We start from the raw sequence: 72,089 nt of genomic DNA, 5'->3' as shown, positions 1-72,089 counted from the left end.
AAGAGGAGATGGCAGCCAAAAATAATAATAATGCAAGGAGGATGCTTGGTGACTTCACTGCACCTAATTCCAATTTACATGGAAGAAGCATCTCCATCCCTGCCATTGGAGCAAACAATTTTGAGCTGAAACCTCAATTAGTTTCTCTGATGCAGCAGAACTGCAAGTTTCATGGACTTCCATCTGAAGATCCTTTTCAGTTCTTAACTGAATTCTTGTAGATATGTGATACTGTTAAGACTAATGGAGTAGATCCTGAAGTCTACAGGCTCATGCTTTTCCCTTTTGCTGTAAGAGACATAAGCTGGTCAAGGCTTTCTTAGCCAAGTTCTTTCCTCCTCAAAAGCTGAGTAAGCTTAGAGTGGATGTTCAGACCTTCAGACAGAAAGAAGGTGAATCCCTCTATGAAGCTTGGGAGAGATACAAAGGACTAACCAAAAAGTGTCCTTCTGACATGCTTTTAGAATAGACCATCCTGGATATATTCTATGATGGTCTGTCTGAATTAGCTAAGATGTCATTGGATACTTCTGCAGGTGGATCCATTCACCTAAAGAAAATGCCTGCAGAAGCTCAAGAACTCATTGACATGGTTGCTAATAACCAGTTCATGTACACTTCTGAGAGGAATCCTGTGAGTAATGGGACGCCTATGAAGAAGGGAGTTCTTGAAATTGATACTCTGAATGCCATATTGGCTCAGAATAAAATATTGACTCAGCAAGTCAATAGGATTTCTCAGAGTCTGAATGGAATGCAAGCTACATCCAACAGTACTCAAGAGGCACCTTCTGAAGAAGAGGCCTATGATCCTGAGAACCCTGCAATAGCAGAGGTAAATTACTTAGGTGAACCTTATGGAAACACCTATAACTCATCATGGAGAAATCATCCAAATTTCTCATGGAAGGATCAACAAAAGCCTCAACAAGGCTTTAATCATGGTGGAAGAAACAGGTTTAGCAATAGCAAGCCTTTTCCATCATCCACTCAGCAACAGACAGAGAACTCTGAACAAAAAACCTCTAATTTAGCAAACTTAGTCTCTGATCTGTCCAAGGCCACTGTGAGTTTCATGAATGAAACAAGGTCTTCCATTAGAAATTTGGAAGCACAAGTGGGCCAGCTGAGTAAAAGGATCACTGAAATCCCTCCTAGTACTCTCCCAAGCAATACAGAAGAGAATCCAAAAGGAGAGTGCAAGGCCATTGAATTGATCACCATGGCCGAACCTGTAAGGGAAGGAGAGGACGTGAATCCCAGTGAGGAAGACCTCCTGGGACGCCCAGTGATCAATAAGGAGTTTTCCTCTGAGGAACCAAAGGAATCTGAGACTCATCTAGAGACCATAGAGATTCCATTAAACCTCCTTATGCCCTTCATGAGCTCTGACGAGTATTCATCTTCTGAAGAGAATGAGGATGTTACTGAAGAGCAAGTTACCAAGTACCTTGGTGCAATCATGAAGCTGAATGCCAAATTATTTGGTATTGAGACTTGGGAAGATGAACCTCCCTTGTTCACCAATGAACTAAGTGATCTGGATCAACTGACATTGCCTCAGAAGAAACAGGATCTTGGAAAGTTCATAATACCTTGTACCATAGGCAACATGATCTTTGATAAGGCTCTGTGTGACCTTGGTTCAGGGATAAACCTCATGCCTCTCTCTGTAATAGAGAAACTGGGAATCTTTGGGGTGCAAGCTGCTAAAATCTCATTAGAGATGGTAGACAATTCAAGAAAATAGGCTTATGGACAAGTAGAGGACGTGTTAGTAAAGGTTGAAGGCCTTTACATCCCTGCTGATTTCATAGTCCTAGATACTGGGAGGGATGAGGATGAATCCATCATCCTTGGAAGACCCTTCCTAGCCACAGCAAGAGCTGTAATTGATGTTGACAGAGGTGAATTAGTCCTTCAATTGAATGGGGACTCCCTTGTGTTTACAACTCAAGGTTACCCTTCTATAAACATGGAGAGGAAGCATAAAAAGCTTCTCTCAAAACAGAGTCAACCAGAGCCCCCACAGTCAAACTCTAAGTTTGGTGTTGGGAGGCCACAACCAAACTCTAAGTTTGGTGTTGAACTCCCATATCCAAACTCTAAGTTTGGTGTTGGGAAGTCTCAACAATGCTCTGAACATCTGTGAGGCTCCATGAGAGCCCACTGTCAAGCTATTGACATTAAAGAAGCGCTTGTTGGGAGGCAACCCAATTTTTATCTAATTTTTATTTTCATGGTTTTTCATGTTTTATTAGGTACATGATCATGTGGAGTTACAAAATAAATAAAAAAATTGAAAACAGAATCAAAAACAGCAGAAGAAAAATCACACCCTGGAGGAGGATCTCACTGGCGTTTAAACGCCAGTAAGAAGCATCTGGCTGGCGTTCAACGCCAGAACAGAGCATGGTTCTGGCGCTGAATGCCCAAAATGGGCAGCATCTGGGTGTTTGAACGCCAGAATTGCACCCTGGAGAAGAGCTAGCGCTGAACGCCCAGAACAAGCATGGTTCTGGCGTTCAACGCCAGAAATGGGCAACAAATGGGCGTTCAACGCCCAGAACAAGCACCAATCTGGCGCTGAATGCCCAGAGTTGTGTGCAAGGGCATTTTGCATGCCTAATTTGGTGCAAGGTTGTAAATCCTTGAACACCTCAGGATCTGTGGACCCCACAGGATCACCTCAGGATCTGTGGACCCCACAGGATCCCCACCTACCTCCACTCACTTCTTTTCATCCCTCTTTCACACAATCACATAAACACTCTTCCCCAAAACTCTTCACCAATCACCTCAATCTCTCTTCCCTATCTCCACTTCACCACTCACATCCATCCACTCTTCCCCATAAACCTACCTCATAAACTCCACCCACCTTCAAAAATTCAAAATCAATTTCCCACCCAAACCCACCCTTATGGCCGAACCTTACCCCCCTCCCTTCCCTATATATAGCCCTCCATTCTCCCTCATTTTCACACAACACAACCCTCTCTTCCCCTTCTTGACCGAATCACATCTCTCTCCTTCACCTCCATTTCTTCTTCTTCTTCATCTATTCTTTCTTCTCTTGCTCGAGGGCGAGCAATATTCTAAGTTTGGTGTGGTAAAAGCATAAGCTTTTTGTTTTTCCATTACCATTGATGGCACCTAAGACCGGAGAATCCTCTAGAAAAGGGAAAGGGAAGACAAAAGCTTCCACCTTCGAGTCATGGGAGATGGAAAGATTCATCTCCAAAGCCCATCAAGACCACTTCTATGATGTTGTGGCCAAGAAGAAGGTGATCCCCGAGGTCCCTTTCAAACTCAAGAGAAATGAGTATCCGGAGATCCGACATGAAATCCAAAGAAGAGGTTGGGAAGTTCTAACAAAACCCATCCAACAAATCGGCATCCTAATGGTTCAAGAGTTCTATGCCAATGCATGGATCACTAGGAACCATGATTAAAGTAAGAACCCGAATCCAAAGAATTATCTCACCATGGTTCGGGGGAAATACTTAGATTTTAGTCCGGAAAATGTGAGGTTGGCGTTCAACTTGCCTATGATGCAAGGAGATGCACGCCCCTACACTAGAAGAGTCAACTTTAATCAAAGGTTGGACCAAGTCCTCATGGACATATGTGTGGAAGGAGCTCAATGGAAGATTGACTCCAAAGGCAAGCCGGTTCAACTAAGAAGACTGGATCTCAAGCCTGTAGCTAGAGGATGGTTAGAGTTCATACAACGCTCCATCATCCCCACTAGCAACCGATCTGAAGTTACTGTGGATCGGGCCATCATGATCCATAGCATCATGATTGGAGAAGAAGTAGAAGTTCATGAAGTCATCTCCCTTAAACTCTACGAAATAGCCGAAAAGCCCTCTCCTGGGGCAAGGCTAGCTTTTCCTCATCTTATTTGCCATCTATGTTACTCAGCTGGAGCTTTCATAGAAGGAGACATTCCCATTGAGGAAGAGAAGCCCATCACTAAGAAAAGGATGGAGCAAGCAAGAGAGTCCATTCATGGATCTCAAGAGACGCATGAAGCTCATCACCATGAGATCCCGGAGATGCCTCAAATGCATTTTCCTTCACAAAACTATTGGGAGCAAATCAACACCTCCCTAGGAGAATTAAGTTCCAACATGGGACAATTAAGGGTGGAACATCAAGAGCACTCCATCATCCTCCATGAAATTAGAGAAGATCAAAAAGCAATGAGGGAGGAGCAACAAAGACAAGGAAGAGGCATAGAAGAGCTCAAGGACATCATTGGTTCCTCAAGAAGGAAACGCCACCATCACTAAGGTGGACTCATTCCTTGTTCTTACATTCTCTGTTTTTCGTTTTCTATGTTAAGTGCTTATCTAAGTTTGTGTCTTATTACATGATCATTAGTATTTAGTAACTTTGTCTTAAAGTTATGAATCTCCTATGAATCCATCACCTCTCTTAAATGAAAAATGTTTTAATTCAAAAGAACAAGAAGTACATGAGTTTTGAATTTATCCTTGAACTTAGTTTAATTATATTGATGTGGTGACAATGCTTCTTGTTTTCTGAATGAATGCTTGAACAGTGCATATGTCTTTTGAAGTTGTTGTTTAAGAATGTTAAATATGTTGGCTCTTGAAAGAATGATGACAAGGAGACATGTTATTTGATAATCTGAAAAATCATAAAAATGATTCTTGAAGCAAGAAAAAGCAGCAAAGAACAAAGCTTGCAGAAAAAAAAAAGAAAAAAAATAGGCGAAAAAAAAGAGCAAAAGTAAGCAGAAAAAGCCAAAAGCTCTTAAAACCAAGAGGCAAGAGCAAAAAGCCAGTAACCCTTAAAACCAAAAGGCAACGGTAATAAAAAGGATCCCAAGGCTTTGAGCATCAGTGGATAGGAGGGCCTAAAGGAATAAAATCCTGGCCTAAGCGGCTAAACCAAGCTGTCCCTAACCATGTGCTTGTGGCGTGTAGGTGTCAAGTGAAAACTTGAGACTGAGCGGTTAAAGTCAAGGTCCAAAGCAAAAAAAAGAGTGTGCTTAAGAACCCTGGACACCTCTAATTGGGGACTTTAGCAAAGCTGAGTCACAATCTGAAAAGGTTCACCCAATTATGTGTCTGTGGCATTTATGTATCCAGTGGTAATACTAGAAAACAAAGTGCTTAGGGCCACGGCCAAGACTCATAAAATAGCTGTGTTCAAGAATCATCATACTGAACTAGGAGAATCAATAACACTATCTGAACTCTGAGTTCCTATAGATGCCAATCATTCTGAACTTCAATGGATAAAGTGAGATGCCAAAACTATTCAAGAGGCAAAAAGCTACAAGTCCCGCTTATTTAATTGGAGCTATGTTTCATTGATAGTTTAGAATTTATAGTATATTCTCTTCTTTTTATCCTATTTGATTTTCAGTTGCTTGGGGACAAGCAACAATTTAAGTTTGGTGTTGTGATGAGCGGATAATTTATACGTTTTTTGGCATTGTTTTTAGTATGTTTTTAGTAGAATCTAGTTACTTTTAGGGATGTTTTCATTAGTTTTTAGGTTAAATTCACATTTCTAGACTTTACTATGAGTTTGTGTGTTTTTCTATGATTTCAGGTATTTTCTGGCTGAAATTGAGGGACTTGAGCAAAAATCAGATTCAGAGGTAGAAGAAGGACTGCTGATGCTGTTGGATTCTAACCTCCCTGCACTCAAAGTGGATTTTCTGAAGCTACAGAACTCAAAATGGCGCGCTTCCAATTACGTTGGAAAGTAGACATCCAGGGCTTTCCAGAAATGTATAATAGTCCAAACTTTGACCGAGTTTAGATGACGTAAAAAGGCGTTGAACACCAGTTCTACGCTGCTATCTGGAGTTAAACGCCAGAAACAAGTCACAAACCAGAGTTGAACGCCAGAAATACGTTACAACCTAGCGTTCAACTCCAGAAAGAGCCTCTGCACGTGTAACATTCAAGCTCAGCCCAAGCACACACCAAGTGGGCCCCGAAAGTGGATTTATGCATCAATTACTTACTTCTGTAAACCCTAGTAACTAGTTTAGTATAAATAGGACTTTTTACTATTGTATTTGAGATCTTCGGATCATCCTGGATTGTATTTTTGATCTTGTGATCTCGTTTTGGGGGCTAGCCATTCGTCCATGCCTGGACCTCTCACTTATGTATTTTCAACGGTAGAGTTTCTACACTCCAAAGATTAAGGTGTGGAGCTCTGCTGTTCCTCAAAGATTAATGCAAAGTACTACTGTTTTCTATTCAATTCAACATATTCCGCTTCTAAGATATTCATTTGCAATTCAACCTGAATGTGATGAACGTAACAATCATCATCATTCCCTATGAACGCGTGCCTGACAACCACTTCCGTTCTACCTAAGATTGAATGAGTATCTCTTGGATCTCTTAATCAGAATCTTCGTGGTATAAGCTAGATTGATGGCGGCATTCATGAGAGTCCGGAAAGTCTAAACCTTGTCTGTGGTATTCCGAGTAGGACTCTGGGATTGAATGACTGTGACGAACTTCAAACTCGCGAGTGCTGGGCGTAGTGACAGACGCAAAAGGAGGGTGAATCCTATTCCAGTATGATCGAGAACCTCAGATGATTAGCCGTGCTGTGACAGAGCATTTGGACCATTTTCACAAGAGTATAGGATACAACCATTGGCAAGGGTGACGCCTCCAGACGATTAGCCATGCAGTGACAGCGCATCGGACCATTTTCCAGAGAGGATCAAAAGTAGCCATTGACAACGGTGATGTCCTTACATAAAGCCAGCCATAGAAAGGAGTAAGACTGATTGGACGAAGACTGCAGGAAAGCAGAGGTTTAGAGGGACGAAAGCATCTCCATGCATTTATCTGAAATTCTCACCAAGGATTTACATAAGTATTTCTATCCCTGTTTTATTATTAATATTCGAAAACTCCATAACCATTCTATATCCGCCTGACTGAGATTTACAAGATGACCATAGCTTGCTTCATACCAACAATCTCCGTGGGATCGACCCTTACTCGCGTAAGGTTTATTACTTGGACGACCCAGTGCACTTGCTGGTTAGTTGTGCGAAGTTGTGATAAAAAGTTGAGATTACAATTGAGCGTACCATGTTGATGGCGCCATTGATGATCACAATTTCGTGCACCAGTCTCCATCGCAACTTCATCCGAATTCATGGGGTTTTGTTAAGATTTTCTAGTTGTTGTGTCAGGAATTGGATGTTAAGCCTTCTCAAACTCTCTTTCTTTACCTTTTTGTTTTGACCAAGCCTGGGATTTTTGCCAAAAAGAAAGCTTCCTGGGTTTCTTTTTGGTCTTCCCAAGGAAAAAAAGTTTTTTCGATGTATGATGAGTCTTTTAGAGATTTCAAGAATTATTTCTTTAAGGTTCGAGCTGTTGAAGGAGCTCGTCCCTTTTTTCTGGATGAGAACAACGAGCCTACCTTTCCCTTAGAGTGGCAAAAGAATGTTGTAGTGTCGAGGTATACGTGGGAGATATTGGATGAGGTCGAACAGGCCTTTGTTAACGTGTTGGAGGAGAACTGGGGACAGCCTCCTTATCTTGACACAAAAAGGTTTTTAGGGGATCCTTCGCTTCTTTGAGCTGAGCTGGGTAGTGGTCGTCTTATCTTGTTTTCGTTTTGTTTCCTTTTTTGTCGAGCTTTGTTCTTTTTCTCTCAATTTGTAACAATCTTTGTGTTTTTTTCCAGATATGGTGAAAAATAATGAATCTATGAAGGCCTTTAAGAAGGCGAGGAAAGCTACTGCAGCTCAGAACATCTCGGCCAAGATGGCTGGGGAGGGGTCCTCTCAAGTTCATTCAAAGCCATCCGTACCGAGCTCTCCTGGACCGAGGAGGATGATCCCTACTCCTCGGGTTCGTTTGGTTGATCCTCCACAGGCTTCTGTCGCTACCTCTGGTGCTCTTCCACCGAAAAAGCAGAAGACAGCTGAGCCCTTTAACCTTGATGCCCCTGATTTTGATGCCGTCGAGTTTGTAAACCAGCAAATTGGTCCTTATGGCACCATCTCTACTGACGATGTTTCTCTCCTTTGCCATTTGGACTTTATTACTCGGAGCAGCGTCAAAATGGCACATATAGGGGCGGCTTTATATCGGACTGCCCAAGATCTTCCTCTTCATGCTACAAAGGCCTTTATGGAGGAGGCCAAGTTGGAGTTCGATCGAATGAAGGGTTTGAAGGAGGAGCTCGAGGTGAAGGTGACCAAGTTAGAGAAAGAGTTTGAGGGTGAAAAGGCTAGTTTTGTTGCCTTGGCAGCTTCTGTGAAGTTGGCTAAAGATACGGCGTTGAGGCACAAGGAGAGTTATGTCACGACCTATAGAGAGATGATGCGTCTCAGGGATCATTTGGAGTCTGCCCGGGCTGATTATGCCGAGCTCCAGGGTCACCTTGTAGGCAGCGTAACTGCTGCTTATGAGAACCTGAAGGAGCAGGTTCGGGTTCTTGCACCCGAGCTTGACCTTACTCTCTTCAGTTTGGACGGTAAGATTGTCCCTGATGACCCTGATGATAATGATGTCGAACCTCCTCCTGTGCCTGCCGCCAAAATTTCTGTTGCGCCGACTTCTTCAATTCCTTCATCTGAGGTTGGTCATTCGGATCATGATTGCCAACTTTTGAACCGGGATGATGGGACAGTGGATGCGGTGCCTCTTCAAACTCGACCTCCTTCACCCCGTGCTGATGCAGCTGAGAAGTCTTCAGATCCTTAATGATTATTCTGGATGTTTGTGTAACTTTTTATATTTTGTAATTGGTTCTGACTTTTTGATACTCTTTTAGTTGCTTGTTTAGCAACTTTATTTTGAAAAACAAAGTAGTTTCTCAAGCTCTTGGGGGTGACTTTTGGTAGCCTCTTGAGTTTGTTATTATTATAACTTGTGTTTTGCATAACATGTTTGTCTGCATCTGTCTGATACCTTTTTAGGTTTTTGGGAGTGTTAGAGCTTTGTTGGCCGACCTCTTGTGATTTGTCTTTGTATTTTCATGCTTGTGGCTTGATTCTTTTGAGGTTGTGGATGTTTGGGTTCAACTTGTATGCCGACTTCCCCACTTCGGTTTGAAGTTATTTCTAGTAATCCGTTTTATTTGGACCTTTGTTAAGTCTCTTTTAAGGATTACTTTTATAACGTTTGTGGGAGTCTGATTTCATCATGTCGGTCCCTGCTAAGTTATTTCTAGTAATCCTCTTTTTGGAACTTTGTCAGGTCTCTTTTAGGGATTACTTTATAACTTTATGTTCTAGGCCGACTTCATCATGTCGGGCCTTTCGAAGTTATTTTAATAATCCTCTTTTTTGGACCTTGTTCAGGTCTCTTTTAGGGATTAATTTTATAACTTTATGTTCTGGGCTGACTTCATCATGTCGGACCCTTCTAAGTTATTTTAATTATCCTCTTTTTTGGACCTTGTTCATGTCTCTTTTAGGGATTACTTTTATAACTTTATGTTCTGGGCCAACTTCATCATGTCGGGCCCTTCTAAGTTATTTTAGTAATCCTCTTTTTTGGACCTTGTTCAGGTCTCTTTCAGGGATTACTTTTATAACTTTATGTTCTGGGCCGACTTCATCATGTCGGGCCCTTCTAAGTTATTTTAGTAATCCTCTTTTATAGGGTTGGCCAGACCTCTTTCCAGGGATTTACTTTTTATAACTTTGGTTATTGTGGTCAACTGGTCCGACTTCTTTACGTCGGCCGGTCTTTAAGTTATTTTTAGCAATCCATTTTATTAAGACCTCGTCAAGTCCTTTCTATGGATCACTTTTGATAAATTCTTGCATTATTCTGTTTTCATCTTTGCCAATTTTGTAGAAGTTGGGTTTAATCCCTGTTTGGTCGACCTTTTGATGAATTTGGTTTTCATCTTTGTTGGTCTTTATCGTGATCGTGCAGTGAATTTGATTTTCACTTTCTGCCGATCTGTAGCTTTATAATCGGGCAATGAATTTGTAGCGTTTCAGATTAATGCGTCTTGAGAATTTGTAGAAGATCTAAAAAATTTTTATTCAAAAGAAAATGCAGATATATACATGTGGGGGGTTTTATCCCTCTAACTCGGGCAATTTGTAGGTCTTGGCTTGGCACCTCATTAAAAAACCCTTTCAGGAAAAAGAGTGCGCCTAAGATCCTTTATCACCCCTAACTATAGTACCTTCTTAGGTTGCAGGCGTGCCATGACCTAGGAAGCTCTCGTCCTTCGAGTTCGGACAGTCTGTAGTAGCCTTTTCCAAGTACTTCTATGACTCGGTAGGGTCTTTTCCAATTTGCTGCCAGCTTTCCTTCTCCAGGTCGAGTTGTTCCGATATCATTTCGGATTAGGATGAGGTCGTTCTCAGCAAAACTTCGCGGCACTACCTTTTGATTGTATCTCGAAGCCATTCGACGTTTCAATGCCTCTTCCCTGATCCGAGCTCTTTCTCGGATTTTGGAAGTAGGTCGAGTTCTTCCCTTTGAAGTTGGGAGTTGGCTTCTTCATTATAGTGGATCACTCTGGGTGACCCTTCTTCAATCTCCACTGGGATCATTGCCTCCATTCCATAAGCTAATCGGAAGGGTGATTCCTTTGTGGTGGAATGTGGCATTGTTCGGTATGCCCATAGGACTTGTGGGAGCTCTTCGGCCCAGGCTCCCTTTGCGTCCTGTAATCTCCGTTTTAGCCCAACCAATATGACTTTGTTGGCAGCTTTGGCTTGTCCATTGGCCTGGGGATGTTCTACGGAAGTGAATTGGTGTTTTATGTTCAAGTCGGCCACTAACTTTCTGAAGCCTGCATTTGTAAATTGGGTGCCATTGTCTGTGGTGATGGAGTATAGAACCCCGAACCTTGTGACAATATTTCTATATAGGAATTTTCGACTTCTTTGAGCAGTGGCGTTAGCTAGAGGTTCTGCCTCGATCCATTTTGTGAAGTAGTCTACCCCTACTATGAGGAATTTGACTTGTCTTGATCCCTGAGGGAAAGGTCCGAGAAGGTCGAGTCCCCATTTTGCGAATGGCCAGGGTGAGGTTACGCTGATGAGCTCCTCTGGCGGGGCGATGTGAAAGTTGGCATGTTTCTGACATGGTAGACACGTCTTTACGAATCCTGTGGCTTTTTTTGTAGAGTTGGCCAATAGAATCCGGCCCGGAGTACTTTTTTGGCAAGTGCCTGTGCTCCGAGATGATTGCCACAGATGCCACTGTGTACTTCTTCTAAAACTTCCTTTGTGTTGGAAGTCGGTATACATTTTAACAATGGTATTGAAATCCCTCTTTTGTATAGAGTATTGTTTATGATAGTGTAGTATTGTGCCTTCCTTTTTAACATCTTTGCCTCCTTCTTATCTGTGGGGAGTGTTTCTATTTTGAGGTAGTTAATTATGGGAGTCATCCATCCTTGATCCAGACCTGTTATGGCTATGACTTTTTCTTCTTCCGAGATTGACGGGTTCTACAGCATTTCCTGGATGAGGCTTCTATTGTTGCCCCCTGGTTTAGTGCTGGCTAGTTTTGAGAGTGCATCAGCTCGGGCATTTTGTTCTCGGGGTATGTGACGGACCTCATATTCCCCGAGTTGTCCAAGCTATTTCCTGGTTTTGTCCAAGTACTTTTTCATGGTGAGATCCTTGGCTTGGTAGCTCCCTGTTATTTGTGAAGTGACCACCTGTGAATCGCTGAAGATGATGAGCTTTTGGGCTCCAACCTCTTTAGCCAGCTTCAAACCAGCTAGTAGTGCCTCATACTCAGTTTGGTTGTTTGAGGCAGAGAACCCGAATTTGAGGAAAAGTTTGATTTAGGTTCCCTAATCGCTTTCAATTATCACACCCGCATTGCTTCCAGTTTTGTTTGAGGAACCGTCTACATAGAGATTCCATTCTGTAGGGATTTCCGGGGTGTCTGTAAATTCTGCAATGAAGTCAGCCAAATATTGGGATTTGATGGCTGTCCGAGCTTCGTATTGAAGGTCGAATTCAGACAACTCGACTGCCTATTGTAAGATTCTTCCTGCAAAATCTGTTTTCTACAGAATGCTTTTTATTGGCTGATTGGTCCAAACCCTGATGTTGTGGGCTTTCAAATATGGACGAAGTCATCGAGATGTTAATATGAGAGCATAGGCGAATTTTTATATTTTTTGGTAGTTCAGCTCGGATCCTTGTAGTGCCTTGCTAATGAAGTATACAGGTTCTTGCCCACTGTCGTTTTCTCGGACCAATGCTGAGGCTACTGCCCGACTTCCTACTGCGAGGTATAATACAAGGGGTTCTCCTTCCCGTGGTCGAGTTAGGATAGGAGGTTGTCCCATGAACTTTTTGAAATCTTGGAAGGCCTGTTCGCACTCCATTGTCCATTCGAACCTCTTTCCCTTCCTTAGAGTAGCATAGAAGGGGAGAGATCTTATTGCTGATCCCGCTAGAAATCTGGACTAGGCTGCCAATCTTCCATTGAGTTGTTGTACCTCTTTGACGCAAGTCAGGCTCTTCATATCGAGGATGGCCTGGCATTTATCTGGATTTGCCTCGATTCCTCTTTGTGTGAGCATAAAACCCAAGAATTTGCCATCTTCTACTGCGAAGGTGCATTTTGCAGGATTAAGTCGCATGCCATGCTTTCTTATAGTGTTGAATACTTGGGTGAGGTTGAACAGTAATGTCTCTTCACTTTGTGTCTTTACTAACATGTCGTCCACATAGACTTCCATGATTTTTCCGATGTGATCCGTAAAGACCTTATTCATTAATCTCTGGTAAGTAGCTCCTGCGTTTTTAAGTCCAAAAGGCATGACGATGTAGCAGTAGTTTGCTTTTGGGGTTAAGAATAAAGTTTTTTCTTGGTCGGGTGGGTACATCGGGATTTGATTGTATCCCGAATATGCGTCCATAAACGAGAGGTATTTATATCCGGAGGAGGCATCCACTAGAGCGTCGATACTTGGGAGTGGTTAATGATCTTTTGGGCAGGCTTTGTTGAGATCAGTGTAGTCGGTGCATATCCGCCACTTCCCATTTGATTTCTTCACCAAGATGATGTTAGCTAGCCATAGTGGGTACTTGACTTCTCTTATGAATCCTGCCTCCAGTAGAGCTTGTACCTATTCTTCCACAGCTTGGGATCGTTCTGGTCTGAGCTTTCTACGTCTCTGTTGTATTGGCCGAGATCTTGGGTAGACTGCTAGCTTGTGGCACATTAACTTGGGGTCTATGCCTGGCATGTCTGCAGCCTTCCATGCAAAGAGGTCGACGTTATCTCGTAACAACTGTATGAGTGATTCTTTTGTGTCTCCTTTTAGGATTGTACCGATATTGGTTGTTTTGTCCGGGATATCTCCGATCTGGACTTTTTCTACTTCACCTTCGGGTTGTGGGCGGAGTTCTTCCCGCCTCTGAACTCCACCGAGTTCGATGGTGTGGAATTCTTCTCCTCTGCCTCTGAGGTTTAGACTTTCGTTGTAACAGCGGCGCGCCGTCTTCTGGTCTGCTCTTATTGTAGCTATCCCTTCTGTAGTTGGGAACTTCATGCATAGATGTGGAGTCGAGACTACTGCGCCGAGCTAATTTAATGTTGTCCGACCTATTAAGGCATTGTAGGCTGAACTTACGTCGACCACGATGTAGTCTATCTTGAGTGTTCTTGACTGGTTTCCTTTTCCAAAGGTCGTGTGTAGTGAGATGTATCCAAGTGGCTGAACTGGAGTGTCCCCCAGTTCGAACAGGCTATTCGGATATGCTCTGAGTTCTTTTTCTTTCATGCCGAGTTTGTCGAAGGCAGTTTTCAACAGGATGTCGGCGGAGCTTCCTTGGTCTACCAGTGTGCGGTGGAGATATGCATTTTCCAGTATGATAGTGATGACCATGGGATCGTCGTGCCCTGAAATGATGCCGGATGCGTCCTCTTTGGTAAAAGTAATTGTGGGGATGTCGGGTGCTTCCTCTTTTCCCTCGACATGATATACTTCTTTAAGATATCTTTTGCGAGATGATTTGGAGATTCCTCCTCCCACAAATCCTCTGTGTATCATGTGGACGTGTCTCTCTGGTGTACGAGGTGATCGCTCAGTTCGTCCGACATCTTCGTCCCTTCTTCTTTTTCTTTGCTCATCGACTCGGTTGGCTAGGTACCGATCTAATTTCCCTTCTCTTACCAATTTCTCTATGACATTTTTTAAGTCAAAGCATTCGTTGGTGGAATGTCCACGGATTCGATGGTATTCACAATATTCAGTCCGATTTCCTCCGCCTTTTTTGCTTTTGAGTGGTCGAGCTGGGGGTATTTTTTCAGTATGGCAAACTTCTCTGTAGATATCCACAAGGGACACCCGAAGAAGGGTGTAATTGTGGTATTTTTTTATTTTTTCCCCATGTTGTCTTCTTTCTTTTTGGACTCTTTATTCTTATCTCGGGAGGAGTAGGAGAATCCGGATTTTGAGGTCTCTCCTAGTCGAGAGTTTTCCTCCATGTTGATGTACTTCTCTGCTCGTTCTTGCACTTTGTTCAGAGATGTAGGATGTTTTTTCGATATAGATTGGCTAAAAGGTCCCTCTTACAAGCCATTGATGAGACCCATAATGGCGGCCTCTATTGGTAGGCTTTGTATGTCCAGACATGCTTTGTTGAATCTTTCCATGTAGCTGCGGAGACTTTCCCGATCTCCTTGCTTGATTCCTAATAGACTAGGGGCGTGCTTAGCTTTGTCTTTTTGGATGGAGAATCTGGCCAGAAACTTCTTGGCTAAGTCGTCGAAGCTTGAGATGGACATAGGGGGTAGATTGTCGAACCATCTAATTGTTGTCTTTGTTAAAGTGGTCGGGAAGGCTTTGCAGCGAACTGCATCTGAGGCGTCGATGAGGTACATTCTACTTCTGAAATTACTGAGATGATGGACGGGATCTGCTGTGCCATCGTATAAAGTCATGTCGGGAAGTTTGAAGTCCTTTGGGATTTTGGTCCTCATGATCTCTTTGGTGAATGGGTCTTGGTCCTTACGGGAGTCATCTTCGTGCTTGGATCGAGTATTTTTGGCCTTGAGATATACTTCAGGTTTTAGGAATTTGTTCTCTAACTCGCGGCATCGCCTAACTTCCCTTTGTAGGTCTCTCTCAGCTTCTCGTTGATGCTCCACCTCTTTTTCGAGTTATTTTAGGCAGTTTTGAAGTGCCTCCATGGCTTCCGCGTTTGGCGAATTTTTGTCTTTGTTAGGTTGAGGAGTATCTTTTGGTGTAGTATCTGTGTTTTTGTGTGGTGTCCTGTCTTCTAGATCAGAGTCGCGGATGTTGTCAAGATTGTCCGCCATGGTGAGGGGATGACTTCCAGGTTCCCCGGCAACGGCGCCAATGTGCCGAGGGTTACCTGAAACTGTAGGTCGATCTCGGACAAGATCTTCTGTGCTGGTCAGAGCTGACGTGTCCGGCTGGTGGATGGTGACCGGAGCGGCCATGTCCGACTTGTTGGATTGGCTATGCTGCTGATCCTTTGTCACTGGAGGGTGGTGGTACCTTCAAGGGACTCCGATGCTTAAGTTAGCAAGGGTATTAAGCAGGTTTTTTTAGTAGAATCAGAGTATTAGTTATACATGGATGCTCCAGTGTATTTATAATGGTGTAGAGTGACCTTCCTAGATAAGATAAGTTAGTTATCTTATCTTATCTTATCTTATCTTTGAGTGAGATCATCTTATCTTCAAGGGAGCCGCTCTTATCTCTATAGGCTTGGGCTGCCTTTGGATTTGGGTCGTGTTCCTCTATCCGGGCCCTTTATTGGGCTTTCCTGTCAATTTGGCCGAGCTCTTTGAGAAGAGGTCAGATAGTCTGACCTGAAGAGGTCGGTCGCTGTTCCGTAGAACATCCCGGGTCGGACAGCTCGACCCAGGGTATAAACACTTACCTTTACCCTAACCCCATTACAACCTATGGAAAATCCCTCATGATACTTGTATGCATACATTGAATAAGTGTTGATTGTTAGATGAAAAACAAATCTTAGAAAGCATGATTAGAAGAGAAATGAGTGAATTGACCCTATACACTTGAGTGATTAGAGCAGATACACATCCGGTGAGGGTTCAAATGCTCAATTACATGTTTCCACTTATTATCATTGCTTATCTTGAAAGTTTGTAAATGCTTTTCAATAACTCTAACCAATTATGGATTTAACTCGATTTAGATTGCTTTAGCCCTTATGTCCATATATGTATTCTTGAAAATTGATTTATTTTGACTAAGTAATTGCATGCATTAGGTAGATTGCATATAGGTAGTTTAATTGCTTTGAATAAATGTAATACCCCTTGTTTTCCTCTTGAGTATAGCATGAGGACATGCTATTGTTTAAGTGTGGGGATGTGATGAATCCACATTTTATGGTATTTAATTGCTCTATTTGGGTGGATTTCATCAACTTTTCCTACACTTATTCAATGAAATAGCATAGTTTCATGATTTCTTTCTAAATTGTGCTTGAAAGTGAAAACGTGCTCTTTAGGCCTCTTAATTGCTAAATTTTATTTACTTTAATCTAATTTGATGCCTTGATGTGTTTGCTAAGTGATTTCAGGTTTCCAAGGCAAGTATGGGTTGAAGAAGTGAGAAAAAGAGCATGCAAAAGGGAAGAAACCATGAAGAAATGGAGTTGGAAGATTCAGCAATCCATGCGTGTGCACAAGCAACGCGTGCGCATGCCTAAGCACGAGCCAGGCGACACGTACGCGTGACCCACGCATACGCATGGAAGTGAATTTTGCTCGGTGACGCGTACGCGTGAGTCACGCGTATGTGTGACCCGAGTCACGTGAGCTCATTAATGCAAATCGTTGGCGGCGAATTCCGGGCCTCCAAAACCCAATCCAGCTCAATTCTAAAGCTATTTCAACCCCAATTCAAGTGGAAAAAAGCGGCGGCAATTAGGTTTAGCTTTTACATGTTTTTCTCAGTTTTCTAGAGAGAAAAGCTCCTCCCCCCCCCCTCTCTAGAATTAGGTTAGGTTTAGTTAATTTCTCTTTAATTTCTGTCTTTAATTCTAGTTTTAATGTAGTTTCATTTATGTTTTTATGCTTTATTGTCTTACTTCTCTTAGTTCGATCTTCTTCTTAATTTCTCTTTTATGTCATTTTTCATTCTATGAACACTCTTGTAACTCTTAATTTTCATTTAATTCAATTTATGTTCTATGTTCATTTAATGCTTCTTTTAGTTGTTGTTGTCAATTTCTGGCTTTTGGTAGTTAGATTTTATTTCTAATACAATTTAATATTATTTTATTTTCATGCACACCAAGTATTTGATAAAATGCTTGGCTTAGTTTCTATTTAGTTTTTCTTCACTCTTGGCTTGAAATTGATGACTTTGGTGACCCTTGAGTCATTGATGTCCATTCTTGTTGATACATTAGAGTAGTTATTTGATTTGGTTTCCCTTGACTCTAAGTGACCCATTGATAGTGTTTACTAGGACTTAGGGATTGAAATCAACTATGCCTATTTGACTTATTCTCGATGTAGAGTTGACTAAGTAGGATTAACTCTTCATAATCATCATGTGTTTGTGGTCAATGGCTAGGATAGGTAACCTTAGCTCCCAATCCTTGCCAAGAGGTTTCTTGCATTTGAACTTTCCTTTCCTTGCATTTAATTGCTTTGACTTTTAATTCCTTGCATGATCATTTAATTGCTTTCATTTAATTTCTTGTATGTTAAGTTACTCGTTTGCTATTTACATTTCTTGCCTCTCTTGCAATCAATCATAGCCAATAATCATAGCACTTCAATTGCAACTCCTAGGGAAGAACGACCCGAGGTTTAATTACTCTCGATTATTTTAATTTGAATTTGACATTTGATTAAGAGAATTCATTGTTGGTTTGGACTATGCTAATAATGAATTAATTCTTGATTCTAAATTGACAAAAAAATATATCTTATATCAACATGCATTACTCACATTTCATTGTTTAAGACATTCATGACCTATCATAAACTTCATCACCATTGTTTTATTTGTTTCTTGAGGACAAGCAATCATTCTAAGTTTGGTGTGGGAAGGGAAAAAATAGGAGAAAAGTGATAACAATAATGAAGATGAACTACAAGGTGGTAAAGTTCATTTTCCTTTTATTTGTTTCCAGTACTTTAAATTGCATGATTGTCTTCTACTCCTTTATATGCATGTGTGATTGCTCCTTGTGAATAAGCATAGTTTGATATTTGAATTGTAACATGTTGTTGTGACATTACAACTACCATCTTGAATTTTGTGAGTCAAAGTAATCAAGAATCATGATCATAAACAGACAAGGTAATTAAAGAAGAAGCTAGCATGAGTATATGAGTAATGGGAAGCTAGCATGACTATTGTTATTCAATTATATTTGAATTTGTTTAATTGAAGTTTTCATCTAGGACATTTTATGAAATTTTTTAAATCTTCAAAACCTTGAAGAAGCAAATCAATTAATGAGCAAGAAAAGAAAAAGGGAAAGAATGAGAAAGCTGAAGGCTCTGAGTACCAATGACAATACACTAGTCAAGTACTTGTGGTGTTTATGTATCAAGCAAAAAGCCTGAAAATAAAACACTTAGAGTCAAGGCTAGGCTCAAGTGCAAAGCACTCCCTCAAAGTTCAAGGCTCTGAGCATCAATGATTAGAGAATAAAGAAAAGAAACAAATAAGCTTAAAGAGTCCTCTAATTAAATGCTTGTGGTGCTTATGTATCAAGTGATTTTACTTGAAAACAAAGCGTTTAGAGTCGAAGCTTTTAACAAATGGTGCAAATCACCCAAGAAACTAAGCTAAGAAGAAAATGAAAAGCTGGTTTCAATGAAGGGATATAAAGAAAAGATTTCATAAAGTGACCTCTGTAGAAACATCAATCATTTGAATTTCTTTTGTGATTGTTGCATGCATAGAAAAATAGCTAACCATGAACATTAAATTGGTATTCTTCTCACCTTGGATTGTCAAACTTTAATGCATGATTATTTATTTGCTTGAGGACAAGCAAAGTTTAAGTTTGGCGTTGTGATGCATATGCATCTTGGCTAGATTAGTGAGCTAGTTTAGTTAGTTTCAACCTAGTTTCATGCATTTTTCTTATCAATAAACAAGTGATTTAATGAGTAATCTTTGCATGCCTTAATTCATCAAGCATTAGTTGAAATTTTGATCATTTCATGAAAATACAAAAAGATATGAGATGCAATAGGAGATGACAAAAAGGAAATGTATTATATTGCATTTAAATGGATGGAATAGCTTGTATTAATTCATAGAATGGCAAGATTTGATGCAATTGTTGTGGTTGATGATAAGTGAAGCAGAGAAGAAGCAGGGGCACCTTGGAACAAGGGGAGGCAAGAACCAAAGGTGTTGGAAATGCCACCTTTGGCTCAACAACTCCATCATTGAAGAATGAAGTGAAGGCGTTGGCAATGCCACCTTTGGCTCAACAACGCCAACACTGAAAAATTCATAAGGTGAACACTATATGGCATTGGAAAGTAGGAATCTAGAGCCAAGCATATATGGCACTATATGGTGGACACTAAATCTAAGAGAGAAAATTCACCCCGAAAATGCAAAGATGAACATAATATCAACATATAGTAAGGCCAGCTGACCTCTTCACCTTCCATAGAGTATAACTTGAGCTGTAGAACCTCAAATGATGCGCTTCTAAGGGCATTGGAAAATAGACATCCAAAACTTTCTAACAATATATAATAGTATGGGGTCAACATTAATTTTTGGATTTAGAAGCTGGCGTTGGCAACGCCAACGCTGCCCTCAAAAACGCCTGTGACCCATGACAGCATGACCTTGTATTCTTCAAAGGAGCATAACTTGAGCTACAGAGGTCCAATTGATGTGCCTTTAGTTGCGTTGACATTCAGAGCTTTCCAACGATGCATAATAATTTATAGTGGGCATGAAATTGAAGCACAAACAATAGGCATCTTTAAGCCCTAAAAACACTTAACAAAGTAAGTGGCGTTGGCAACACCAAGCAAGAGCATCCATAGCGTTGTTAATGCTAACTTTGGGCTCACGAACACCCAAGCTTAACCCTGGAGTATCCATAGTGTTGTTAACGCTAACTTTGGGCTCACCAACGCCCAAGCTTAATCCTGGGAATATCCAAAGTGTTGTTAACACTAACTTTGGGCTCACCAACGCCTAGTCACCCGTGGACCTCAATTTGATTCACTTCTCTCACTCAAGTCCACTTCAAAGCTCAAGCAAGCAAGTCCACAATTGTCAACCAATCATGGCCAGAAGAATCATCCAGAATTAGTTAATTTTCATTTGATTATAATTTGTTTTGAATTTCATTTGAATTTGCAATTTAGGTTAGCTTATAAATAGGCTTTAGTTCATCATTGAAAGGTGGACCATTCAGGTGGAGGGATCTTCGGACTCTCCCTTCACACACTTTTCTTCTCTTCCATTTCTTTCTTACATTGTAAATATTTAGTTATGAGCCACTAAGTCTTTTCATTGGGAGAGAGAGCTCTATTGCAATTTAATGGGTTGATTTTTTTTCACTCTTCATCTTCAATTCTTCTTTTATTGCTTCTTTAGAGAGAGTCTTTGTACTTCATAGATCCAATTACTATCGAGAAAGGGATTGAATCTACTTGAATTACATTATGAACTTGAGAAAGGGGTCATGGAATTCAGTTTGAGGCTCTTCTCTCATAATCCTTGTGATTAATACATTCTTAGTCCGGTATGTGACATGTAACCACTTTGAATTGAGGTCTTGAGGGTTGTATGGCCTTTGAATCAGAAATTGAACTTCATCTCTTCTCATGACCAATCAGATCAAGAGATTGGCAATTGATCAAGTTAAGAGAAATCAAATCACCAAGAGATTGGGGTTTGATTACTTATGATTTTCCAAGAGAACAATGATTTCATGATTGAAGAGGAGATAAGAATTGTTGATCCTGAGAATGCAATATCTCTTGATCCCAATGCTTTTCTTTTATTTTTACTTCTAGTATTTTACCTTTTCGTCATTTACTTTCTTGCACTTTACTTTCTTGTACTTTCCATTCCATGCAATTTACTTTACAGCACTTTATTTTCTTGCACTTTATATTTATGTCATTTACTTTCTTGCTCTTTATTATTTTCTTTTAATTTCTAGTCATTTATATTTCTTGTTTGATTATCATTCAATTATGACCGTCTAACTAGAATAATCAATTAACTATTGATTGCTCAATCCTTTAATCCTTGTGGGATCGACCTCACTCTAAGTGAGTTTTATTACTTGATACGACCCGGTATACTTGCCGGTAGTTATGAAAAATTTAATTTTTTTCATATCATTCTCATTAATGAGACACGTTTTCATCAGCTCGCGTACGTGTCCAAGATGCTCGCGTACGCACCCAAGGTGCTTGCGTACGCGAGGGTGCATGAACTCAGGGTCGTGTACGCAGCCAGAGTGCTTGCATACGCGAGACAACAGAAATTCCAAAGCTCCAATTTCTCTTCATGATTCCTTAATCTAGCATACTTCCTCTTCACTTTATATGTCATTTTTGCCCTATATAACCTGAAACAACTGAACACACATATCAAGGCACCAATGGGATGAAATAGTGAAATAAAATCAACCGATTAAAGCTTCAAATAACATATTTTTATCATTCAAGCTCAATTATGAAGGAATCACAAAAACAAGCAAAATTCAGTGAATAAGTGTGAGATAAGTTGAGAAAATCACTCAAATTCGCATAAGATAAACAATAAAATTAGGGTTTATCAGGCACCAATGTACAAGGATGACCATGGACAAGTTCAAGAAATGGATCGAGAACCTGTCGGTCTTGACAGATGGCGTGATCGGAGTTCAAAGAGTTATTGAGGTAGGGTTTGAGTGTTAGGGTAGAATTAGATCGTACCTGGGGAAGTAGTGCAGCCCCCCTTTTATAATGTTATAGAGCTATCTTATCCTGTGGGGAGGGGCTTATTCTTTAGGATTTAAAAGGTGGTTAGGATAATAGAAAGTGCTTGGACCGGCTCTATTTTGGGTTTGCTGAGGTTCCGGAGTCCGGGCCCAGAACAATCACCCGGAAAGTCAGAGCATTTGAAAAGTTCATCTCAAAAGAACAATAATATATGAATGTCACAAAAGTATAAACTATATTAATTAGTGTATAGCTTACTTGTCAGCGCATTCATTTTCTAAGGAAGCACATCATTGCTATATTCCAAAGATGTTCAATTAAGAGCTTCAGCTTTTGCGAGGCAGATTTCAAATTTGACAAACACCAGAACTCTGCACTTATCGGGTACTATCTGTTTTGTTCATACAAAAGAAAAAAAAAATGTTCTGATTAACTCAAACACATGATTAATCATATGAACACGTGATTAATCATATTACACTAAAGATGGACAAAGAATCATATGAGCACATGATTAATGATAACTGTGCCAAATATATTCAGCTCGAAGCTAACATATTCATATTTCACAATTAAATAAAGTAACAGTTCCTCGGAGAACAAACATGAAAAGATGGATTGCATTAAATGCATTAAATATAGACAACACTTGATCTACTCCAAAAGTAGCACCAACCACATATCTATCATCTTCTAATAAATAGTAATTTGAGGTAATTTGAACTTCACAAGCTTGAAAATTTAAGTGTAGGAAGATTAACCAAAACTACACAAACTTGAAGTTATTTTTGAAACATTTGAGCATAATAATTGGACTTTTCTAATTATATCACCTTATATTTTTATTAGTCGCTGAATCGGTCGATAATTTTATCATTAGCAACCGATTTAGAAACCAACCCCTTAGTAACTGATTTATCGACCAACAAATTTTTAACTTAGTTTTTATGTTGGTCTCTAAATCGGTCGTTAATGATAAAGCAACCAATTCTAGCAACCAACAAAATCCGTTGCTAATAGCGACCAATTTTTGCAATCAAATTGGTTTTTTATGACCAAAAAGATATTGGTTGCTAAATTCGGTGGCTAATTTCTCATTTAGGGACCGATTTAGCGACAACTAGAATGACTTTGGTAATAGTCGCTAAATTGGTCGCTAAATTAGAAATTAGCGACTGATTTAGCAACCAACTTTTTTTATATAAAAAAATGGATCGTCGCCATTAGCAGCTAATTTTGTTGGTCGCTGAAATCGGTCGCTATTTCAATAATTTCTTGTAGTGGTCCAAAGACTGCGTGGACTGAGCTGGTACTCCTTGCATTGCATTGGTCGCTCTATTGTCGTCGTTTTTGTCACTCCCGCCACTACTGTCGTCGCCGTCGTAGCCGCCGCTACTCTCTATGTTGCTGGAGCTATCTCCTTCCTCACTCCAGGTAGGTTGTCCTCCTCCCTCTCCCTATTATTTTTTTGTAAGTCATTTTAAAAAACCTTAATGTACTTGCCGGTTGGTCATTGTTGGCGCTACTATATCATCCATGCTATCGTTATGCTAGAAAAGTCCTCCGCACCACCACTATCTCTAGGTAACTCACTCACTAATTAATTTAGAGTAGTTAAACTCTAAACCCTAATTTCTCTCTTCAGGTTCTCTTTCCGATTTTCCTTGCAACTAAGATTCCAATTCACATTTAGCTTGTAATAACTCATCAAATTTGTTAAATACCTCGTGTTTGTTTAACTTTACTATTTTCAACTGTCATTGTTTAATTCTCCAAAGCTCCTTTCGTTACTAGGTAATTGTTTAACTCTACTATTTTCAGCTCCATGCAATTTCACATATTGAAATTATGACGAAGTATCCAATTCTTTTGAGTGTATAATGATTTTGATTTGGATATATAATAGTTGCTAAGCTTATGGGTTGTTGCCTCTGGTCTTTGTTAAATCTTCTCTGATTTTTGTGTTTTATTTTATATCTATTGTCTTATTTCTTTTGGTCTATTTAATTAAATCTGGTTTTGATTCTTGTTTTAAATCTGGTTCTAATCTATTTAATAGCATGCTGGTTAATATGGTTATGGGGATCACAAGCAAGGGCTCCAATGGAGGGTGGATTCCTTAGAATTTGAACACTGGTCATATGGATATGTTCTTATTCTTCCTTGCTGGCCTGCTTTTGATTTTGTGCTTTACTTGTCCATCAATCTTCAAACTAAGTTGAGGATTCTCATGAACGTGAATTCTAGAATTTGAGCTACAAGTTCTTTGTTTCTCCATTAGTTTCCATTGCAAGTGTATCAAGTATTTTTTCCCCTTCCAATTAATATATCTTCCGCATAAGTCTCCATAATATTGAATTACATTATGTTGTTGCAGTGAGTGTAATTAATGCTTTTGTCCATTATTCAAATGTCAATTTGTTACTAAACTGGATTGAGGATCCATTAAAATGCACTGCTGTATGGTATTCATTAGGATAAGTAACATGTATGTATTGACCTAGGTCAATTAATTGTATGATATAGATACATGCCATAACAAAGTCACTACACAATTTTCATTCAGATTTGATGTGTTAGATTTATATTTGTATTAAGACATATCTCTTGTTAAAATTGCTATTTAAAAAACTGCACATCCAATCCAAACCACACCGCTTGAAATTGGATCAAATTGGATTGTTTAAAAGAATTTAAAAGTGGAATGGCCACACTTTTTGAACTATCGACACGCTTTTAAAATAGTCATATTTGCAAACTTGCTTGTTGCTTTATCACCACACTTTTGATCTATTGGCACGCTTAAACCATGGCCGTATATAGAACCCTATAACCACGCTTTTAAAACGTGCCAAAAAATATACATACAGCCACGCTTCTAAAAACATGCCCATTGGTTTTGGTTACACTTCAAAAGCATGTCAATAGGAACATATTGCCACGCTTTAAAAGCGTGGCTATATCCTTATCAAATTAAAAAATAATCCTAGTATATGCTTAGAAAATCAAAAGAACAAAACAAAGTAAACCTTGTTTGCAACCACCAAGAACAATAAGCATGTAGAAAACAAAGTCAAGCAGCTGGTCAAACAATTTTACATTATCTAGAAGAATCTGTAATCATATTGGGGATACAAAATTACAAACTAGTGTCATTACAATCTTCAATGAGGTTGAGGGAAATTTAAAACTTCCCTTGGCACCTAGTCCAACAAATGGATGCATGATCTTGCCACGATCCTTTTTCCAGTTCCAAGTTATTGAGTCTTAAATTTGAAATGTTATCCAAACTTAAAGAATCTCGAATAAACAAGGAAGATCAAGCACCTGTGAAGATAAAAGAGAAATAGTTACAACCATGGAGTGAAACACAGCCACAGCAATATATGACACAAGTTAACTACTCAAGCAAAATCCTCTGAATCCAAATACCACTACAGATTAAGAAGCGTGTAAATTACACACAAGTATTGCTATATATATAACTTGAAATTCATGTAGCTAATTTCATGGAGATCTCACGTGACATTTTTTTTCTTACTCATACCACAGTACAATGAGATGCAACCAAAGATTGATTAATCAGAAACATAGAAATGAAAAGTTAAAGAAAGAACTTTTAGTGGAGATCAAATACCGTGAACTCAATTTATGCAGCAACAACACTCCAACTCACATTATACAGCACTCTAGTCCAGAAAATCAATTGAATTGCTGATACTGATTTTGCAACAAAACAACAGTCATATTGTTCTACTTATCCACCCTATATTAGTACAAATACGTTCCTCCAATGTGACAAGTGGAATGAAATTAAATTCAAGAAAAATTCTTTTTAAAAAAAGGTTGGACAGATTACATTGAATTCATAATTAGTGGAAAACAACTACCTTATGTTGTTTGTATTTCTCTGTGAGCTTGGAAAGAGCCACCTCTCCTACTGAGGTACAAATCATGTATATTTTGAGCACGTTCCTTCAATTCGGCAGGTTTATATCTAGTGAGTTGATGAAGTGCTGCATTCTGTAAATAAATCATTTAATTTAGTAATTGAATCCAACTTGGATATTGAATCTGTGCTTTAGAAGAATGAACCATTACCCAAGGAGGTGTCTTTGTGTCTTTGGGCTTAAGCATAAATCTTGATAGAAATACAACACATGCTGCCACCAAAGAAGACAAGAATTTCACACAATTATAATCCAACAAACTGAGCTCAGCGATGTAGCTAGTGAGAAACTCAAACTGCATGTCTGAAGTCTGTATTAGGAAACAGGAATAATGTTAGTCAACTGATAAACTAGAAATAATAATTTTGGTAGTTTCATTAGTAGAGTAAATTACTGTCACTAACATGCTTTCTAAAAATTAGCAACTAGTATATTGAAACAGAGTTCACTTACATCTTTAGAGAATAACTTTTACATGCATTTGGTCCATTGATCTGGAAACTTCCACTAGAATTCTTGTTTGAATTTCCCAAGCCATAATCTGTGTATTCCCAGAATCCATTTTGAATACAGAGAAGATTGATCTATCAAGAATTTCAAACTCATAATAGACCTCTTCTTTATTGAACACAATCAGTTTTAAATTTATGCATGTCCTTGCCAGGATAATCGAAACTTTGCCACAAAAGGTTGACCTCACTATTAGTATCTTGTCCATTTTTCACTACAAGATTTCCTGTATCCAAGAGTTGTGCAATTGAGCTACTCATGACTTTGGTTTTGCTTGCTATGTTGGATGACCAAATGGTTTTATTTGCGTTACTAAGAAGCTCAAGAACCCCCTTCTTGTTTAACCTTAAAGCTCCTAACTTGTTGTGAAGGGGGCTTTCTCTGTTTGCTACTCACACAATTGCTGCATTCCCTGATGAAGCAATAAAATAGAAGCACTTTAGAAAATCTTCTGCAGACAGATGAAATGCAAAGCAAGCCAACATGTCAATGACAAAAATTGCTAAAAAATTCACAAGATATATTGGTTATTGGTTATTGGTTCTTGATATATTAGAATACAATAAAAAGAAGCACAGAAAGATTCAACAACAATTATTTGTATTACTAGAAAAATGAAACATAACCAACTCCAATTTCACATATAATTCAATCAAATCCAACTAGAAAAATAAAGACAAATCAAATTTTAATATAACCAGGCAATGAATTATCCGCTAAATCTGAGTAATAAACGACAACAAAATAAATTGCAATCATACAAAGTCTTGCAAAATCTCTCAATCACCTGTCAACAATCCCTCAATCAATGGAAGAGCTTCAGGCAGGGACTTGAACCTGAAAATAAGTGTGGCCTTGGAGAGCTTCAGGCGGGGCTTGCTTCGAGCGACAGGAGGAGACAAAGGAGCGATGGACAGCGCAAGAGGAACAAGTTTCACCGCCAGTGGAGAGCTTCAAAAGACGATTTTGCCTTGGAGACGACGATTCTGCCGTTGACAACCTTGCTGGACGGCGACAATTCTCCCTCTGACGCGACGATTCTATCTCTGATGATTCTCCTTAGGCGCATCACGACGATGTACTCCTCAGGCTGGGTGTCAGACGCACGGCGGAGATTCTATGGTGACCTTGAGAGTGGGAGGGGGAAGAGCGTGGTGGTGAGAAGAGAGATGGGGGAGAATATGAAATTTGGGAGTGACAGCAAGGGGTTAGGGAATTAGGGTTTCTCAACACATATATATATATATATATATATATATGGGGCAATTTATTTACTATAATAAATAATATGGGAACCAAATTTATCAAAATGCATAAAATGGAAAACGGATACCAAATTGCATTTTTCCCATAATCTATGTAAACCGCGAGGTAATCCGCTGTAGGGGTGTCGTGGATTACGTGCTAGACGAAATAAGCGTAAACCGCGATAGGGGTATCGCGGTTTACGTTTGGATGTATAATGTGCATAAACTGCGACAGGGGTGTAGCGGTTAATGTATTAGTATAAATACACTGAAGGGGTCTCGCGGATTACATTTGTGCTGGAGATAAAGTTTTTTAGAGAGAGAGGTTTTCTAGAGAGAGGAAAAGAGAGAAAAGTGTGGGTTGGTTTAGTGGAGATCGGAGCCAGGACTATGGCGGAGGCACGCAGACTTTACAGGCTCAACGACATTGCGCACGTTGCTAGAAGCATAAACGAAAAGGTTAGTTTGGTTATTTTTAATTAATGTATTTTGCATAATATTTTTCGTATAACTGTGATTTAGGTATTTAAATTTAGATTTAAATTATTATTTTAAACCATAAAATGTAGTATTTAATTAATTTAGATTAAGGTCTTGAATCGTTTATGCCTTTCATTGAATTTTGTGATTAGAAAATAGGAACTGTATGTTACCTGTTTAAACATTAATATTGTATATTTTGTGTTAGATTACTTTAAATTAGTGTTAGTTTTTTTATATGTTTGGTTTCTTCTGTTACATGCACCAACCCACGAGATGTATTTATAGTGTCCGGAAGCAGCAGAACATGCCTCTGCATGACAAGATCGTACTGTATCTGGAAAGGGCCGGTTTGTACCACCTGGTGAGGCTCAACGCCAGGTGCTTCTGGTTGGACGAGCCCTTAGTGAGCGCTTTCATTGAGAGGTGGCATCTTGAGACGCATACCTTTCATATGCCCTTTGGAGAGTGCACTATCACGCTCCAGGATGTAGCATACCAGTTGGGGCTGCCTGTGGATGGTTTACCTGTATCCGGGTGCCTTACAGATTTTGAGAAATTTACGGAAAAAGACAAACCGGCATGGGAGTGGTTTCAGGAACTGTTTGGCGAGCTTCCACCACAAAATAAGGTCAAGCAGTATACAGTCCACTTCACCTGGTTTCATGAGAGGTTCAGGATGCTGCCAAATGATGCTACGGAGGAGATCATATGTATATATGCACGGGCTTATATTATGATGGTGCTTTCCACTCAGTTGTTCGGTGACGAGTGGAAACCAGGTTCATATACGGTGGTTACCCTTTGTGGCGAGACTTGATGACATGGGCAGTTATAGCTGGGGGTTGGCAGCGTTGGCCTGGCTATATCGTTGCATGTGTTGGGTGGCCAACAGAAACGTAACGAACTTGGCAAGCCACCTGCAGCTACTGCAGTCATGGATTTTCTGGCGGTTTCCTAGCCTCAGGCCGCGAGAATTCGACACATATTCCTTCTCATTGGCTTCCAGGTATACATATCTGAACAGTTAGACTTGAATTGTAACTTTTTTTCTTATGGTTCTACCTGTTAACATTGTATTCGTTCAGGTGGGCCACCTACTTGCCGACATCCGACCGCAAGGAGGAGAGTCGTCCAGTGTCGCCAAGCGTTGGACCGATTAAGCAATCGAGATGTAAGTTTATTCATTTTTTATCTAGTAATTAACTATAAATTTGTTTGTTAATGGACTTATAAAATGTATTCTGTCAACGTTTGTAGATTGTTTGGGAGCCTTATGCTTCGCTCGACGTGATGGCTATTCATCCCGAGATTCTCACAGAGGAGCACAGTCGGTTATGGCGTGCATGTACCTGCTTGATATACGTCGCCGTCATTGAGTGGCACCAGGGGGATAGGGTGCTGCCACAGCTGGATGGCGTTCAGCACGAGCCTGAGCAAGCCTCGAATATAGACTGGCTCCATGCCAAGGATGGGAGGAGTAGGGACAGATGGTTCCCAAGCTATTATCAGGTATGGCACCTTAGTTGGCAAAACAGGGTTGATGTTATCCTATGTATCCCCCGGGTGCCTGATTCCAGGTCGTCCGCAAACTTTCTGCGATGGGTGGTATAGAGTGGCCCATAGATTTCTGTCGCCAGATTCCTTGATTGCCGATCCTAGAGCTGAGGAGATCAGTTAGGATGTTTAGAGAGGGTCGTCACAGGCGCCTTCTAGGGTTCCAATGCCAGACGTGCCTGATAACGACGCGTTGGTACCCGGGCTACAGACTGTGAGTGGCGATAGCTGGATGACATGATTCAGGATGACAGATCTGGTGGCGACGGAGTCAGACACGCCGATCACCGTGTCCGTCTTGGCTGTCCTCAGCGTCGGGGTGGTTCATCAGGGGTCACATCTAATGGTACTGGTGATAGACCCACTGAGCAGGCAGGGGCGGAGACACAGGAGGTTCCTTTTACACATGTTTCGAACTCCCACATATACCATGACATCCATGGCCAGATGTATGATGACTTGGCGGATCCGACTTTCACGATGAATATGGACCACAAGGTTAGGAGTTCACAGTTCTACTCCGACTTTGCAGATCTCATCCGGGATGACGACCCTCCGCATCTTCAGCAGCAGACCCCATAGGATTAAGGGCCTGAGACCCAGATGGACGATGCGCAGGGGTACCGCCTAGATATGCAGGATATGCAGCGGTACCAGCCGCAGATGTCTGACCCTCATGGGTTCCAGCTCCAGCTACATGTAGACCTGAATGAGCCTACTGACCGCCCATATGACAGTTGGTTGGGCATGGGAGGGACGCCGCCATCTGCATATGACGTAGGCATGCCTGTCGATCCTCCAACACAGCAGCACCAGAGGCCAGTCAGAGTGAGACGGGTCGCTCGATATAGTACAAGGTCGCATCTCCTGGGCCCATTTGGACATGACTCTCACCAGAAGGATGAGGATACGCGGGAGCCGTAGCTTACTATTTTATGTTTTCATTGAAGAAACCTATGTAATTCAAATTTGTCATGTAGTTTTGTTTTATGTGTTTGTACTTAGTTTATGTCCATTGAATTAGATGTGTTATGTATTTTTTTGTTAACAATACACATACTTCATTTTATGTCTATGCAAATTTTATACTAACGCATAAACCGCTACAGCCTTGTCGCGGTTTATGCACATTATACATCCAAACGTAAACCACGACACCCCTGTCACGATTTATGCTTATTTCGTCTAGCACGTAATCCGCGACACCCCTACAGCGGATTACGTGTATTGGTAAACCGCAAAACCGCTGTTGCAGTTTACATAGATTATAGAAAAAATGCATTTTGGTATCCGTTTTCCATTTTATGCAATCTGGTAAATTTAGTTCCCATATTATTTATTATATTAAATTGCCCTAGGAAATGAGTATGCTTTAAAAAGGTGACAAACAAAAAATAGCCACGCTTCAATAAAAAGCGTGGCGACAAGATTTTCAAAATGTCACCGTAAAGTAATTCTATTGGTACACTTTAAAAGGTGACTGTTGTTCTTTATGGCCACGTTTTTGAAGCGTGTAAAAAAATCCGTAACCAAATTTTTAATCATTCGCCACCCTCAAAAAAGCGTGGCCAAATTTTTGATCAATTGCCACCCTCGTAAAAACATAGCCATTGTTTGGCCACGCTTTTAAAGCATGGTAAGAAAAAAGTGTGGCGACAAGCCTTTTTTCTTGTAGTGCCCAGGCTCTTGCTTACACTCCAAGGCTAAGACTTAGCCTCCGCTTAAGTCTCAGCTTCAACCTCAATCTCATCTAGAGGTGTATGCGAATCAAATTGGATTGGATTTGGACAAAATTTCGATATGTAAACTTCAGATTTGATAAGATATATTTGCATTTTTAGGTTTGAATCGAATCTGATTTGCATAAAAAAATTCTAACCTTTCTTCCTGAAAATAGAAAAAAAAAAATTTTTTACTCACCTTTTTACTCCCAAGTAATTGGTTTCCCTGCCTAGATTATTCTTGTACAAATGCATCAACCATTCTAAGAAAAAAATTAACCCAAAACTTAAAATTTTGATATCTATATTTAATAAACCAAATAAAATCATGACATAGTTTAATTATGTGAATATAAAACTAAAAGTACCCATATCTTAATGTTAAAGAAATTACTTGACAATCGACGAAGGCGACTCACACAGAAGCTCCTGCAGCTAACACAATGAAGAATATGACTGATGGAAAGCTCTAATATATCTAAGACGGTGAAGAATGCTAGAGGCAAAGCTCTGCCATTCTGCAATCATGACAACGAGGAATGAAGAAAGCAGGGAGTAATGGATATGGTGGAAGGAGTAAGGGATCATAGCCGAATGGGATTAGGAGTGAAAGTATAGTATGTGTGAATTGCTGCTGGTAGGTGATTACTGATTTATTTTTTAATTTTTTTTAAACTAATAAATAAATAATTTGGTGAGTGCCTCCAAGCCTGCTTTGTCACTTCCCGGGGGCTAAACGGCGCGAGTTAAGTGGTGTTTTTTGTTCATGGTCCTAATATTCATTCGTAGCCTGCCTTTTTGATGGCATAAACAGGCTGGCTCATATGTGCTTTTGCCTTTTTTTTTAATTGAAGACATAAGCACAATCAAATGACAATGCCACTCTTCAATTATCCCTGGATTGCAAATGTCTTAGAATATCACAATTCAAATACTCAATGATCTAGGAAGCATAGATTTCTGGAATAAGGTCATAATCACTAAAATGAAGTGAGTTGATGAGTTTGTGACATTAAGAAAAATAGTGTGTGAATTCTAAGTTTGCGCACGGTTTAGAACTCATGCACTAGCACTTGAAAGCTGTCACAACTACATAAAGTATGCATATACTCACTCATTTTAATGTGCCTAAGATGCTTTAAAGAACACTTGCAAGTTGAAACAAACACACAAGCAACAAGAAGCATAAGGACACTTAGGCAAATAATCAAGCAATTGATATAGTGTGATGGATTATGCAAAAGAAGAGGTTTAGAGTATGTGATGTTGTCATTGAAATTCAATTTTCAAATAATCCAATCATGGCAATTGTATCAAACGCATATAGTCAAAACTCAATCAATAAGAACTAGCATCTCAAGCAATCCATCATATCAAACTAAACTTGGTAAATGATGCCAAACAAAATCAAATATTCTAAATCACATGGTAGCTACAACATGCAATTTAAAGCACAAGTTAGACATAGAGGCATATTCAAGCAATTGGTGAATAAACAAGAATAATGGTTAAGCAAGGTGAGAGGAATAAGTTCAAACACCAAAAGACCTCAAACATTCAAGATTCAAAAATTTTAGTCAATTAGAAATATTCACATTTACATCAATGCATAGCAAGCATTGATTTTTAGAGATTGAACCAAATTTCCATTAAAAACTGAGACATATTATCAAACAAGCAGTGTGCATATACTCAAAGTTTACACAAATTTAGCACAAAATCACCACTAAAAACAGAATCAGTAGCAAATCAAGTAGCGAGAGCAGAAACAATCAGTAGCCAACAGATATAGCATTCACTCAATCAGCAAGAGTAACATGCATAGCAGCATCAAATGTCAATATCAATCCCAGCATGATTCATAAAAAAAAACAATTTCACAAAATTCAGCATCAATTACACAAAACCAACAGCATCTTGCAGTGGTTCAGCAACAAATCAATGCAACCAAGTAGTAGCTGACAATTCAAATTCAAATAAATGCTATTCAACCAAATTTCAGCAATTATTCAACAAAACAAACAGTCTTTTAACATCTATTCATTAAGTTCAACATAAACAACACCAAATCAGCAACATTTCAGCAAAAACAAACCCTAAAACAGCGACTCATCAATACGGTCAAGCATTTTCCACACAATTTCATTAGTCCCAGAACCTAATAACCTATTCTACCCTATCTTAACAACCTAAAATCCACTAAAACAGAAAATTAAATCTAACTAAACTGATCTAGAATCAAACTAAGGAACTAAAACTAACTAAAACAGGAATTGAAAGCAAAACGGTAACCTGAATTTTAGCAGCAGGTGGAAACGAAGAAGAGGAGAAGGAGTTGCGGTGGCACTGTGTTGTTGCCACAGCCAGCAATGGCGCACGCAAGTGGTCGCCGAACGACGAGAAACAGGGGCTGGAGTTTCTTTGCCCTGTTCTGTTCAGCTGCGAAGCAGTGACTGCTTCCGCGAGCTCGGGGCGAGCTAGAGAAGAAGGAAAGAAGAGTCACGGCGTCGCAAGTGTTGCTGGCGGCGATAAAGGGCGCGGCGTTAATGGTGAAAAGAGAAGAGGAAGGAGTAGCGGTGATGGTGTGACGGCGGGTGGGGCGGCGCTGTGGAGGAGATGGTGATCGGTGATGATGGTGAAGAAGATGGGTGATAGGTGGTGAAGGGAAAAGCTGCGCTGAAGAGAGGGAGAAGAAAAAAGAAACAGAGCGAATTAGGGTTTCTTTTAAAACGCACGGAGGTTACACGAGAAACGCCCGCGCAACCGGAGCTTTTCCTCTGTTTGCCCCTTCCTTTTACCATTCAAGCTTAAAATGAATTTTCTAATCTGAATTTTAACATTTTAAAGCCAAAATCAATCCCAAAATATACAAATAAACTAAAATTCTAATAAATCCAATAAAAAAATTATTTAAATTAAAAAAAACTATAATAAAAAAATTTATAGATAAGTTTTTAACAAAATTTTCAATCTCTAAAATTATTTTTACCAATCAACCATATCATTTATAATAAAAATCTACCAAATTAAACTAATAAAAAAGTAAAATATTTACAAAAATAATAAAAAAAAAGTGAAATTTAAAAGATTTTACTATAGTGGGATGTTTTTCACCTAACATTTTTATTTATTATCCTTAAGTTAGATAATTAGTGAAATTCTTGTCATGAAGACTTGTACTTGAATTCATCCTTAAATCTCCATCAATGTTTGATCTTGACATGCTTTCTCGGATTCAAAAGTGCTAACACCAAACTTCTAAAAATTTCAAGAAATGTGAAGAGCCCCCGAATTGTTGATTATCACATTATATTCTAGGATCCCAAATTTTATATGTTCATTCACTTTCTTGTTGATCTTCATACTTCTTCGAGTGATAAAATTTTGGAATTCTCACTTAAACTCAAAATCCTCATCCAAAATCTCTTGAATTGAGCCTTATGCCACCTCCGAAACCCAAAGCTTGAACTTTCCTCTATCATGAACCTTGGTTTTTGTTGTCAACTACTATCCAATTCCTTCTTGCTTAGTGTAACACTCTTACTATCATAATATCACGCTTCCGATTGCGTTACTATAATAGTGAGAATATTACGACAACCTTTACATATATCTTTACATAGTAGGAGCCTTTAGCTAAAAAATGCATAGAGTTTTCTTTGAAAAAAAATCGAAAATACTTTTTTTTTTTTTACAAACATACATACATCCAAATCGATCACAAAACCTCACATGTACATATATAAATACAAAGATTCTTCGTACAAGTAACTTACAAATATTACATATCATTACAATCACGGCTCATATCCCTCTTTACAAAAATATAACAATAATGGCGAGGAAAAATAATAACTAAGCTATCTAAAACAGATATAGCACAGCTAAAAACTTAGCAAAATCTTCATAAACTTCTTCGTCCATTTTCTGAAAAATATAGGACTGTAGGGGGTGAGAACCTAAACACGGTCTCACCAGAGAAGTTTTGAATTGTTATCAGAGGAGACCGTGTTTAGGTTCTATATATATATAAAGTTGTTTTCAACCACAATGATCATCGCTCGTCTTATGAACCTTTTCAAATAACAAAAATTAATTATCCAAAAATCCAAATTCATATTTCACTTAAAAGAATTTGAAATCTCGATAATATCCCATAACATTATACTACATACCAAAGAAACAATGTAACTAGACTTATCAATAATTCATCCAATCACGACCTCCGGCCCAAAAACATAATCAACCACGCCTTCCGGTCCAATACATAATCAACCATGGCCTCTTGTCCAAAACATAATCAACCACGGCCACCAGTCCAAAACATAATCAACCACACTCAAACCACCATAATTTGAACCAACAAGTCACAAATCACATAAACAGTCAAACACTCACACATAGAGAATAATTATGACAAGTAGTACAACTAGGAGTTAACAACATCTCAATTAGACAAACCAAGTAATTTCAAATAAATGCAGTATGATGCATGCCTGTCCTACTAGCCATGAGCTCATGTGTCAGTTATATGCCAAACCCAACACAAAATCCAATTGACACCCCGGATTGGTCTCTCGATGCGCATCTCCAAGAGAAATTATATAAGTCATGGTACTATTATCTCAACGGAGAGTGCCATCTCACGTCAACAGAGAGTGTCATCTCACCTTTCATCCGAGAGAATGGTTCTATCAGGGACATAGTGCCCATACACACTCTTGGAATATAGTTTTCGGCACACTTTTCAATCATAAATACCATTTATCAGGGATATAGTGAGAGGGGTGAGGAGGTAAGGGTGGCAGCGTTGAGTGATAGTGATAGTAAAGTGGGTGAGTGTGTGTAATGAAATTAGGGATAGTGTGGGTTGATTTGGAAATTAGGGTTTGGGTAATTTGGTAATTTTAATAAAATTATGGGTAATGTAGTAATTGAAAACTAATTTTAATTCAACAATAATTATCTATAAAAATATTGCTTATTCCTCAACTTGAAAATTATTTTCAAATAAATACTCCAATTTTAAAATTAGAGTTAATCAAATATTTTTTTGTAAGATAATTTTTTGAAAATCAAATCATAAATAAATATCATAATTTATGTTTTAAAAATCTGGAGTCTTACATCCTACCCAACTTACAAAAATTTTCGTCCTCAAAAATTAATATAACATACAAAAGATTACATGGTTCTAACACTTTACTTTTAGACACCTTTGGAAAAAGTAAAAGGTCTCATCATATATATACAGTTTCAAATACCAAGATATTCATATGGCATAAAATATAAGGAAAAAAAGTAGATGCAAAGCAGAAGCTACAAGATAGGTGATAGCGAGGGGATTTGTTGTATGGTTTGGAATCGATCAAAACAAGAATCAATTCATTGGTAGCATAGTCCAAACCAACAATGAATTCTCGAGATCAAATATTAAATTCAAATTAAAATAACCGAGATCAAGAGTACTTCAACCTCAGGTCGTTCTCCCTAGGACGCAATCGGGAGTGTTTCTCTTTCGGTTGTTAAGAGGACAAAAGGGGTTTTGACTTAAAGAACGAAAGATTAAAGAGACTAAGCAATAAAAGAACTAAGAGATGCTCAAAATTGTAATTAATGCAAGTAAAGAGAAGGTAAGGTCAAAACTAGTGAAAATGCTAAAAATGAGCATTGACTTGGGAATGAAAATCTAAGAATCCTATCATTGCCATAACCATAACTATGATAATTATGACGAGTCAATCTCGCCTAGTCAACCCCAACCATCGAGGAGTAAGTTAAGCAAGCATAATTTACCTTAACCCATAAGTCCTAGCTAACTTACCAAACTAGTTGATAAAAGCTAGCGTCAATGGAAACAAGAGTCAACTAACTACCTAAGAATTACCACTAAATGTCGGACATTATGACTCTAGTATCCTAGGAACTTAAACCTCAAGCCGAGGTGGGAAAATCTACTCAAAACTTAAAGTTGGCATTTTTACAAACACCTTGTGTGCATAAAAGTAAAGCATGGAAGATTGCAAGTAAAATGGAAAAACTATAACCAACTATCAACAAAACCAAATGTAAGCAAGCAATCAAATATAAAGGAAGCATGAAACATAAAATTAACTGATCAAAACTTCAAGAAACATAAAATTACAAATATGAACAAGTAACTTGAACCAAAAGGAAATGAAAGTAAAGACAATGTAATTAAAGAGGAAATTGAGAGTACTTACAATTAAAGAAGCAAAATCCAAAAGAAAAGCTTCCTATAAAATGCTACAATGGAAATGGAAAATGAAAACCTAGGAGAGCAATGCTACACTACTCCTACTCCTACTCATAATTACTCTCTAAAACTATCTAAGTGAGCTCCCTAAGCTAATTGCTTTCATATGAGATGTTGCCCCCTTGATACAGCCTTTGATTTCAGCCTCAAGCCTTCAGAAATGGGCCAAAAAAGCCCCAAAATTGCGAGTCCACGTGCATTTTTAATGAAGGCATGCATTGGTACCTGTGCGGACGCACAGACGTGTGCGGCCGCACACTCGGCTGAAAGTTGACCTGTGCATACGCACAGGTACTTGTGCACACGCACACATAGAAATACTCGTTTGTGCGCACGCACACTTCGCTGTGTGTACTTTTCCTTATTTTCTTCATGTTTTTTCCCTTGTACATGCTTTCTTTCACTTTTGGCCATCCATTCTTGCCTCTAAGGCCTGAAATCACTCACAAACCATATCACGGCATCGAATGACATAAAAGTAGAATTAAAAATCACTAATCTAAGCATTAAAATGCATGTTTTCACATTTAGAATCAAATTAGGGATCAAACACAAAAGTATGCTATTTTGGTGATTAAGTGTGAGTTCATGTGCTATAATCCATTCAAATCAAGCCAAAATACATCGAAAAATATGGACTCATCAATTCCCCCACACTTAAGTAATAGCATGTCCTCATGCTAAACCAACAAGGAGAATGATCAAAAAGGGGTAATCAACTTATTAAATACAACTATCTATATGCATGCAAGGTATCTATATACTATATATACTTATATATCTATCTATAGTATCTATATAAAATTGGTAAAAACAAACAATCAAATTCCCAAGCAACTATAGACAAGCAGGGCCAAGCAAGGAATTAATCCAATGCAACCAAAATCTAAAGAATTGATTCAACTCATCAAAATGAAGCAACTTGCAAGAATTCATGATAAGAGGGGGTGGAATATAGAATTGAGTAATTAAACCCTCACTAGGTGTGTATACACTCTAATCATTCGGTGTTTAGGGTCAATTCACTTAAATCTCCTTCCAATCATGCTTTCAAGGATTTGCTTTTCTTCTAATGATCAACAAAGAAGTGATGCATGAATGCAATTATCATGAGGACTTCATATGGTTGTAATGGGGTTAGGATAAGGTGGAATAGATATGGCCAAGTGGACTAGAATGATTGAATCTTTGATTAGTTTAAGTCTCTACATCAACCCGTATCAACCAAATCAAAACAAAATGCAATCCTAACCTTCCATCATTTTCTATTCACTAGCACTCATGTATGCTTTTCTCACAAAAATATCGCATATGCAATTCCTTTATTCATTTGTTTACTTTTTAGGGTGCCTTTGTGCCCTTTTTAGGATGAAGAGTTTTTTTTTTTTTTTAATTCAGAATTGCATATGGTTAAGTAGTTCATACATGAATGTTCCCATTTTCCACAATTTTCAATGAATACCCGAATTAAACATTTTTTTTACTACCAAAGTTTTCCAAAAGATTCCTCCACACTTAAATGAAACACACTCTTCCAACCTAAGCCAATCGATGATACATTCTAAGGTAATTCATGGTTTTCCGCTTAGGGCTGTGATGTGCTAAAATCAAGAACAATGGGGTAAATAAAGCTCAAAGAAGTTTAACAATGGTAAATGCAAAGGGTAGGCTATATGGGAAAAGTAAGCTTTTAAACAAAGATGGCCTCAATCATGCTCAATACAATTCAAAACATCAATCATTGGAAATAAAGAATCAAGCAGAACCAAGATTACAATCATAGAAGAGATATAATACTCAATGAACAAAATTAGTGGTTAAAAATGTGTAACCACTCAATATAGCCCAAAAGCTCACAAGGTAATTGTTCTTTACTCTTCTATGTTCCATAAGAATCATTTAAGTAAGTTTGAAAACAATTTTCTCAATCAATTCAATAGAATGCCCTTGAAACAAGATTCTTGGAAATCTTTATTTTTCACCAAAATTTATTTACTATATGTATGTATGATGTGATAGATGCAAAATTTTTCAAAATTTCCTAGTTCCTAATTTTCAATAAGCAAAAAGTAACATGAACAATTAGGATCAAGATAAACTAGGCATAAGCTATTCACATCATCCAATCACACTCCATATCTATACTATATACCAAGCAATATAAAGATGCAATATGTATATATATATATACCAAAATGAAAGTGCAATACTAAAGATAACTAGAAGCAAGCAAATATATATCTATCCAAGTACTAAACAGTAGCAAAAAGTAAAGTGCTGTCAATATCTATAAAAGCATAATAAAACTGAAAATAAACTAAATAAGAGTGTTTAGGAGAGAATATTTACACCCAAAATGTCGTAGATCCTCCCCATACTTAAGTCATGCACTGTCCTCAGTGCTCAAAATAATCAATCGGGGGGATCAACCATGAGAAGCTCCACCGTCAGATGGTGGTGGGTGGTGGTGACACTGATAAACAATGAGGGCTCGGAAAGTCTCTGGGGTGGCCTCAGCTGCCGGCTGCTCTACTGGTTGGTCAGCTGTCTCGATTGCCATCTCCACTATCGGTTCAGGTCTAGCTGCCGGCCCCTCGACTCTAGGCTCCTCAATCGTGGGCTCTACGGGTCTCTGCTTAGGGTGCTCGACTGCCTGGCTAGCTTCAACTGCTGGCTCCTCAGATGCAGGCTCCTCGGCCTCAGGCTCTGGTGTATTTGGAGGAGGTGGCCCAGGGTCTCTACCCTCAAACTTTGCCACTATCCACTAGAAGCGGCGAGCGTTACGGCGCTCATAGCGGTGGACGGCCTGAAGGATCTCCCGGCACAACTCATATGGTGTCTGGGATCGGGGTGCAGGTGCGGGAGCTGTAGGAGGTGCTGAAGGCTCTGCTGCTGATGATGGAGGCTCAGTGGTCTTCCTCTTCTTCTGTGGCGGTCCGTCGTAGTCGCCGTATGGTAGGAATGGCTGCTTGCTGATGTAGATAGACATCCGGTCTGTTGGGTGTCTCTTCACTCTAGATAAAGCGGCGAATTTGGTAATCAACGATGGGAAGGGAATGTTGTATTTCTGCTATTGGTTCACCTTCCACATCAACTCTTTGATAAGGGGAAGGACAGAGATCCTCTTCCCCTCCAGAATAGTCCACAACAAAACTGCCACACAGACTCTGATATGCGTGGCATGCGTGCTCGGAAGAATGTAGTCAGTAATAATCTGCTGTCAGATCCTTGCCTCTGGATTGAGATCAGTGCATGCAATGCTCAACGGAACCGCATTATCCCCTTTGTTGTACTCCCATCTAGCCTCAGGCTGGCCAATATTTTCCAGAACCACATCCAAATAAATCTTGCCCGTTGTCACGTCCTTCATTATTTGAGTGTAAGCGTCACGAGCTGGAGGAATATGCGGAATATCCAAGAGAGCCTCTAAAGCAGTATCAGAGGTGTCCAAGGTGACACCTCTCAGAAAAACAGTTGGGGCATCCCTCTTTAGGAAATTTGTATAAAATTCCTTGACCTGGTGTTCATTTACTTCCACCGGATTGATCTTTACGAATTCCCAATGATAAAAATTTAATCTGTTTATAACTTGGTTCGCATATTTCTCAGGCAGGTTTAGCTTTCTCTCATAGTGAAAGGCCGTTTTTCCAATTTCTTATATTGTTCTTGGGCTTCAGCATTAATGAATGTGTCTGGTTGGTTACTCGGAGGCACAGGAGGAGGACAGGCCAAAGGATTGGCTTTCTCCTTTCCTTTGTGGGCCATCCTGAAAAAGACAAAAAGTAGAATACAACTCAGGAGAAAAAGATAAAAGTCACAGAAGGAAGAAGGAAACAGTCAAACAATTCAAATAAGAGCCAATAAGGTAAACAACCGCTCAACTTAGGGGAAAACATGTATAAAGCATTGAGATGTCCAAAAGAAATGTGTTTTCCCAAGATCAAGCAACCTAAGTAACAAATGAATGAGTGAACAATGATTAAAGCATATATAGGACTTAGGTGTATTATGTAAGTGAATTGAATTGGAAGAAATTGATTATTGCCCTGTTGCATTTGAATCCAAAGTGTTATCAAAACTTATGCACAAAAGGCAATAATCAACTTGGCAATTTAAAGCACCAGCTTATTCATGGAATAGAGTAGTAAAATGGTCACGTAGCCAATTCTTGTTCCCAAAAGCAATGTCAATTAAAATCAGGTTTCATTGCTCAAAAAGATTCACAAAGGACAAGTAATTGTACATGATCATTTATGTTCAAGAACACATGAGTAAGCAGTTAGTCAATTCACCAAACAAACATTGTATGTACTGCTGCAAAAGGCACCAAACAGATTTCAAGATGTATAAGTTTCGAGCTAGTTTGGTGTTAAAACAAAAAGGCATGGCGGTCAGTACATAATGTAGTAAATCAGCATGCTATGCACTTACAAATGCATCAAACAGAATGAATTTCAGCTTGGTATTCCAAACAAGTGGAGAATTTTTTTGAAATACAATTTGATGTGTCAGCAAAAATTGACAACTAAGTGCCCAGCCAGCAATGCATCAACTGAAGTGTAATATGCACAGGGACAATGAACACCAAACAAAAGAAATATAGTTGAAAATTTCAATTTTAAATCGGTGTTCGAGCTTAAACTCAGAGTGCATAAACTAATCAATCTCAGGCAGCATTCTCAATAATAGAAAAATTGCACAATTAGAAATTAACAATGCAGAATCCGAACAAATTTCAAAACCTGTGCTGATCAGACACAGAAATTGATTCAAAAATCCCATTCAAGCATTTCAACAAGCATAATATGTGCAGAGATAATGAGCAGCAAACACAGTTCAATATACATGACAGCAGTCACAGTTCAGTAACATTCACAGTTCATACATAATAGGGTTCAGTCCCAGCAAAATCCAAATAATCAGCTAGCCTCAACAACATTCAATCGGAAACAGAAATCATCTAACTTAATGCCACCTAGTGTCTAGAACAGAATTCAAAATGCAATTAAAGAAGTAAAATGAAACAGAAACAGTAAAGGGCAGGTTGAGGGGAAGAAATGGAACCTGTGATGCAGAGGGAAGAGGAATGGAGGAAGGAAGGGGAGGGCAAGGCGGAGAGGGGCACAGCGGCTCAAAGGTCCGCCACTACTGGTGGCTACTCGCCGGAATGGGAAGCGCGGCCTAGGGTTCTGGCACGGGAACAGGGAAGAGAAAGAAGAGACATGTAGAAGAGAGATAGAGAAGAAGAGATAGAGGGGTGTCGGCGACGGTGGTGCGGTCACCGGCGGAATGGTGCCGTGAACCGGGGGGGGCTGAGAGGGGTTGGAGGTTAAGGTAGGGGTGCTTGTGTTCAGAGAGAGGGAAAAGAAGAAATGGGTGTGATTTGGAAACTGAAGGCGACACTCCCCCTTTTCGAATAAACGTTCGAAAGGGGATCTGTGCAGACGCACAAGGTTGTGTGTGGACGCACACAGGGAAAAAGAAAGGGGTATGCGCGTGCACAAGGTCGTGCAGACACTGTGAACAAAAGGTGTAATGCTTCCTGTGCGGGCTCACAAGAAGGTGTGCGTTCGCACAGAAGGAGAGAAGGGGTTGGGTTCACACGCACAGTCTGTGCGTACGCTGCGACCAGGGGGGTTGTTTAAGGCTGTGCGTGCGCTCAGCTCTGTGCACACTGATGCGTGAGCATCTTTCCTATCTTTTCCTAGTGAATTTGCATCTAATTTGTTGAGTTTAATAAAGAATTAATTATCTTTTAGCCAATATGGATGCTACTTTGAGTCTTTTGCAATTTTGTTTATTTTAGGTAGCATTCGGCTGGATTTGATGGAGTTTCTGCAGCACAAGAATCAAAGGAGATGGCAGCAAGGAGTGACGCGTACGCGTGACTGACACGTGCGCGTGATTTGGAGCTTTCCATGGCGATGCGTGCATGTGACTGACGCGTACACGTGATTTGAAGATTTGCTCAGCGACGCGTGCGCGTACCTAACGCGTACGCGTGACACGCGAAAAAGGCCATCGACGCGTACGCGTGACTGACGCGTACGCGTGACATGCGCGACGTGCAGAAAATGTAGAAAAATGCTGGGGGCGATTTCTGGGCTGTTTTGACTCAGTTTTTAGCCTAGAAAACACAGATTAGAAGCTGCAGAATGGACAAAACAAGTGATCCCCACCCATCAACTAAAGACTTGCTGATTAATCTGATTTAAATTCAAATATTATTTTTTAGGAAAAGATATTATTATTTTAATTTCAGAAGATAGATTTAAAATTAATTAGGATTAGATATAGAAAGGAATGCCAATAGGGTGGTTCCAACACAACATTATTCCATTCCAATTTACAATCCTTACTATTCTCTGAACCATGAGCAACTAAACCTCCATTGTTAAGGTTAGGAGCTCTGTCTATTTGTATGGATTGATTTTATTGCTTTTTCTATTTTAATTCATATATGGATTTATAATTTAAGAATTGTTTTCGCTCTTTATCTTATGAATTTGGGTGGAACGGAAGTATGACCCTATTTCTATTTGAGTTCTTGTATAACTTGGAAAAGCTCTTTACTTGAACAACAACTTGTAAACATATTCTCCTAAATTTTAATTATTTGGATTTAACGGAATACGTGACATATAATCCTTTTATTTTTGGGTAATTAGAGTTTTTGTGTCATATAAACTGGAATTTGATCATCACCCTCTAATTGGAATTAACTGACCAAGGAATTGGTTGTTGATGAATTTTAGAGGAGACTAGGAAGGTCTAAGGAATTAGGGTCTAGTCACATATAGTTTGCCCTAAATTTAATCCTACATGATTATAATAGTTAGTAAGAAAAGTTAATCTGGAAATTTAGATAACTTTGAAACCTTAACTGCCTTCTCCATAGTTTATTCCCAACTTATTTACTTTACTATTTTAATTTCTGCACGATTATTTAATGCTCTTTGAATATTCAAACACTCCTTTCTGCTTGCTTGACTAAGCTCATCAATCAACCATTGTTGCTTGATCCATCAATCCTCGTGGAATCAACCTTCACTCACCTGAGGTATTACTTGGTACGACCCGGTGCACTTGCCGGTTAGTTTGTGGTTATAAATTTCCGCACCAAGTTTTTGGCGCCGTTGCCGGGGATTGATAGTGATTAACAACTATCAGTTGTTTGATTGCTTAGATTAGGTGTTTTAGTTTTAATTTTTATTTAAATTTTGCTTAGTATTTTTCGAATTTTTTTTATAAATAGTACTACTATTTTTCCTTAATTTCTGAAATTAAGTTTGGTGTCACCTAGTTAATTTCATTTTAATTTTCTTGTTTATTTTTTTCTATTATTTTTTGAAATTTTTGTTTTATTTCAGTTATTATTTTCGAAATTTTTTCTATTTCATTTATTTAGTATTTCTATTTTATTATTTTACACAGGTTACCTCACAGGGACTTCTCTGCACTTTGACGTAGAGAATCCCATCTTTTTCTTGTTTTCCTGTTTGTTTATGCGCAGGAACAGAAACAAGGAACCTCTGTTAGACTTTGATCCAGAACCTGAAAGAACTTGTAGGCGACGTTTACAACAAGTAAGACGTTGCAAGGCTGCGGAGTCCACTATGGATCACAATAATGCTGTTAATGCCAATGTGGCAAACCCGAATGGGGATGATCAACAAAGGAGAGTGCTTGGCTCTTACTCTGCTCCTACTACAGATCTTTATAGAAAAAGCATTGTGGTGCCTCCTATAACTACGAACAACTTTGAGTTGAAGCCATAATTGGTCACTCTGGTGCAACAAAATTGCCAGTATCATGGTCTTCCCCACAAAAACCCAAATCAATTTATTTATAATTTTCTGCAGATTTGTGATACTGTGAAGACAAATAGAGTGAACCCAGAGGTGTACAAACTCATGCTCTTCCCATTTGCTTTGAGGGATAAAGCAAAGCTATGGCTAGATTCCTAGCCAAAGGAGAGTTTGAATACTTGGGAAAAGGTTGTTACTGAGTTTCTCACTAAATTTTTCCCACCAAAGAAGCTAACTAAGCTTAGGTTGGAGGTTCAGACCTTCAGGCAGAAGGAGGGTGAAACTCTTTATGAAGCTTGGGAGAGATACAAGCTACTGACTAGGCAATGCCCTCCGGACATGTTCTCCAAATGGACCCAACTAATATCTTTTATGAAGGCTTGGGTGAGATGTCCAAGATGAGCTTAGATACCTCTGCAGGGGGTTCATTGCACAAGAAGAAGACACCAGAGGAGACTATTGAGCTTATTGAATTGGTTGCTAGCAACCAATATTTATACTCATCTAACAGGAATCCTGTGAACTCTGAAACCTCGCAGAAGAGAGGCGTGTTGGAAGTAGAAGCTGTTAATGCTCTTCTTGCTCAGAACAAGCTTATGTCTCAGCAAATAAATTTACTTACTCAACAGATGGGTGGCATGCAAGTCTCAGCTATCAACACCCAAAATCCACCTCAAGAGATCTCCTATGACATGGCAGGTAACTTTATGCAAAATGATACTTATGATTATGCTCAACCCTCTTCTGAACAGGTCAATTACATGGGGAGTGATCCTAGGAATCCCAATAATGATCCCTATTCTCAGACCTACAATCAGGGGTGGAGAAATCACCCAAATTTTGGATGGAGAGACCAACCTCAGAGACCACAGAACTTCAACAATAATTCTCAGGGCGGCTTCCAACAGAACAATTACAATAATCGCCAATTTCAGTCTCAGCAGCAATAACCACCTCCACAGGCAAATTCTAAATCCCAAGAAGATTCTAATTGGGAAATGATGAAGAGTTTTGTGCAGGAAACCAGAGCATCAATCAAGAATTTGGAGATTCATATGGGTTAAATAGCCACAAGAGTTAATGAAATTGATCAGAGGACCACTAATAGCCTTCCTGGTAACACAATTCCAAATCCAAGAGAGAAATGCAAGTCTATCACTTTGATAAGTAGACAAGTGGCAAGTATTAAAGCACAAGTTAATAAGGAGTCAGTTGAAAAAGAAGATTACAAGGGTATTCAATTGAAAAGTGGTAAAGTAGCTGGCTCTGAGACCAAGGTCAATGAAGAGTTAGTTGAAAAAGAAGCTCCAGAAGAGAAGAAGGAAGAAGTAGAGCAAGTCCCTCCAAAACGTGCAGACAACCCATTCCCAGACTCTATTGACACTTATCCTACACTGCCAAAGGCTCCCGAGTACAAGCCTAAAATGCCATATCCTCAGAGACTTCAAAAGGAGACCAAGGACAAGCAGTTTTCAAAGTTCTTGGAAATCTTCAGAAAATTGTAAATCAATATTCCTTTTGCTGAGGTTTTGGAGCAAATGCCTATTTATGTCAAGTTCATGAAGGAGTTGTTGTCAAAGAAGAAGCCTTTAAAGGGAGATGAGACAGTGGTCTTGACTAAAGAATGCAGTGCCATCATTCAGAATCACTTACCAAAGAAGATGCCAGATCCAGGGAGCTTTCAAATTCCATGCACCATTGAGAGCACAACCTTTGAGAAAGTGTTATGTGATCTGGGAGCAAGCATCAATTTAATGCCCCTGTCTGTGATGAAGAAGCTGCAAATCCAAGAGGCACATCCCACGAAGATAGCATTACAGATGGTAGACAAATCTATTTGGAGGTTGGGGTGGATGGAAGGGGTCATCAATTTGGGGAAAGGGTTCATAGTAGGAAGGTGGTTCTTCTTGATGGAGTTGTGGTGGTTCAATATTTTCCATTCTTTCCACTTATTGCACAACGCACTCCATGGATGCTTGAAGTTGATCCAATGTTTCCTTGAGATGATCCTTTGACTTTTGTTCCTCTTGGATAATTTGATTAGGATCATACGGCTCTTGGATCGATGGATATGAGTATTCTTTCATGGGAGGTTGTGGTGGGAAGTAGAGTTCATCTTGTGGTTGAAAATTTTCATACATTGGAGGTGGTTCATCTTGGTAATAATATGGAGGGGGTGGTTCTTGAAAATATTGATGTTGGAATGGTGGTGGCTCTATATGTGGTTCATATGGCTCATATGGTTGTTTTAATGGTGGATATGGATGGGGGTCATATGAAGGTGGTTAGTGAAAAAGGGCTTGTGAGTATAGTTGAGGGTTATGTTGAGGGTATGACTCATAGGCATATGGTGGTGGTTCTTGAAAGTCACAAGGAGATTCACCATAGCCATTGGATTGATGTGCATCATAGAATGGCTCTTGTTCATAGTTGATTGGTGGAGGTTGTTGCCATGAGGATTGATCATATGCATATGGTTCCTCCCACCTTTGATTGTCCCATTCTTGATACATATCCTCATTGTAGCTCCCATTTCCTACAACATAGTTAGAACCAAACTCATGGCCAAAGTGAGAATTCATGATAGCAAGAGAAAATGAAAACAAAATCAAATAAGAAGCAAGAAAATTAAATCCTAAAACTAGCAAGAACTAACAAAGAAGCAAAAAGCAAACCTATTTACAATATTCACATATATACAATAACCAATAACACAACACCATTGCAACTCCCCGGCAACGGCGCCATTTTGATGAGAGGACTTTTGACGGTTTAGAATTTCACAAATGAAGTCTCGTTGCAATATAGTTTCTAAACCAACACTAATCCTTTCATACAAAAATTTTGTTTGTCACAAGTAACAAACCCCTAAAATCTATAAATCGAAGTATTGAACCTCGGGTCTTTCTCCCTAGGAATTGCAATAAAGTGTCTTGTTATTGGTTATAAGGTATGTTTTGGGGTTTTTGGGATAAGAGACATGAAAAGTAAATGGCAAGGAAATTCAATTAACAAAAAGGCCTTGGCAAGGTTTGGTGGTCAAGGATCTCTATCCTAATCACTAACCACAACATGAGAATTGGCAAGGATCAATCCCATTAAGTCATCCTCTAACTAGTAGTAAAGAAAAGTTAAATGAGATATATCAATCCAAGTCCATAAGTCCTAGTTCTCCACCAATTCAATTACTGAGATCTAGAGTTAATGGCTCCCAATTATCAGTCACTTGGACATTAGCAACTCAAGAGTTCCTAAGTTACCTTCCCAAGTCAAGAGCATAAAATTATACTCTAAAATCCAACCAAGCATTTTGTCAAACACTTGGAAGGCATAAAAAGAAAGCATGGTAAATCAACAACAAGAGCAAAATCTAACAACAACTAACTGCAAAGAATTAGCAACAACAATTAGAGAGAACAAGATCTACATGAATTACATCAAATTGTATTAAAAGAAAATAGAAGAAGAAAGAGTGCATCAACAACAAAGTAAGGAATTACAAGAATGAAATACAAAATTAGAGAGAGGAAGAGTAGAGGAACAAGAAATTGTAAAGGAAAAGTAAATCAAAGCATGAATTAAACCTAGATCTAAGAAGAGATTAGCCTAAACCTAAACCTAATCTTAATCCTAATTCTAGAGAGAAGTGAGAGCTTCTCTCTCTAAAAACTACTCTAACTACTTCTAATGTGTATAAATAATGCTAAGTGTTTATTCCTTTCAATTTTTGGTCCTTTAAATGCATTTTGGCGCCAAAGTTGGTTGCAAATTGGGCCCACAGCTTTCAGAAATCGCTGGGCACGTTTTCTATTAAAAAATCACGTGCGCTCACCGGCGCGTACGCGTACAGTGCGCATGCGCGTCCCTTGCGTTTTTGCGATCCACGCGTGCGCGTACGGTGCGCGTGCGCATGAATGAAGATATCCAAATCTTTGGCTTTTTCATGTGTTCTCCACTTTGCATGCTTTCCTCTTCCTTCCTTTGATTCATTCTAGCCCTTTTCAACCTGAAATCACTTAAAAAAACAAATCAACGCATCTAGTGGAATCAAGGGTGAATTGAATTTAGCTAATTAAGGACCTAGAAAACATGTTTTCACACTTAAGCACAAATTGGGAGACAATCATGAAACCATGCTATTTCATTGAATAAATGTGGGTAAAAGGTGATAAAATCCCCTAAAATCAATACAAGATAAACTCTAAGAATGGGGTTTATCATGAGTCCAACCATATCCTAGCTCTATCTCTTACAGCAAAGGGGAAAAGCATAAGTCTGTAGACCTCGGGATTAACCCCATTGGTCTTAACAGTGTCACAGATTTGCAAGAATTCAGCTATGAACTGATGAGGATCTTCTAATAAAAGTCCATGAAACTTGCAATTCTACTGCATTAGAGAAACTAATTGAGGCTTAAGCTCAAAGTTATTTGCTCCAATTGCAGGAATTGGGATGCTTCTTCCATAGAAGTCAGAAGTTGGTGCAATAAAGTCACCAAGCATCTTCCTTGCATCTCCATCATTGTTGTTATTTTCGGCTACCATCTCTACTTCTTTTTCGAAAATTTCTGTAAGGTCCTCTCCAGAGTGTTGTTCTTTAGCATCTCTTAGCTTCCTCTTCAGAGTCCTTTCAGGTTCAGGATCAGCTTCAACAAGAATGTTCTTATCCTTGTTCCTGCTCATATGAAAAAGAAGAGAACAGAAAAGAAGAGGAATCCTCTATGTCACAGTATAGAGATTCTTTTATGTGAGTAGAAGAATAGAATAAAGAAAGGAGAAGAAGAAGAATTCGAACACAGAGAGAAGGAGAGGGTTCGAATTATAAGTAGAAGAGAAGTGTTAGTAAATAAATAAAATAAATAGAAAGAGATGAGAGAGAGAGTGTGTATTCAAATTTTTAATTAAAAGAAAAAATATTTTTGTTTATATTTTAATTATAAGTTAGAATTCGAATTTAAGAAAAGAAATAAAATAAAATTAGAATTTAAAACAATTAGTTAATTAAAAAGAATTTTGAAAAAGTGGTTAGGGGTTTTCAAAAATTAGAGAGAGAGAAAAGTAGTTAAGTGGTTTTGAAAAAGATAAGAAATAGTAAACTTTTTAAAATTAAAACAAACAAATGAAAACAAACACTTGAAAAATCCCACTTGACTTGTTTGTTAATTGAAAAAGATTTGAAAATAATTTTTGAAAGGATGATAGGTTAGAAAAAGATTTTGAAATTGAATTTTGAAAAAGATATGATTGAAATTTATTTTGAAAAAGATTTGAAAAAGAAATTTAAAAAGATTTGATTTTGAAAATTAAAGTTGATGACTTGACTAACAAGAACCTAAAAGATATGATTCTAGAATTTAAAGATTGAACCTTTCTTAATAGGAAAGTAACAAACTTGAAATTTTTGAATCAAAACATTAAATGTTAGTAATAATTTCGAAAATATAAAAAGAAAAAATGAAAAAGATTTGATTTTTGAAAAAGATTTGAAAAGATAAAATTTTTAAATTGAAATTTTGACTTGACTAATAAGGAACAACTAAATTTTGAAATTTTTTTACTAAATCAATCCAGAATTCAAAATTTATGAGTAAAATAAGGAAAGATATTATTTTTTTTGAATTAATGAAGAGATATTATTTTGTTGTTTTTCTCTTTCTTCATCAAACAACAAAATGAAACAAAACATAAAAATTTAAGATCAAAATAAATAATGCATGTAAGAACACTTTGAATGTCAAGATGAACACCAAGAACACTTTGAAGATCATGATGAACATCAAGAACATATTTTTGAAAATTTTTAAGAAAAGAAACACATGCAAGACACCAAACTTAGAAATTTTTAATGTTTAGACACTAATAATTCAAAAATGCATATGAAAAATAAGAAAAGACACAAAATAAGAAAATCACAAGATTAAACAAAGAGAATCATCAAGAACAACTTGAAGATCAAAGAAGAACACAATGCATATATTTTCAAAAATTCAAGAAATATTAAAAATATGCAATTGACACCAAACTTAAAATTTGACACAAGACTCAAACAAGAAACACAAAATATTTTTTGGTTTTTATGATTCTATTAAATTTTTTGTATTTTTCGAAAATTATTTTGGAAAAAGAAAATAAAGAAATTCAAAATTTTTAATAAGAATTCCAGGAATCGTACAATGTTAGTCTAAAGCTCCGGTCCAAAAGAATTAGACATGGCCAAATGGCCAGCCAAGCTTTAGCAGAACAATTACAGACATGTCCTTTCTACAATGGAAAGTGGAAACCTCGGTCCAAAAGATTAGACATGGCTTAACAACCAGCCAGGCTTCAACATATCTCATGAAACTCTAGAATTCGTTCTTAAAAACTCTAAAGAACATTATTATTTTTTTTCGAAAATAAAAATAAAAAGCTTAAACATAAAATAAAATTACCTAATCTAAGCAACAAGATGAACCGTCAGTTGTCCAAACTCGAACAATCTCCGGCAACGGTGCCAAAAACTTGGTGCACGAAATTGTGATTCACACTTTTTACAACTTTACACAACTAACCAGCAAGTGCACTGGGTCGTCCAAGTAATACCTTACGTGAGTAAGGGTCAATCCCATGGAGATTGTCGGCTTGAAGCAAGCTATGGTCATCTTGTAAATCTCAGTCAGGCAGATTCAAATGGTTATAAGGTTTTGATGATTAAAAGATAAATAAAACATAAAATAAATAAGATACTTTTGTGATTCATTGGTGGAAATTTCAGATAAGCGTTTGGAGATGCTTTGTTGCTTCTGAACATCTGCTTTCCTATTGTCTTCTTCCAATCATGCGCACTCCCTTCCATGGCAACCTATATGATCCTCTCGGATGAAAAATACCAGGTACGATCTCTGCACGGCTAATCAACTGTCAGATTTCTCGTCTCGGATGAAAAATACCAGGTACAGCTACCGCATGGCTAATCATCTATCGGTGATCCAAAGCGACAGATAATATGGTTTCTAACAAAGGAAACAACAGTGTTAGCATCATCATTGCAGGTAGAAATTGCTTCCACCCATTTAGAAACATAATCTTCAGCTAACAGTATATAAAAGTAACCATTAGAATTTGGAAATGGTGCCCCAAACATAAAAAATTTCACAGAAAAGCATAATCTGTTGAGGCATCTCATCCCTCTTGGATATATTACCAAACCTTTGGCATGGGGAACAAGATTTACAAAATTCAGCAGTGTCTTTAAAAAGAGTAGGCCACCAGAATCCACAGTCTAGAATTTTTCTAGCTGTTCTCTGAGGGCCAAAATGTCCTCCACTCTCAAATGAGTGGCAAGCCTCTAAAATGGACTGGAATTCTGATTGAGGCACACACCGTCTAATTACCTGATCAGCACCATACCTCCATAAATATAGATCATCCCATATAAAATATTTGAACTCGCTTTTCAGCTTGTCTCTTTGATGCTTAGTAAAATTTGGAGGAAAAGTGTGGCTAACTAGATAATTAGCTACATGTGCATACCAAGGAACTACTTCAGATACTGCATGTAAGCTATCAAATGGGGAATTATCATTTATAGGAGTGGAGTCATCCTTAATGTGCTCAAGGTGACACAGGTGATCTGCCACTAAATTCTGGTTACCACTCCTATCTTTAATTTCTAAATCAAATTCTTGCAGTAGCAGTATCCAACGTATTAGCCTTGGTTTGGATTCCTTTTTAGCTAATAAATATTTTAGAGCTGCATGATCTGAGTACACTACTACCTTAGTACCAAGTAAATAGGCTCGGAATTTATCCAGATCAAAAACAATAGCTAGAAGCTCTTTTTCAGTAGTAGTGTAATTAGATTGAGCAGTATCTAAAGTCTTAGATGCATAAGGGATTACAAAAGGATCCCTACCTTCGCGCTGAGCCAGCGCCGCTCCTACTGCATGGTTGGAAGCATCACACATAATTTCAAATGGCTAGCTCCAGTCTGGTCCTCTCACAATTGGAGCTTCAGTCAGGGCAATCTTCAGCTTATCAAATGCTTGCATACAGCTCTCACTGAACTCGAACTCAATATCTTTCTGCAGCAATCTGGATAAAGGCAGTGCTACCTTACTGAAGTCCTTAATAAATCTCCTGTAAAAACTTGCGTGGCCAAGGAACGATCGGACTTCCCTCATGGAGGAGGGGTAAGGTAAACTAGAAATAACATCCACCTTTGCTGGATCTACAGAAATTCCAGTATTGGACACAACATGTCCTAGTACAATTCCTTATTTTACCATAAAGTGACATTTTTCAAAATTTAATACAAGGTTGTTACTAACACACCTGTCTAACACTCTAGATAAACTATCCAAGCAAAGGCTAAATGAATCACCATATACGCTAAAATCATCCATAAAAACCTCCATACAGTTCTCAATAAAATCTGAAAAGATACTCATCATGCATATTTGGAAAGTAGCAGGTGCATTACACAAGCCAAAAGACATTCTTTTATAAGCATACGTTCCAAATGGACATGTAAAAGTGGTCTTCTCCTGATCTTCAAGAGCTATATGAATCTGAAAATATCCTGTTTAACCATCTAAAAAATAATAATGAGATTTACCTGACAAGAGATCAAGCATCTGATCAGATATTATAGTCATTCATTGATCAGATATTATCCTGTTTTGTGAGTGGCTGCTACAGTGTTGTCTTCCTGTTGGAGCTTTGGACATTCATCAGTATAATGACTATAATCAGCACAGATCCCGCATACTCTTTGTGGAACTAACTGTTGGCTTTTTTGTGGTGGGAGAGGCTGAGCTTGTTATGCTTGTTATTGATTCAACTGCAATTGTTTAAGTAGGTTGGTCATTTCACATATACTCTGTGTGAGAGCAATAGTTTCAATGCTAGAAGAAACTTTGGCAACAGCCTTGGGATGGTTGCGCCTTGTTTGTGATTCCTAGTGGACTCAGCTAAGTCGCTAATCAGCTGCCATGCTTCATCTGCGATTTTGTACTTTTTCAAAGAACCATTACTAGCACATTCCAGTGTAGTCTTATCCTGGGGGTTCATGCCTTGAGTGAAGTAGCTGATCAATACTAGTCTATCAATCATGTGATGGGACATGCGTCCAGGAGATTATTGAAGCGCTCCCAATATTCGTAGAGAGTCTCGGATTCGCCTTGAATAATCATTGAAATCTCCTTCCTCAATCTATCAGTAACTTCAGCTGGAAAGTATTTTTCCAAAAATTCTCTTCTAAGCATATCCCAGTTAGTAACAGTCGCTTCAGGTTGAGTGTAGTACCACTCCCTCGCCTTTTCCTCAAGAGAAAACAGGAAAACGGTTAATAGAATAGAAGTTTTATCTGCACCATGACGCCTAACAGTAGAACAGGCTGTCTGGAAATCCCTAAGGTGCTTGATAGACTCTTGAGCAGGTAAGCCATGAAACTTGTGCATCAAGTTGATTAGTGCAGTCTTTAGTTCAAAATCTGCAGCCAGATTTGGATGACGCACTTGATACGGTTGCGAGTGAAGTTTGGGGCTCCTGCCTCCTGGAGAGTAATTCTCCTAGGTTCTGCCATGTTAGCTGCACGTGAATCAACTGAATCAGTAGTAAATGAGCTTGTCTCGCTCTCAGATGGCGGTTTAGATTCACCCTCAGATGAGACTGGTGAATCGATAACAATCACTTCACCACCCTCAGAGGCTAACCGACGTCGAGTTCGTTTAATATGTGAAAGAGTTCTTTCAATTTCAGGGTCAAATGGGACTAAACTCGGATCAGGCAATGAACGCGTCATTCAATGAGAAAGACATGAAGCTCATGGTAACAAAACAAAAATAAAATATGCAATAAAAAATAAAATATGTACACTAATTAATAATTTAGCACACTATTGCAACTCCCTAGCAATAGTGCCAAAAATTGGTGCATGGCAGAAGTTGACCAATTAAGATATTCCAAATAAGAGAATAGCGTTGCACGTATAGCTCTTAACCAGCTAAGATCTGACTCACCAATTTAAAATGGGTTGACACAAATTTTAGAAATAAAAATACTGGGAGTATGAGTCCCAGGTTGTCTCCCAACGAGTTAGAGAAAAGAGTGCTAATTTATTAATCAGAGAGTTCCCAGAAAGTTTGAGTTTTGATAATGAGCAATTAAAATAATTGTGAATTAAAGCAATAAAAATAGACTAAGAATAATTATTGATATTCCAAATAAAAGGCCTTGACTGGGGGAATACTTAAGTGGAAGTTCTATCCTTGTTGGAATCTTCTCAAGTGTAGTGTAAAGAGGTTGTTGTTCTCACTTGGTTAACCCTTACTAAATAAAGGAAAGTATAGTGATTGAACTAACTCTTACCCGCAAATCCTGGTCCTCTCCCTCGGGAAGGTCCAGAGTTAGCAGATACAGAATTAGCCAACAACATCCAATTTAACTAGGCATTTGAGAATTCTAACTCAAGTGTCTCCTCTTAATCAACCCCCATGTCAAGTAGAGGATCTACTCCATTGACATGAAATTAATAATCATAAAAATATAAGAAGACATAATTAAACAAAATTAAATAGAAAATTAAAATTAATTAAAAATAAAAATAACTCTATATATTAATAAACTCAAAATGTAACATACTTATTTAAATAGAGTCAATAATCAACTGAAAAGAGTAAAGAATAAGGAAACAAACTAAAGTAGTATCTTCACGGGGGTAATGGCACTTCAACATCCACAATCCAAAGCAAAAGCATAAACTACCAATGTAACACTAATCTAGATTCAGATCTAAAACTAAAGTAATCCTAATGTGATGAATCTGAATGTGTGTGGATGCCTCCTTGAGTCTTTGCATGTTCCCTAGCTTTAGTCTGTGTTTTTGGGCCAAAAACTGGGTCAAAACGCGGCCCGAAATTGCCCCCAGCGTATTCTGTTATCTTTGCAGATCGCGCAGGTCACACGTGCGCGTCATCCACGTGTTCGCGTCATTCGTGCAAACTTCAATCCACGTGTTTGCGTCAGGCACACGTTCACGTCACTGTGATTTCTTCTTTTTGCGCGCTCGCGTGGGCCATGCGCTCGCGTCATTGTTCACTGGTCATCTCCTTGGTTTCTTGTGTTCCTTCCATTTTTGCAAACTTACTCTCCACTCTCTAAGCCATTCCTGCCCTATGAAGCCTGAAACACTTAACACATGGATCACGGCATCGAATGGGATGAAGGAGAGTTAAAATGTATAGTTAAAAGATCTCTAGGAAGCAAGTTTTCAACCATGGAACAATTTTGGGAAGAAATTGTAATATCATGCTAATCATATGAATAAGTGGGTAAAGACTTGATAAAACCATTCAATTAAACATAATATAAATCATAAAATAGTGGTTTATCATAATGCAGCTGCTACTTTTCAGCAGTGTATGACGAGTGTCTTTTTCGATCTAATGGAGAATTGTCTGGAAGTCTTTATGGATGACTTCAATGTTTATGGAACTTTTTTTGATTGTTGCTTAGAGAACTTGGCTAAGGTCTTAGCTAGATGTGTTGACACTAACCTTGTCTTGAATTTTGAAAAATGTCACTTTATGGTAAGACAAGGCATAGTGTTAGGACATGTGGTATCTAGTGAAGGCATTTCTGTAGACCTGGCCAAGGTCGATGTTATCACCACTTTACTTCACCCCTCATCTGTGAGGGAGGTCCGCTCGTTTTTGGGATATGCAGGATTCTACAGGCGCTTTATTAAAGATTTCAGCAAAATTGCTTTGCCATTGTTGCGCCTACTCCAAAAGGATGTGGACTTTGAGTTTGACAGTGCATGTGTGAAAGTGTTTGAAGAGTTAAGGAGAGTTCTCACCACAGCACCGATTGTGCGAGGCCCCAACTGGACGCTGCCATTCGAGATAATGTGCGATGCGTTGAACCATGCTGTAGGTGCCGCGCTTGCACAGCGCGATGGTAAACTCCCTTATGTCATTGCTTACTCTTCTAAAACATTGGATGCAGCACAATCCAACTATACCACTACAGAAAAGGAACTCCTAGCTATTGTTCATGCTTTAGATAAATTCAGATCTTATTTTCTAGGGTCCAAGATAGTGGTATACACGGATCATGCAGCTTTAAAGTACTTATTGACAAAAAACGAGTCAAAACCGAGACTCATACGTTGGATCTTGCTTTTGCAAGAATTCGACATTGAGATTAGGGACCGGAGTGGGTCTCAAAACTTAGTTGCGGATCATTTAAGCCACCTTGAGAATTTGAAATTTGACCTATTTCCGATCAATGACTCATTCCCATTGGATAGTTTGCATGCTGTGTCGGATAGCTTTCCTTGGTTTGCCCCAATGGCGAACTACTTGGTTACAAAAATCTTCCCTTTCAACTTTTCTAAAAACCAAAGGGACAAGTTGAGGAGTGACTCCAAATACTACATTTAAGATGACCCTCACTTGTGGAAGAGGGGAGTGGACCAAGTAATTCGAAGATGTGTGCTGGAATATGAAATTCAACCTATTCTTGAAGCTTGCCATTTGTTTGAATGTGGTGGCCACTTTGGCCCACAAAAGACAGCTAAAAAGGTGTTGGATTGTGGATTCTGGTGGCCAACCTTATTCAAGGATGCTAACCGGTTCTGTGTGTCTTGCCATCAGTGTCAGAAGTTGGGAAACACGTCCCAAAGGGATGAGATGCGTCAGCAACCTATGTTGTTCTGTGAGATATTTGATGTATAGGGTGTTGACTTTATGGGACCGTTTCCCAACTCAAGTGGGTATCTATATATTCTGTTAGCGGTTGACTACGTGTCAAAGTGGGTGGAAGCAATACCTACCCGCCTTGACGACACCAATACCGTCATTTCTTTTATTAGGAATCACATTGTATGCCGTTATGGGTCGCCACGAGCAATCGTGTGTGACCAAGGATCCCACTTTTGTAACAGGAAAGTAGAGGCACTGTTCAAGCGCTATGGGGTATTACATAAGGTTGCCACTACTTATCACCTACAGACCAACGGACAAGCAGAAGTGTCCAACTGGGAGATTAAGAGAATCTTGGAGAAAGTGGTAAATCCACAAAGGAAGGATTGGAGCTTCCGGTTAGGAGATGTACTATGGGCGTATAGGACAGCCTACAAGACTCTGTTAGGGATGAGCCCCTTCCGGATCGTCTATGGTAAGGCATGCCACCTTTCGGTGGAAATTGAGCATAGAGCCTATTGGGCGGTAAAGCAGTGTAACATGGATTTCACCAAGGCGGGTGTCGCCAGGAAATTACAACTAGAGGAGCTCGAGTGCTTGAGAATGGAGGCATATGAGAATGCCCGGATATACAAGGAGAAGACTAAAGCCTTTCACGATCACTGACGTGGCAGAAATTGGCAGATTAAGAAATTAATGTGAGAGATACGTTGCAAGTACAGTTCTTAACCAACCAAAAATTCGTTTATCAATTTAGAAGTGTTGTCACAAAATTAGAATAAAAATACTGGGAGTATGAATCCTAAGTCGTCTCCCAACGAGTTGCAGGAAAGAATGCAGCTTATTGGTCAGAGGTCTTCCAGGATATTTTGAGTTGAGAAACCGAAAAATAAATAAGAGAATTTATATAATTCAAATAAAGATCTTGATCAGGAGTAGATTAATTGGAAGTTCTATCCTTGTTGGATTTCTTTCAAGATCAATTGATAATTGAAGGTTGCTTCTACTTAGTTATCCCTTACCAAGTAAAGTAAAAGAAAGTTAAGTAAGTTGGAAGTCTACTTCTATTCACAAGTTCTAATCCTCTCCCTTGGGAAGGATTAGCGTTAGTGACTAGAGAGCCAGCCAACAATAAACCCAATTACAATTTAACTCTTGAGTAATCCAACTCAAGGTTCTCCTTTTAATCACTCCCAATCAAGTTAGGGAACTACTCCATTATCATGAATGTAAACTTCACAAAATTAAAAAGGGAAATAAAGAAAGACATGATAATCAATAATAAAAAAGATCAATTAAAAATAAAAATGGTTCTTGTATTAATAAATCATAAAAATAATCCAATTGTAACTCTGGATAAATTAAGGATATGAAAGAGTAAGAGACAAGTAAGGAAACAAACTAGAATGATGAAGTCTTGGCGGAGGTAATAACTCTTCTCAATATCCCAATCCAAAAAGCATTAAAACAAAATTCTAAGAGCAATGAATGTGTAGAGAGAAAACCTAGAGGAGGAGTAAAATCAGATCTAAAAAGCTAAAAACTATCCTAATGCGTTCTCCTCTTGAGTCTTTGCATGTTCCCTGGCTCTAGTCTGTGTTTTTGGGCCGAAAACTGGGTCAAAACACGGCCCAAAATTGCCCCTAGCGAATTCTGTTAATTTTGCAGATCACGCATATCACGCGTATGCGTCGTCCACGCGTACGCGTCATTCAGCGTTTTTTCTTACCACGCGTACGCGTCGTCCACGCGTTCGCATCACTCGTGCAGCTTCCAATCTACGCGTTCGCATCAGGCACGCGAGCGCGTCACTACGATTTCTCCATTTTGCGCGGTCGCATGAGCCACGCGTCCACGTCGCCTCTCGCTGGACATCTCCTTAATTTCTTGTGTTCCTTTCATTTTTGCAAGCTTCCTCTTCATTCCTTAAGTTATTCATGCCCTATAAAACCTGAGACACTTAACACACGGATCACGGCATCGAATGGTATAGAAGAGAATTAAAATACATAATCAAAAGATCTCTAAGAAGCAAGTTTTTCAACCATAGAACAAATTTGGGAAGGAATTGTAAATACATGCAAATCATATGAATAAGTGGGTGAAGACTTGATAAAACCACACAATTAAACACAATATAAATCATAAAATAATGGTTTATCAACCTCCCCACACTTAAACATTAGCATGTCCTCATGCTTAGTTGAAGTAGATAAAGTAAATGAGTAGGGACATGTAAAACTCATGCAATGCAATGCAACCTATATATATATGAATGCAACTATATGATTCTTGTCCACTCGGTTAAAAGTAAATAAGTTCTTCAAGACAATCATAAATCAAATTCCACTAATTTAATTCTAATACAGTAAGAACAGATAAAAAAATGCAAGAAGGCAGCTCATGAGAGAAGGGAACATAGAATTTAAGCATTGAACCCTCACTGATGATGTATGTGCACTCTAGTCTCTCAAGTGTATAGGGTAATCACTCTACTCTTCCCTAATCATGCTTTCTAAATTTTGTTCTACACCTAACCAATCAACAACATTTAATGTACCAATGCAAACATCATGAGATCTTTTCAAGGTTGTAATGGGGCTAAGGTAAGGGTAAGGGTACATATATGGCTAAGTAAGCTTATAAATTGAATCTTTAATTAACCTAAGCTTTCACCTAACACATATATATATTCTATATAACTTCAAATTCATGCCTAGTTACCCAAAATTTCCTTTTCACACTCCATACTCATGCATCAACCTTTAATTTAATTTTATCACATATGCATTGATCTTTGAACTTTAACTTAGCATTGGGGTAATTTTGTCCCCTTATTTATTTATTGAATATTTTTTTTTGAATATGAAAATAAACGTAGCTTCTCAATGCACATAGATTTTTAATTTTTATAGTTTCACATGAGTAGGTACCCAAATTCCCATTATTTTATCATGACACATTCCCTTATTAACCCTTGTCCCTATAATCTTCCCATACTCAGTTAACACACAATTTTTATCTTATGCTAACCAAAGATTCAATTGGGATATATAATCATTTTTCCGCTTAAGGCTAGTAATGTGGTAAAATATAGAACAAATGGGATTTTAAACGGCTCAAAGTGGCTAACAAAGGTGATTTAAAGGGTAGGCTTATTTGGGATAAGTGAGCTAAACAAGTAATGGCCTCAATCATATGCAAGCATGTAAATACACTAAACATTGGACATATAGAATAAAACAAAATAAAGATTACAATCATAGAGAAGTAAACACACAAGAATAAAATATTTATGGTTAAATAATGTAACAATGTAATTAAGCTCAAAATCTCACGGGTTGTGTGTTCTTAGCTTTTTAAACTATGTTCCAAATACAACTTCAAACAAATTTAACATAAAAGTTTTGATTAAAATTAGTGAAATTTTTCAAAAAAAAATAGGGTCTTAGAAGAAACTTATTATCTTTTCAATCAAGTAGAACATGCATGCAATTAATCTATTACTATGCAATCTATCCTATTCTACAAAAGAAAAACTAACTAAATATCCTATTTTACTGGTGTTTAAGGAAAAGAAATTACCTCCGAAAGTCAGGTACTGACTGATCTCCCAACACTTAAGGCTTTGCACTGTCCTCGGTGCCATCTGTCAGGAACAAAGGGGGGCTGGTAGCAACATCTCCACCATTGGGATTATCGTGGCTCCCTGTGCTGGTAAATGAAGTGGAGTCCGAGGTGTCTGGGTCTTTATAGTTTCCCATAAGTAGCTCTTTGAGGTATGTGAATCGGCGCTTGTGTCGATGCTCTCTTAGCTTTGCTTTGTGTTCCTGCCGATCTAACCTTTCGAGTATCTGGTGGAGCAGTTAGTTTGTTGTAGGTGCTTGTGGTGCTGATGCAGGAATATCTTCAGCCGGTTCTGTAGGCTGGCTTGTAGTGGCTGGTGGTGGTCTGATATACTTCCCGTTAGGGACGTACTGATCATCCCGTGGAAGCATGGTTTTGGTGTCTCCAGCTCTGTAGGAGACTCCGGCTTCTGAGACGAGGTCTAAAACCAAGGCGGGAAAAGAAAGGTTGCCCACAATTTGTATGTGTCCCATTGCATTCCCGATGTGTCTTGGTAATTTTAGGTGCTGGTCTGTAAGAATACACCAAAGTAGAACAGCCATGTCTGTAGTGAAGGAGGACTCGTGAGTGCTCGGAAAGACATAATGGGACATGATCTGTGCCCATACTCGAGCTTCCAAGGTAAGTGCTAAAGCCAATATCCCTTTGGGTCGGGATCGATGGTATTCGTAGATCCATCTGCTGCCAGGTTATGCGATAACTCTGAGAACGGCGTCCCAGTCAAATTGGTATGTCTGGCGCTTGAGTGAGGCTTCTTGGAATGTGTCCAATCCTTCTGGAGTAGGGAGAAGATCTAAAGCTCGCTGAATGGCCTCTTCAGTTATTGGGAGTTGCTTCTGACGGACATAGACAGACTGCATGGTTGGCATGTGAAAGTTAGAGTAGAATTCTACTACCCATGAAAGATTAACCTGCCGTGACTGTCTCCGTAGAAATCCCCATTGTCTTCGCTCAATTTGCGGCTCAACAAAGTTAACAATGTTGGTCGGGAGGATAATAAGGTATTCATTGTTGTAATTCCTCTCTGCCAGGATGGGGAACATCTGCTCACAGTAGCGGTTAGGAAACCGCGCAGTGTCCTTTGGTGGGAATGCTTTTTCTTTTTCATCGACCTTGATGATCCTCTTTATTCTTTTTGTTGAGGGCTTTACTGCTGTTGAAGATGGCTCTGCCATTAATGTTCTTTTTGTTCTTCTCCTTGCTGGTGGTTTGGGAGTAGCTTTTTCCTTTCCTTTCTTGGTGGCCATCTTGAAAATGAAAAAAGAAAGGAACTTTTGTGAAATTAAGGGTTGGAGCAAGAAAGAGAACAGGATATGTGATAATCAATGCAGGGTAAATAATGATGACGTAACACATGGTCATGACTACATGTGAGAGCTCATCCATGGTAATATAGCAAGTGCATGTGATGGCAACTGAATACAAGATGTTTATTGGCATGCCGGCAAAGGCATGAGTAGCATAGATCAAGCATACAATGTCCAAGTTAGATTACCACATCATTCAAACTAACAATCTTTTTGTATTGACAATAATATTTTAATCAATACAATATAAAAGGGATTTTGTGAAAAAAGACTGGCATTAAGGTAGTCGGATAACGTGAAAGTATTGCATGATGCCATAGGGGCTTTTTTACAAACACATAGCATGCATGGTGAATATATTTTCGAAAATATAAAATAGAACATGCAAGTACCCCTTTAAAAATGTAATATTAATTGTCAAACAGATTCATGATAATCCACAAGCAAAATATAGAAACTAAATACCGAAATAAATTTCCAACGCCAATTAAAAGGAGTAAAAAGAAAGAAAGAAAAAGAAAAAGAAAATATAGATAAAGAAATTAAAAAGAAAAAGAAGAAAAAATATAATAATAATAAAAATAATAATAGAAAAGTAAAGAGGGGGAGAAGAAAATAAAAACCTTGATAATGGTGGTGAAAAAGAAGGGAGGAGAAAGTAAGAAAGAAGTAAGAAGGAAGAAGGAAGAAGAAAGAAATAAGAAAGGATAAAAAAATAAGGATTTGGAGAAGAAAAGATAAGATATTTTGGCTGATCTGGATATTCTGTGCGCTGCATGTGACGCGGACGCCTGGGTCACGCTTTTGCGCGGTTGGCGCAATTGCCAAATGACGCGGACGCGTGGGGCACGCGGTCACGTGAGTTGATTGGCGCAATTGGCGTGAGAGCAGCCTCGCCTTCACGCAACTCTCTGTTTGAAACTCTTTTTGCCAAATTTTAGGGTGACGCGGTCGCGTGGTTGACGCGATCGCGTGAATGGCTATACTTTAAAGAATGACGTGGACGCGTGGGGCACGCATTCGCGTGAGTGGGCTTGTGCTTCCAGCATGGGTCCAGCCCCATTCTAGCCCAACTTACTGCCTTACACCCATTTACGTCGATTTCACAGAGCCACGCGTTCGCGTGGATGACGCGGACGCGTGGGGAGGCTAGTTTGCAAATGACGCGAATACGTGGTTGACGCGTTCGCGTGGGCATATTTGTGCCTAAGGCACGCCTCCAGCTACGCTTTCGCGTGACTTTCTGTTCAACTTCCTTTTCTTCACATTGCACTGGTGACGCGGACGCGTTAGCGACGCTGCGGCATCGCGTGCATGATATATATATATATATATATATATATTTAAAAAAATGCAGAATGCTCATGCAAACTATATGCAGCTATATGCAGGGATGATGAGAAAAGTTATCAAAAATTAAAGTAAAAATAAAACTAAGAATGAAATGGAACGATCATACCATGGTGGGTTGTCTCCCACCTAGCACTTTGCTTTAACGTCCTTAAGTTGGACGCTCCACTAGCTTAGTCTTCTGTTGTTGGTGGATCCTCCAAGAGGAAGATCTCTAGCTCCTTGTTTTTCTTCATCTTCTCACCATGATATAGCTTTAAGCGATGTCCATTGACTTTGATGAATTTAGAACTTGAAGGATGACTCAGGTGGAAAACTCTGTATGGCTCAGCCTTCTCTACTCTATATGGACCTTCCTATCTTGATCTCAACTTGCTTGGCATGAGCCTCAGTTTGGAGTTGTAAAGGAGGACTAAGTCCCCAGGTTGGAACTCTCTCCTCTTGATGTGCTTATCATGCACAGCCTTCATCTTCTCCTTGTACAGCCTGGAGTTCTCATAAGCTTCTAGGCGAAGGCTTTCTAATTCTTGCAGTTGCAACTTCCTTTCAGCTCTGACTTTCTCAAATTCCATGTTGCATTCTTTTACTGCCCAAAAGGCTTTGTGCTCTACCTCAACTGGGAGGTGACAGGCCTTTTCGTAAACTAAGCGGAAGGGACTCATCCCAATGGGTGTCTTGTATGCTGTTCTGTATGCCCAGAGTGCATCTTGTAGCCTGGTGCTCCAGTCTCTTCTATGAGGTTTGACTATCTTCTGCAATATACGCTTTATTTCTCTGTTAGACACCTCGGCTTGCCCATTGGTCTGAGGATGGTAGGCAATTGCTACTTTATGAATTATTCCATGCTTTTTTAGTAATCCTGTTAGTCTCCTGTTACAAAAGTGGGTGCCTTGATCGCTCACGATTGCTCGTGGTGATCCAAAGCGACAAATAATATGGTTTCTAACAAAGGAAACAACAGTGTTAGTATTATCAATGCGGGTAGGAATTGCTTCTACCCATTTAGAAATGTAATCAACGACTAACAGTATATAAAAGTAACCATTAGAATTTGGAAATGGACCCATGAAGTCAATGCCCCAAACATAAAAAATTCACAGAAAAGCATAATCTGTTGAGGCATCTCATCCCTCTTGGATATATTACCAAACCTTTGGCAATGGGAACAAGATTTACAAAATTTAGCAGCGTCTTTAAAAAGAGTAGGCCACCAGAATCCACAGTCTAGAATTTTTCTAGCTGTTCTTTGAGGGCCAAAATGTCCTCCACTCTCAGATAAGTGGCAGGCCTCTAAAATGGACTGGAATTCTGATTGAGGTACACACCGTCTAATTACCTGGTCAGCACTACATCTCCATAAATATGGATCATCCCATATATAATATTTGGACTCGCTTTTCAGCTTGTCTCTTTGATGCTTAGTAAAATTTGGAGGAAAAGTGTGGCTAACTAGATAATTAGCTACAGGTGCATACCAAGGGACTACTTCAGATAATGCTTGTAGGTTATCAAATGGGAAATTATCATCTATAGGAGTGGAGTCATCCTTAATGTGCTCAAGGCGACTCAAGTGGTCTGCCACTAGGTTCTGGTTACCACTCCTATCCTTAATTTCTAAATCAAATTCTTGTAGTAGCAGTATCCAACGTATAAGCCTTGGTTTAGACTCCTTTTTAGCTAATAAATATTTTAGAGCTGCATGGTCGGAGTACACTACTACTTTGGTACCAAGTAAATAGGCTCAGAATTTATCCAGAGCAAAAACAATAGCAAGAAACTCTTTTTCAGTAGTAGTGTAATTAGATTGAGCAGCGTCTAAAGTCTTAGACGCATAAGCAATTACAAAAGGATCCTTACCTTCATGCTGAGCCAGCGCCACTCCTACTGCATGGTTGGAGGCATCACACATAATTTCAAATGGCTGGCTCCAGTCTGGTCCTCTCACAATTGGAGCTTGAGTCAGGGCAGTCTTCAGCTTATCAAACGCTTGCTCACAATCTTCACTGAACTCGAACTCAATATCTTTCTGTAGCAATCTGGATAAAGGCAATGCTACCTTACTGAAGTCCTTAATAAATCTCCTGTAAAAACCTGCATGGCCAAGGAACGAATGGACTTCCCTCACGAAGGAGGGGTAAGGTAAACTGGAAATAACGTCCACCTTTGCTGGATCTACAGAAATGCCCGTATTAGACATAACATGTCCTAGTACAATCCCTTGTTTTACCATAAAGTGACATTTTTCAAAATTCAATACAAGGTTCGTACTAATACATCTATCAAACACTCTAGATAAACTATCCAAGCAGAGGCTAAATGAATCACCATATACGCTAAAGTCATCCATAAAAACCTCCATACAGTTCTCAATAAGATCAGAGAAAAGACTCATTTTGCACCTTTGGAAAGTAGTTGGTGCATTGCATAATCCAAAGGGCATTCTCTTATAAGCATAAGTTCCAAAAGGACATGTAAAAGTAGTCTTTTTCTTATCTTCAGGAGCTGTATGAATTTGAAACTAGCCTGTATAACCATCTAAAAAGTAATAATAGGATTTACCTGATAGGCGATCAAGCATTTAATCAATAAATGGCAAGGGGTAATGATCCTTGCGAGTGGCTTGGTTGAGACGCTTATAGTCAATGCAAACTCACCATGAATTCTGCACTCTAGTTGTCAGAAGCTCTCTATGCTCATTTCTTACTGTTGTGACTCCAGACTTCTTGGGCACCACTTGTACTGGACTGTCCCATTCGCTATCTGAGATGGGGTAAATGATATCTGCTTCAAGTAGCCTGGTCACTTCTTTCTTGACAACTTCTAAGATGGTGGGATTCAATCTTCTTTGAGGTTGACGGATAGGCTTTGCTCCCTCTTCTAAGAATATTCTGTGTTCGCAAACTTGAGGACTGATGCCTACTATATCCGCCGAGCTCCATCTAATTGCTTTCTTATGTTTTTTCAGCAAATTAAGCAGTTGCTCTTCTTGTTGAGAGGTGAGTTCCCTTGCAATGATAACTGGGAACTTCTGCTTATCCTCAAGGTAAGCATACTTGAGGTATGGAGGAAGGGGTTTTAATTCTAATTTCTGCTCATAGCTAGGCTCTGGATCATCCGGGGCTGGTGATAATGGTAAAGTGTTCTCATTGTTTTCAGAAAGTGTCCCCACACTTGGACCTTACTCCATGTACTTCTCTTCTAATTCTTCCTGGTGAACTTCAGCCATAGTTTCATCAATAATGTCGCACTGAAAGATAGAATGATCTTCCGGAGGATGCTTCATAGCTTCATTTAAACTGAAACTCACTATTCTGCCATCTATCTCAAAGGAGTAAGTTCCTGAGAATACATCCAGCTTGAACTTTGAAGTCTTCAGGAATGGTCTTCTAAGCAGGATTGATGATGGTCTTTTTGAGTCATTAGGGGGCATTTCCAGGATGTAGAAGTCAATGGAAAATGTGAGCCCCTTAATGCTCATTAATACATCTTCAGCAATTCCAACCACTGTAATAATGCTTTTATTTGCTAACACAAAATGAGCTGCCGACCTTTTTAAGGGAGGGAGCCTCAAGGTATCATATATAGACAAAGGCATTATACTAACACATGCTCCTAAATCACACATGCAGTCAGAAAATATCACACCTCCAATGGTACAGTTAACCATACATGGACCTGGATCACTACATTTTTCAGGTATACCTCCCATTAAAGCAGATATAGAACTACCTAAAGGAATAGTTTCCAATTTATTAATTTATCTTTATGTATACATAAATCCTTCAGAAACTTCGCATATTTAGGTACCTGTTGAATAACATAAAAAAAGGGGAACAGTTACCTCAACCTTTCTGAATATTTCTACTATTTTGGGATCAAGTTCCATCTGCTTTCTGGGCTTCCTTGCAATTTGTGGAAATGGAATAGGAAGGGCGTTTTCTGCAGCATCTGCATCTTTTGGTGCTTCTTTCTATGGTTGAGCTTCTTCTTCTTCAACTATGTCTTGTACGTCCTCTTCCTCTTTAGCATCTTCTACCTCCACCACCTCTTCAGCTGGGGCATGTTCTGGTGGATTTAGCTCTTCCTGATTCCTTTCTTGCAATGTGGTTCTGGACCTTAGGGTGATGGCATTGATGCCACCCTTTGGATTAGGTAAGGGTTGAGAAGGAATTCCACTGGAGCTTGCATGTTGAGTGTTAGAAGTATTGGATGATCCCATCTGAGAGATAAGAGCTTGTATAGCAGATGTTAGACCGTTAAGTGAACTTTCCATGCTCTTTTGTCCTTGTGCAAGGGATTGAAGCATCTCGTCATTAGAAGATGAATTAGAATAAGTGATCTGAGGAACTTATTGTTAGTTGTGCTGTGGTCCTTGGGATTGCCTTAGGTGAGGTGCTCTATAAGGCTGGTTCTGGTTCTACTACCTGTTGTTGTTATTATTCCACCTCTGATTTCCCTAATTGTCTCTGCCTCCTCTGTTATAGTTGTCTCTCCAACCCTGGTTATAGTTCCCAATTTGGTTGTAGTTGTTTCTTTGTTGATTGTATCCTTGATTCGGGCGGTCATAAAAGTTATGAGTGGCTGCTACAGTATTGTCTTCCTGTTGGAGCTGCAGACATTCATCAGTATAATGACTATAATCAGCACAGACTCCACACACTCTCTGTGGGACTAGTTGTTGACTTTGCTGTGGTAGGGCGGGTTGAGCTTGTTGAGCTTGTTGTTGATTTAACTGCATCTGCTTCAGTAGGTTGGTCATTTCACATATACTCTGTGTAAGAGCAGTAGTCTCCCTGCTGGAAGAAACTTTGTTAACAGCCTTGGGATGGCCGCGCCTCCGTCTGTGATTCCTAGTGGACTCAGCTAATCGCTGATCAACTGCCATGCTTCATCTGCGGTTTTGTACTTTTTCAAAGAACCATTGCTAGTACCTTCCAGTGTAGTCTTATCTTGGGGGTTCATACCTTGAGTGAAGTATCTGATCAATACTAGTTTATCAATCATGTGATGGGGACAGGCATCTAGGAGATTGTTGAAGCACTCCCAATATTCATAAAGAGTCTCGAATTCGCCTTGAATAATCATTGAAATCTCTTTCCTCTATCTATCAGTAACTTCAGCTGGGAAGTATTTTTCGAAAAACTCTCTTCTAAGCGTATCCCAGTTAGTAACAGTCGCTTGCGGCTGAGCGTAGTACCATTTCCTCGCTTTTCCCTCAAGAGAAAATGGGAAAGAGGTTAACAGAATAGAAGTTTCATCTGCACCATGACGCCTAACAGTAGAACAGGCTGTCTGGAAGTCCCTAAGGTGCTTGATAGGCTCCTGAGCGGGTAAGCCATGAAACTTGGGCAACAAGTTGATTAGTGCAGTCTTTAGTTCAAAATCTTCATCCACAGTTGGGTGATGCACTTGATACGGCTGCAATGTAAAATTTGGCGCTCCAGCTTCCTGGAGAGTAACCCTCTTTGGTGCTGCCATGTCACCTACACGTGAATCAACTGAATTAGTAGTAAATGAGCTTGTTTCGATCTCAGATGGCGGTTCAGATTCGCCCTCAGATGAGATTGGTGAATCGATAACAATCACTTTACCACCCTCAGAGGCTAACCGACATCGAGTCCGTCTAATATGTGAAAGAGTTCTTTCAATTTCAGGATCAAATGAGACTAAACTCAGATCAGGCAATGAACGCGTCATTCAACGAGGGAAACATATAGCTCATGGTAATAAAACAAAATAAAATAAAATGCAAATAAATAAATTCCAACCAATAAATTAGCACACTATTGCAACTCCCCGGCAACGGCGCCAAAAATTGACGTGGCAGAAATTGGCAGATTAAGAAATTAATGTGAGAGATACGTTGCAAGTACAGTTCTTAACCAACCAAAAATCCGTTTATCAATTTAGAAGGGTTGTCACAAAATTAGAATAAAAATACTGGGAGTATGAATCTCAGGTCGTCTCCCAACGAGTTGCAGGAAAGAATGCAGCTTATTGGTCAGAGGTCTTCCAGGAAATTTTGAGTTGAGAAACCGAAAAATAAATAAGAGAATTTATATAATTCAAATAAAGATCTTGATCGGGAGTAGATTAATTGGAAGTTCTATCCTTGTTGGATTTCTCTCAAGATCAATTGATAATTGAAGGTTGCTTCTGCATAGTTATCCCTTACCAAGTAAAGTAAAAGAAAGTCAAGTAAGTTGGAAGTCTACTTCTATTCACAAGTTCTAATCCTCTCCCTTGGGAAGGATTAGCATTAGTGACTAGAGAGCCAGCCAACAATAAACTCAATTACAATTTAACTCTTGAGTAATCCAACTCAAGGTTCTCCTTTTAATCACTCCCAATCAAGTTAGGGAACTACTCCATTATCATGAATGTAAACTTCACAAAATTAAAAAGGGAAATAAAGAAAGACATGATAATCAATAATAAAAAAGATTAATAAAAAATAAAAATGGTTCTTGTATTAATAAATCATAAAAATAATCCAATTGTAACTCTGGATAAATTAAGGATATGAAAGAGTAAGAGACAAGTAAGGAAACAAACTAGAATGACGAAGTCTTGGCGGAGGTAATAACTCTTCTCAATATCCCAATCCAAAAAGCAATAAAACAAATTTCTAAGAACTATGAATGTGTAGGGAGAAAAGCTAGAGGAGGAGTAAAATCAGATCTAAAAAGCTAAAAACTATCCTAATGCATTCTCCTCTTGAGTCTCTATATGTTCCCTGGCTCTAGTCTGTGTTTCTGGGCCGAAAACTGGGTCAAAACACGGCCCAAAATCGCCCCCAGCGAATTCTGTTAATTTTGCAGATCACACATATCACGTGTACGCGTCGTCCACGCGTGCGCGTCATTCAGCATTTTTTCTTGCCACGCGTACGCGTCGTCCACGCGTTCGCGTCACTCGTGCAGCTTCCAATCCATGCGTTCGCATCAGGCACGCGAGCGCGTCACTACGATTTCTCCATTTCGCATGGTCGCGTGAGCCATGCGTCCGCGTCGCCTCTCGCTGGTCATCTCCTTAATTTCTTGTGTTCCTTCCATTTTTGCAAGCTTCCTCTCCATTCCCTAAGTTATTCATGCCCTATAAAACCTGAGACACTTAACACACGGATCACGGCATCGAATGGTATAGAGGAGAATTAAAATATTTAATCAAAGGATCTCTAAGAAGCAAGTTTTTCAACCATAGAACAAATTTGGGAAGGAATTGTAAATACATGAAAATCATATGAATAAGTGGGAGAAGACTTGATAAAACCACACAATTAAACACAATATAAATCCTAAAATAATGGTTTATCAATCACCACATCCGAAGGAAGGATTTTCAAGAAGGTGATGAGGTTCTCCTCTACAACTCGAGGCTGCGATTTATGCCTGGCAAGCTCCGTTCTAGATGGGAAGGACCCTTCAAGGTGAAAGAGATAAAGCCCTATGGAGTGGTAGAATTATTTGACCTGCAAAGTGACACAACTTTCAAAGTGAATGGACATAGAGTGAGAAGTACTATGGCTTCAAGTCACCAAGAGAAGTGGAAGTGCTCCTACTTGAGGATGCACCAAAAGGAGAGGAAGCTTAAGCAAAGGACCGTCCAACTTAAGGACGTTAAAGAAAAGTGCTTGGTGGGAGGCACCCCACCGTG

The 72,089-nt window shown here is 39.0% G+C and overlaps 1 long non-coding RNA gene and 1 other non-coding gene across 4 annotated transcripts; both read right to left on the bottom strand.

The window, feature by feature from the left end:
* Positions 1 to 352: 352 nt before the first annotated feature.
* Positions 353 to 460, bottom strand: LOC112768582 (small nucleolar RNA R71). Its single transcript, XR_003185992.1, has one exon. It is a non-coding gene; the product is annotated as a small nucleolar RNA R71 (small nucleolar RNA).
* A 24,536-nt stretch (positions 461 to 24,996) lies between these two features.
* LOC112764186 (uncharacterized) lies at positions 24,997 to 34,144 on the bottom strand. 3 transcript variants are annotated; one of them, XR_011875281.1, is made up of 8 exons: positions 33,672 to 34,144; positions 31,774 to 32,275; positions 31,579 to 31,642; positions 27,162 to 27,501; positions 26,318 to 26,786; positions 26,016 to 26,174; positions 25,805 to 25,937; positions 24,997 to 25,241 (listed from the first exon to the last, which is right to left on the bottom strand). It is a non-coding gene; the product is annotated as an uncharacterized lncRNA (long non-coding RNA). The 3 variants fall into 3 exon arrangements; XR_003183049.3 differs by lacking the exon at positions 31,774 to 32,275 and having other exon boundaries at positions 33,672 to 33,801; XR_011875282.1 differs by lacking the exons at positions 31,579 to 31,642; positions 33,672 to 34,144 and having other exon boundaries at positions 31,774 to 32,998.
* Between the last annotated feature and the right edge of the window lie 37,945 nt (positions 34,145 to 72,089).

The sequence above is a fragment of the Arachis hypogaea genome, chromosome 17 (genome assembly GCF_003086295.3).
Source record: "Arachis hypogaea cultivar Tifrunner chromosome 17, arahy.Tifrunner.gnm2.J5K5, whole genome shotgun sequence".
In the NCBI taxonomy this organism is placed as follows: Eukaryota; Viridiplantae; Streptophyta; class Magnoliopsida; order Fabales; family Fabaceae; genus Arachis; species Arachis hypogaea.
Note: the sequence above shows the minus strand (reverse complement) of the source record. Positions and strands in the feature narration are given on the sequence as shown.